Here is a 72,089-nt window from a genome sequence, read left to right on the forward strand (position 1 = left end):
AACTTTATGAGGGCTCTAAGAATAAGGTAATGATGTTACTGTCGAATAGATGGAAAAAAAAACAATCAAATAACGGATAAACAGATCAATGACATTTTGAAATATTAAAACTGCCTTTATAATATATATTTTACATATAAATAAAGAGTTTTCATGATCTGAATATCCCATGCCAAAAAACACAAAACAAAAATAAAAGCTTTAATCAACCGTTACACAAACTTTTAAAGAAGTTAATTAAAACATAAAAATAGCCTGATTTTAGTTAATAAAAATCATTGAATTATGTAACTCAAAATAATACAAATATAAAAACATATCCCTGTTGTAGTCTGTTATGTATTATTTATATTAATAATATAAATACTATGTGATTTTATTATTGTAATTATTCTTGTATTGTTTATGTCCAAATTCTCGTTGTATAAAACGTTTTATTAAGAAAAAGTATTTTTGGTTCAGCTAATGATGATATTTATTGAAGATATTTTACTATACCCACCATTGGAAAAGAAAAAATAATCTACGACTGTATCCTATTTATATGGAAAAATAGAAAAATCGAATATCCCTTTCTATGTTATGTCACATCATGTTTTAGTTAAAAAACATGAGGATTTACCTTACTTAAAAATAATCACATTTTCTTCATTGACATCGGCCTAAAGGAACTGATGGAAACTGCTACCTAACTAAATATTCTCATTGCGCGTACATTTGGGAAGTATGTAATAGTTCTTACCTCCTGTTCCCGTGCTAGGTCTACTAAAATTGTATTGCTGTAGTCAACACTACCATTCCACATGTTGCAAAGGTATGTAAAATTTCAAGGACAATGTCTTTTAAAAAAGCGTCAGTACCTAACTCATGTTCCAGGTGTACTATAAATCGTATTGTTGTAGTCAACACTGCCATTACACATCTTTGGAAGTGCACTCATGTCAGGACATGAGTGCACTTCCAACCAGGGTTCTAGGTGTACTATACATCGTATTTTTATAATGAACAATGCATTGTTCATGTTGCATAGAAATTACACGAACATTATCTGTGGAAGTGCGCGTTACTACTCAACTCATGTCCCGGTTCTAGGTGTACTATACATCGTATTTTTATAATGAACAATGCATTGTTCATGTTGCATAGAAATTACACGAACATTATCTGTGGAAGTGCGCGTTACTACTCAACTCATGTCCCGGTTCTAGGTGTACTATACATCGTATTTTTATAATGAACAATGCATTATTCATGTTGCATAGAAATTACACGAACATTATCTGTGGAAGTGCGCGTTACTACTCAACTCATGTCCAGGTTCTAGGTGTACTATACATCGTATTTTTATAATGAACAATGCATTGTTCATGTTGCATAGAAATTACACGAACATTATCTGTGGAAGTGCGCGTTACTACTCAACTCATGTCCAGGTTCTAGGTGTACTATACATCGTATTTTTATAATGAACAATGCATTGTTCCTGTTGCATAGAAATTACACGAACATTATCTGTGGAAGTGCGCGTTACTACTCAACTCATGTCCAGGTTCTAGGTGTACTATACATCGTATTTTTTATAATGAACAATGCATTGTTCATGTTGCATAGAAATTACACGAACATTATCTGTGGAAGTGCGCGTTACTACTCAACTCATGTCCAGGTTCTAGGTGTACTATACATCGTATTTTTATAATGAACAATGCATTGTTCATGTTGCATAGAAATTACACGAACATTATCTGTGGAAGTGCGCGTTACTACTCAACTCATGTCCAGGTTCTAGGTGTACTATACATCGTATTTTTATAATGAACAATGCATTGTTCATGTTGCATAGAAATTACACGAACATTACTGTGGAAGTGCGCGTTACTACTCAATCATGTCCAGGTTCAAGGTGTACTATACATCGTATTTTTATAATGAACAATGCATTGTTCATGTTGCATAGAAATTACACGAACATTATCTGTGGAAGTGCGCGTTACTACTCAACTCATGTTCTGGTTCTAGGTGTATTAGTACTCAGCTCCTGTTCCGGTGCCAGGTGTACTATAATTCATATTGTTGTAGTCATCCCTTCTATTGTACATGTTGCAGAGGGATTACACGAACATTGTAGAAGTGCGTGTTTCTACTCAGCTCCTGTTCTTGTTAAAGGTCTATAACAATAGGTCATTTTGTTTTCCTTCTCCTGTATTTTGTTAAGTTAAAGAGTAAAGAGGGGTTTTATTTATTACATATATACTGTTTATTATATGATGAAATATATTTCAGCTAGGCTTTATTTATTTTTCAACTTCATTTTTAAAATTAATTATTCTTTAAATGCATTCATTTTTTCACTTATCCTCTTGTCTCATGTAACAATGAGGGCCTAACTTTGATGGTTTAAATTCGAAGCTTTCCTTCCTTTAATTAATATTTTAATTTTGTACTATTGTATATCTTTTTACTATCTTACATTAACATAATACATTATGAAGGATTTATAAAGATATGATTTTGATGTTGGTATTAGATGATATAGATGATGCGATGGTCAGTGGTACATTGATAACTCAACTATTAAATCGCTAGGAGATTATAAATAATATAACAAGCTCACATAGACTCCATGTGACTGTTACGTTGAGTAATGAAAACCATGACGAGTTTTTCTTTTGATGTTCCTGAAGCCAATATCGTGAACATAAAAGTTCACGATATTGGCCACCATATTTCGTTTTTAAAAGTTTTGAAATATAAATTAATAATATAATAAACATGTAAATACTCATAAGGTCATATTTGAAACTCTACAAATGTATGTAACATTTTTACTGTAGTTCATTCATGTTTGAATGTTAAAACTTTTGATGCAATACTATTTTATCTACACGTATAACTTACATCCATAAGTCAATATAAAATCTTTTTCATTGTTATGGCCTATTATAAGACTGGTTTTATAAAGTGCTTAACACTATATTGATTAATAAATAACTGAGGTAAGGTTTAGTCGTTATCGAGAATTAATATAATGGTTACTGACATTATTACCCTTGTTTGTTATGGAATTGCTTGGTTTCTTACCATCTTAAAGTTAGGTGGTTGTCAATGAAAGTAAAACAAGTGCTTATATTTAAAAAATGCTATTATTTATTTTAAAATATTTTTATATATCATACACGGTGGCTTTATAGTTTTTGAATTTATGTCACAGTAAAATATTTTTGGAGTGGATTTCTTGTGTTATAAAGGGTAATAGAAACCTCAAGATTAGATGTACTAAAGAAAACAAAATATATTATCAAACAGTTTATCTCGAATCTCATATTTATAGCAATTCTCAAATGTTCATTATTAGATACGACTCATCATCTTATACTTGTTCATGAAACTAATAGTCAAGTTTTTGTAGTTTGATCGCAAAAGAGATTGAAATAAAATACTGCATGAGCCTAAGTTCGGTCACTGAGGTATTTAATAGTATATAAAGCAATAGTGAAAATTGCTTCATCTACCATCGCACAACAAAGGGTGTTCTAAATTAACCCTAGTACGTTACTAATCATTATTAAAAAAATACTGACAACACTTTTGTCACAGTTTACCTATTAATTACTTACAAGAAAATACGTGTAGGCCACATTACGTATCGCGTAACAGGGTTCACTAAAAATGCATATACAAATTTAAGTTTACTGCCCGTTTCAATTTGATAGTTAGCCGTATACGTTCATATAGTGTACTCAGTTTGTTTACAAATTTATTGATGCTGCATTTTCTCTTTACCATCATGGTTACTCACAAGATAAATGTGAACATGCTTGCAAACGCTCAGCCAACTCCAATTGAGTGACTGCACTATCGTCGAACTCGATACTATCTGTCTATAAACGAAGCATCATGCAAGAATAAAATTCTATAGATCCAATCGTTCTCGAGGTAACGTGTGGATAGACATACAAGCAGAAATAAAGTTTTCCCAATTATCTGAGTAGTAGACATTACTAACACTCAAACAATAATGGTTTCCATATTAAAATATGGCAAGGTTTGGAACAAATAGAGGATTTAACAAATTACACGTCATTACGTTATCTAGTAAAATAAGTAATCCTGTCGTACATCGTATCCTGATGCTGACTGCCTCGTACGGTGTTCAGCTACTACCAGTGGGCATGAAATCATACCGTCATTTACCACACGCCCCGACCCTTTCTTGACGTGGACGCTTTGTACTTATTAACAGAAGTCTTATACTAGGTATCGTCAAGGATGACGTCTGAATCTTGGAAATAAATTAATGAAATACCTCAATAGCAGATACGAGAGTTGTTTATTATTGTTAATAATTTGACTGTAATTAATGTTTTTTATTGCTTCTAACTAAATTTTGGTTGTTTCAAATATTAGTCAGTTTTATGTTTTATTTCATCTGATAAAATTGTACTTTTATGCATTTATTGATTGAGAAAACTTAAGTTAAATTGTATAAATATATAAAAAATGTATGTGACTAAACGGTTAAACAATACGTGAATGATAAGTAAATATTAGGAAATAAACATTTAACTTAAAAAGCATATAGAGGGATAACATAGTTTGTTTAAAAATAATAGAACGTAGGAAAGGTTATAAACTAATGTGTTTAAAACCACTGTCGATGTTACAAAGTGTGTAATTCAATACAATAGCTGGAAAATCGGATATAACCTGTTTACTGTGCTCTCCAAACAAGTAGCTTTCAAAACTAAACTCAATTGTTGGTTTATTTCAAGCAAAAGATAGATTTAATGCTGTCATAATCTCTTTTACTTTTTCAAAATATATACTGTAGGTAGGCTGTTTGTTTATTCAGCATTTATATTAACCTCAATGGGGTATTTTGAAAATGTACTTTAATTTCATTAAACTTTTAGCATGAAATAGAAATAACATTATAACACATTAGGACTGTGCGAAGTCTGAACATTAAGTTTAATGTCGAGTGCAAAACACTACTCTGAAAGACATGTAAAAGAGATTCTGTTATTTTACTTTGTAAAAACTATCCGTTACTAATTACAGATCATTGATCAGTTTAATGTGGATTTCTGATGATTGAAATACTCAATGTGAGGTGTTTTTTTATTGAAATATGTGGGAATTTTGATACCATTTTACTACCATACTATGAACTATAGTAGTAGTAAAAATGAATTACATTGGGTAATATACACAAATCAATACAAAACCCATTCTTACAATAAAAAATAACCATGAGGTGCAAGAATGTATTCATTTGAGCCACATAACAATTGTTTTTGTACCAATATTGCCTTTAAGAGTGTTTCAAAGTTCTGTTCGAACTGTAGAATCAATTTTAATCTTTGTAATGATTGGTTTTTTTGTAGAATTGTGACTAAGATTAGCTTAAATTAGTTTAAATTAGGTAACTCTTATACCTTTCATAATTGTATCTTACAAACTAAACAACGATTTGAAATTGTTACTCTTACGATTTTAAAGCTAACAAAATTAGATGTTGCCATATTGTTATCATTTGTTACTATACGTATTCATACTCTTTACGTCTAATTTACAAAAAGGAACAGTGTAATTCAATTACACGTATCAGTATAACAGTTTGTAGGATGACTTTATATAACTTAAAATTGTTTACCTGAATTCTGAGGTAAATTAAATTAATTATGTTTAGTGAGAGTTTGATGTGCAAATTAGTTGCGTAATTTCTAGTGATAACGCAAATAATTGTATTAAAGGTATATTGTCTATTTTAACTCTTATTTTATCCTTAACCCAATGCGGGGCTGATGTTATTAACGTGTAGCAAATTTTAAGAAGCCTTCTAGTCTACAAACTAATATGCATGGTAAAACACACAATCTGATTTTGATTAAACTCAATACAGGAAATTGTCCCAAGAAAGATATAACTTGTTAATCGAGATAATTGTAGTTAAGGTTGAAGTTTGAGGATTTAAAAAGGATAAAAAACAAACGTCAGTTATCATCGGATCATACTTTTTTAGCCCGATATGCTTAAAAACAACCGTCATACAACTATATAAAGAGGTAGAGGGACGGCGAGTTCAGCTAAATATAATATCTGGTCTGTACATGGTTAGTAGACGCTGATTTAAATTTTATGAGTGATATAACATTTTTAGTTGTTAAATTTATTTTATTTTTTACTATTATATATATATATATATATATATATATATATATATATATATATATATATATATAGCCTATATATATATACATTAAATAAAAATGTATACGTAATAATCTCAGATAAAAGCCTATTTAATATCTATTTGATCATTTACCTAGAAACGATTACGTTTCCTCTGACATTTCCCTAAATGGACGGTTTGAAGTGTTAAGTATAAAGATAAGCAGATCACAGAAAAAATGTCTGTAGACGTGGATTTTGGTATTAGGCTCACACTCCATTGTCATGTGTAGTATGCAATGTCTTGTTCCATATCCACTACACCTCACCAAGATAATACACCGAAATTTGAGCGTAATAGTACTCAGGTCACGCTCCAGTGTAATGCGTACTACACATTGTCGTGTTGTTCTCCTTCACCTCCACTACACATCACAAAGAGATTACATCAATATTGTCTCTAGAAGAGCATGGTTGTACTCACGTCACACTCCAGTATAATGTATACTACACATTGTCGTGTTGTTCTCCTTCACCTCCACTACACATCACAAAGGGATTACATCAATATTGTCTCTAGAAGAGCATGGTTGTACTCACGTCACACTCCAGTATAATGTATACTACACATTGTCGTGTTGTTCTCCTTCACCTCCACTACACATCACAAAGGGATTACATCAATATTGTCTCTAGAAGAGCATGGTTGTACTCACGTCACACTCCAGTATAATGTATACTACACAATTGTCGTGTTGTTCTCCTTCACCTCCACTACACATCACAAAGGGATTACATCAATATTGTCTCTAGAAGAGCATGGTTGTACTCACGTCACACTCCAGTATAATGTATACTACACAATGTCGTGTTGTTCTCCTTCATCTCAACTACACATTACAAAGGGATTACATCAATATTGTCTCTAGAAGAGCATGATTGTACTCACGTCATACTCCAGTGTAATGTATACTACACAATGTCGTGTTGTTCTCTTTCACCTCCACTACAAGTCACAAAGGGATTACATCAATATTGTCTCTAGAAGAGCATGGTAGTACTCACTTCACGCTCCAGTGTAATGTATACTACACATTGTTGTGCTGTTCTCCTTCACCTCCACTACACGTCACAAAGGGATTACATCAATATTGTCTCTAGAGGAGGGTAGTAGTACTCAGCTCACGCTCCAGTGTAATATGTACTACAAATTGTCGTATTGTTCTCCTTCACCTCCACTACACGTCACAAAGGGATTACATCAATATTGTCTCTAGAAGACCGTTGTAATACTCGGCTCACGGTCCAGTGTAATGCGTACAACACATTGCCGTGTTGTTCTCTTTTTTGTCCACTACACGTCACAAAGGGATTACATCAATATTGTCTCTAGAGGAGGGTAGTAGTACTCAGGTCACGCTCCAGTGTAATGTGTACTACAAATTGTCGTGTTCTATTTTAGCTACACTGCACATGTCAAAAGAGTCTCTAGTAGTCTCTACATCATTTACACATTTTGTTTCTAGAAGACCGTAGTAGTACTTAGCTTACGCCCCAATGTAATGTGTACTACATACTGTATGTGTTTTCCTTCAGCAACACTGCACATGTCAAACGTAGTCTCTAGAATACCATTGTAGAACTCGGCTCACGATCCGGTGTCGTGTTATTTCTTTTTCACTTCTATTATAGATATACGTGTTAGGTAAGGAAATACACACATTACACCAACATTGAAGTGCGTTTCAGTACTCAGCTCACGCTCCAGTGTCAGGTGTACTACACATCGTCGTGTTGTTCTCCTTCACCTCTACCGCAGATGTCACAGTGGGATTTCACTAATTAAATGAACATAAAACATTTAATTGAAGGGATTTTATTAAATTTGAGTAGTTTAAGTTGGAGTTACGAACTTTTTTTTTCAAATTAAGTAAATTCACATATATTCTTATATATTAATTAGAAATTTCGTGCTAAATAAATGTAAAATAACTTATTTTAATTTTTTTTCTACATAATACTTATGTATTTTTTAAAGCAAAAGTTAATTTGAGATAGATAATGATAGTATAGTAAATAACTACATAATGATCCATTATTAGATTTGTGGTTAAATTATCGGCTTAAATTGTGAGTTATAAATAATGGAATGAGTATATTTTAAGTTAAGTGAGGATATATTCGATAAGTTAAGTCCAACAACGAATATTCAACTTTAAACCCTTGTGATAGAGGGAATATTACTGATGGAAGACTGTATTTAAATTAGAGCTAGAATGATACTTTTATGCCAGCCAAAATCTAGTTGGTACTAGAACCCAATTCATCAGTAACAGTACAAAAATGTGATACCTGTGCAATAAATAATACAGACTAGCATTGAAAGGATCAATCGTTAAATAAACCTAAAATGGACTACAATTTGGACCACAAATTGTTATAATAGGCCCAGGTTGTCTAGTGTTTCATATTTCAAATTAAAAAAGTCTTATTAATTTTTATGAATAGGATTTTTTTGACGTATGACTTATCTACAGCGTAAAAATATTATTTAATCTTTTTGTTAATTAGATCGTAAAATATGGCAATAGATTTTTTAAATATGTCCATTATTTTTTAGACCTACATAGCATTGAAAAAGAGGAATTAATAATTATTATACACGTACATCAAAAATGTAGTGTCAAGGCAATCGGTGAAATAAATCAAATTCAAGTGAGTATTTAAACGATCCAATTTTTTTGCAGTAATCAATATCGTTTGGCACTTAACTATTGGAACAGACGATGGTAGGTAGTTAATTATTAACTAAGATAGTGAGTGTTTTTATGTGCCAGAACCAATAATGAAAATAATTAAATTTGTTACCAGAAGTAACATTAACATAAATCTTACTGTGAAGTATAAAGGCATGGTTGTATTTTTAATGAATTTAAGGAAGAACCAGTGACATTATTTACAAAATTTATAACAGAACTTTTTACCGAACTAAGCCCCTGCATTACAATACCGTCTCGCAGCAAAAAGTGAGCCTCCATTACCTCGGTGAATTAATATAGTGTTATTATGCAAGTATAAAGTCTCATTATCACTGATGGAAGGAAACAATATTTGTGTGGTTCCTGCAGTTGCAGCTCCAGATCGATTGACAGATGTGGTCGTTTGTATTCATTCGGCGACGGATCGATGATTGATCAGGCTGTGGGGTCACAGACACAGGCCCACCAGTGGGCAAAGCTTTCCTGTATATTTAAGTGTCAAATAGGGTTATCATTAACGGAGATTTCATCAGTTAGCTAATTCTTCTAAAAAGTTATCACATCGCAAAAAGACAGGCAATTAGTAATTTGGAACAAATTTTCAGTATTGAAAACCTCTGATGGAACCTATATACTGTAGAACATATGAGAACAGTCTAAATAGTGAGAATACTGGTGTCAAAGTTTGTTTATTTTAAACCCCAATAGCCTTTGCTTTTGCTGATCTTCGTGTTTTGCAAACAATACAAATAAAGGAAGTGGCTTATGTGGAAACCTATTATTATCTCTGATGGGGTTATCACATTGGATTTCCTCTAAACAAACCTATCTGGTACCTTCTCTCAGTAAGAAAGACCTTTTATCTGACTTTTAAGACCTCGAATGAATTTTAGTTCAAACGTATCCATATATGCAAGTTATTACCAATCTTGGAGCAAACCCATATAGTCGGGGCCTAAAGGAAATATTTTAGGTTTTGCGTGAAGAGTAAAACTCTTTATGATACTTAATCGAATGTATTAACAATAAGCGAACAATAAGCTTAAACTGTTCACAACTAAGTTAGAAATATATTTTTACTAACCATCAATTTACACTGCAATCAATTTGTGGGCGTTTACAATGCAAGAAAGATTTTATCTTGGATTATAAAGTACAGTAAAATGTATACCATTATTGAATTTAAGTATTTTAAATTAAATATTATATGTGTATGTATTTCAATATTTGTAAAATTGTAAGTAAATATGGTTAGAATTTAAATATTTAAAACAAATTAATTGTACGAAATATCAACTAATTCGCATTGTAAACGAATACCTTAGACTCATTTTAAAATTATTAAACATTTACAACAGTTTATACCCTTATATATTTTTGGGGGTCAATAAAAAGGTAAAAATATTTCATTTAATTGTTTCAAAGTAAAGAGAAAAACTTGCGTTGTAAGGTATGTTTAATTATATTGTGGCATATAAGACTATAAAATCTTTACTTAAACTTTTTCAGGATACACATACATTTTTCTATATTTATATTGCCATTGCTTGGGCTGTAAAAGAAAAACATTTTCCACTTTCCAAATATGGGTAAAGAGTGTCTATATCTATTACAAAATATGTCTCATTATGTGTTTCGTGGAATGTGTACAGGTGAAAGTTTTCAGATTGAAATTAATTCAGATTCAGTGATTAGAGTGAAATTAAGTTGGTAATATTTGCCTAAGTTTATCACCATAGAACTTATCAGTAGATTAAATACTATTAAACCAATATTTTTTAGTGTTGAAGGATTCTGGAGGAATTTGAGGTGGTAGGAAGCGTCTCATTACTGCATTGCGTAATCAGTGACTCCGCAATACAGTCCAAATAGGCCAACAGTCAATTTTGAGTATTTGGTGAAACGGTTTATTCTCAACTTCCGCAATAAACGTTAATTGGAGTTGTTGATCAAATATTTTCTTTATCTAGATTGAAACATAGCAAAATGCCTATTCTACTAGCTACCAGTATGCTGATGAAGACTATTTGTACGCATTTAACGAACCTGTGTTAATTAATGTATCCATTGAGAGTATAATATATCTGTATAGGTTTGGCAAGTGGTCAGCAAGCAATTAACTTAAATAAAATGTCGGTACATACGACCTACAAAAATTAATGAAATGCTTCACCGAGAGCGTTGTTCAGGTACAATTCGTCGACGAGATTTTGTCAATATTTAGCTAGATGAATATCACCGTCGCGTCGCGTTAGCCACTGATATCTCCTTATCTGACCTCACTCGCTATTCACACTATATTGGAAGATGAGAGTATTTATTCAGTAAAATGCTCCATGAATCCTTTCTTCCCTGTTATATTACAGGTACTGATACTTTTTGTAGGGAGTAGCCGATGAAAGCATGGTTTCAGAACTTTGGATCTGAGTTAGATATGGATTACCTTGGACTTTATTGAGTTTCTTTCTTTTTATATTTGCTGATATAATTGCATAGACCAGTAGCTCAGGAAGACGGACCGAATGAGGCCTGAAAAGAGATCGGTCTCTTCTGAAAAGAAAAACAAACAGAAAACTGTGTTTTATTGCTGCTAGCCTGCGTGTGGTTTCAATAGCTTTAAAGAAGATACAGAAAGGATTCATAAGATCACAATTAAAAGTTAAGAGTTAAAGATCTTCCTTTTTTACCAGACGAAGTTAAGGCTAAGAAGCTCTCACTAACACAATCAGATGACCAACGACTCAAAGAAAATTTCCGAATTAGCACCAACGGCCGGGCGGGCGGACTGCCTGCAAGGACAGTATTGCTGAGCTGTTATCCATCCAAGCAGCAGCCACGCTCGAAGTTCCTTGATTCTGTTATCTTGTGATAACCGCCGTATCCACTATACGGCGCTATTGGTCACTATTGCCACTATTGTTGGACGACTATCTCCAGACATAGAATAACCTGGTAAACGGTTCAGAGGACGGTTTTAAATCATCTCGAAAATAATATAACTAGACTTCCATTTACAAAGATAGGCCTATGGATTCTCTATTGTAATGTGAGAAATTGCGCACCAAGCAACATTTAACAGCTGATAGTAACATATACACTATCTGCTATCAGCTTTATAAGCCATGTGCAGGGAATTCATTACATGGTCGTATGAGACAGTATAGGACTGAGCACTTCAAACTTAATGGGAGATCAAAGCAGTTTTTCAGATATCACGTTAGGTATTATGTAAGATAAATAAGGTTTATTTATTCATGTTCTTAATTTATGTCATGTTTTGTATCCTAGTAGGTCACTTTTATGTATGCCCGACCCGCATATTTTGGTAAATTTCAGTATTTTTGAGGCTTAATTTATTGTTAATTGAAAACTATTGGAGAAGGACAATACCCTAATATGAGGTTGTAAGTTACCGGATAAAGGAACACTGACTTTTATAAATATTATGATTTCTTTGCTTTACTGAAATTTAATTTAAAATGTGAGTGACGCAAAGCTTAATATCAGAGAGCTCAGTCAGTTTAAATTACTATGCAGTAATATGAAACGTTCAACAAATTGTTAATTGGTTGTATAGTTTTAGAAAATAGTTCACGTGTGGCAGAGTATTGCAGGTGCGAATCAAAACTTTGTATTGAGTTTTAATATTTGTAAATTGTCATAAAGTAAATTAGAGTTTTTTATTTAATGTAAAATATTTTTTCTTTACTGGAATTCTTTACCCTTATACTCAGGGTCTAGTTAGTTTATTTTTTGTAGTACGTTTTGAAATATTACTGAAAATCAAGTAAATATCTAGCTTTATCGTACTATCACTAGTATAAACAAATTCAACATTTTCCAATATATAATTTTTATTTTGTGCAAGGCCTTTCTGAATCAAAGATTCCATCATCAGGCACTTCACAAAATTATATTTATGGATTATTGGAATGGATTATATGGAATCTTTGATTCAGAAAGGCCTTGCACAAAATAAAAATTATATATTGGAAAATGTTGAATTTGTTTATACTAGTGATAGTACGATAAACCTTTTTTTCCAATGCTCCAAGATTCTACATTCTACAAATATCTAGCTATTGAATTGAAGAAACACACACACACACATACACACACACATTTAGTTTTTCTACTATGAGATTTTAAAATCCAGATGAAGTTTCTTTTACTACAAAATCCTCTGTAGACTGACATTCGTTCAATCCGATCAATATTCAATCAATTCAATTTACCTCCCATTTACTGTCAGAATTTTCCGCTGCCTATTCAAAAGTTGTAATAATAGGCGAGAGAGACATCCAGATAAATAAAATGAAACAGGAATAAAGTTACGTGCACAGTTTAATGACCAATCAGCGCTTACAAATGAACATTTCACTGGAAGTTTACTTCAATTCTGTAACGAGATGAAATATTGCAACTTAAGTATTGATAATGAAGAATAATAAATACGGAGTGCTTCAAATATCGAGTTTAATCATTTTTACGCAGTATTCAATTATATTGAAAATGCTAAACTATCGTGTTTTACCCAGAATAACAAACAATACCTAAATGTTCCATTAATTGAAGTTTACAAAAAAAACATTCATGCCCTTTAAATAATATGAAACATTGATAGCAGTAGTTTGAATCATACCAATTTCTATGTGGGCAAAATGTGTAAGTAAGCATCTATAGTTAGTTGCCTTATGATTAAGAATATCGTAAACATGTATTATAATAATTTTGGTCCCCTATACTGTTACAAAACAAAACAAAAATGGATAAAATAAAATTTTGTGGCATCTAAAAATTAGAATACAAATTTTGTTACTTTATTTCTTTCCTTCTCTATTTTTATTTTCTTTATAGTTTATAAAATATGTTTCTTTCGTACTCTATATTTTATAGACATATAATTTTCCACCATTGATCTTTGTCACGTAGTTTTCATTGTCATATATGGTTAATTATCGTTGGTACACTTAGGTTATATTTGCAAAATAAGACTTTTTACTCTGCGTGAATTTAGGTAATGTGCAAGAAAACAGAGCATGTTATTATGAGTTATTTTTAGTTCATTGACAATCGTACAATTTAAATTTTTTTCTAAATCGTATAGTGTATAATATTAATATTGTTATTGAAAACTCAAGTGAAGATGGACTCGGTTCTCTCACACACAGGCTTTTGCTCACGTGGGAACCATCTTGTGTAATCTGTTGGCACTATATTTGTGTATATATGGAAATGAGATAAATAATTAAATATAAATATAATGTAAGGTTTATCTTTTTTCTAATAAATTATGTATAATATTGAGTTCAAAAAATTCAATCAAAAGTAGATGTTACCGGATAAAATATTTGAATGCCAATGTTCCTTTCTATGTGAAACTATCGTCTACATACTAAAAATAAATCTGTTATAGTTTGACTTATATAATTATTCTGCAAAGTTCTGTTTCCATCATTTCTCAACCGCAACTTTAAAAAGAACCCGAAAAAGAACTGACCTACATCTTTAGAATTTTGCATGAAGCTTCATTTCGAAATATGGAAAGCTGAGTTCCATGATGGGACATGGAGTATCACTCTATAGGGTTTGTTTGATCGTTAGAGCATACTTTTACAATGTTATTATGGGTAACCATGATGCCATCGAGAAAATAGCAGAAACGCTACTATATGAGATTTTAATATGTGACTTTGTATTCATAGAGTAAAAATACAAACAAAGGAATGGAAAGTCATTGTTAAAAGATGGTGACAAGATTGGACTTCAGCAAATTTTAGCGTTTTAGTACCCTCTGTAACTCAAAGGAACGTTATTATTTAAAACTTATTATGAATCATAACTTAATTAACAAAAAAGTGAATAAATCATATGGAAAAATAATTCAAGAACGATTTCATCCGTGCATGAAACTTTATTTCCACCAAGACAAGAAGGTCACGAAACATGTTACGCCATATGTGATTTGGCTTACTCATATTTTGTTACACGTAAATAAATAAATGTATTACCACAGTAACAGTTTAATATTATCGTAAGTGCGCTTGAGAGTGAAATATATGTTCGTCAGCAACTGAATAGGATAGAATCCAGGTTTACAGGATGTTTATTCCTAGCATATTTGGACAAATTTCCTTGTAGAGTAGTGCTTGATTCTAATATTTTATTATATATTATATAATTTATTATTAGAGGTTTTATATATATTTTGGAAATTAATGGAAATACGTTTCAAGATCTGAAATCTGATCTCTGCCACAGGTAGATAATTAACCAAACATATAACTCTCATATAGGTTCATACAAACAAATTATACCAAAACGTTGTGACACGCATACGTCAGGAATCAAATCTCTATTCTAACTTTCTCTAAAACATGCACTTAAAATATTAACATTTAGGTAAATAATACATGCCACAACTGGTCTGCACTTAACGATCAACAACTGAGAACCGACTAACGGAAAATAGAAAATGGCATTTGTCATGGCATAAACATGATGGCGGAACAAAAGTAAATTGGCCATCAAGTTTTTTATCATTGGTTCATTCTATATGAACTGCTCGAAACCATACTAGGACTCCTCATTTGTCTCTTATAAATCTCTATCTTTGGTACATAGCGACTATGAATATGGCTCAACGGGTTTTTTTCACAAGATCTGTCGCTAAGTCGAAAAGTACAATTTTAATGTGTAACAAAAAGCTATACTATATGCATACATGACAGCTCGATGAAGAGATATTCCAACTTGCTATGGTACATGTAAATAGAAAGGACCAATAGCAGTTTGGAACTTATGGTGGAATAAATCTACATATCTGGGCGCTTAAAGCGTTATGTGCTCATCGGAGGTCTCGTATAACTGTCCTGAGTTTGCGATTTGAAGCTCATCTAAGCTGACTAATTAATACATTTACAAAAAAATAGGTTTTGGATGAATTTTCCGACATGTCACATCACATAACTTGATGTTTACACAATTGAATAATTCGAACAACTGTATGTTTTCCAATGGGGTAGACAACTTAAACGAGGCATAAACATAAAATGTATTAAATAATGCAGAACCCTACACTCATATACTCATCCATAACGGATGAAGGCAACAAATAAATTTGTGCAAGCCTACTGAGTTATAGGCTTCAATGACGCTCAGCCAAATTCCGTGCATGTACATACTCCATCACAGCACACAATTTTGTTTATGAAGAAATGAAGTTTCATGTAAGGTTTATACTCTACACATGAAATATTTCTATATGTAACTAACATATACTTTGGATAAATCTGTTACTATGTTTTGTGTTAAAACGTCATATGATTGTAATCAGGTGTTCTGCAAATACTTATCCTGCAATATCTTTAGTGCCATCATGGTGACCGATAAGTCCAGTTTAAAATTTTCGATAAAGCTCATTTGTTAAAATGAAGCTTTGTAGAAAATTTCAAGTTTATACGTATGGTTTCTTCTCAAGTTACGAACGGACAGACAAACGGATATAAAAATTAATCTTTACAGCCCCGAGTCCTTGCTAATACTCAGTCAATAAGTAATGAATATAGCAAATATTAATTTGATGACGATTACTGTATAATTAAAAATAGAAAATGTTTTAATGTAATTCTATAAGAAATGTTTTATTTTTTGTAATCTTAAAAAGAAGTACTTTTATAAAATCTATATTTTAGTGTAAATTATTGATTTAATCAAAACTCAAGTAAAAAGTTTAGTCTCTTGTTTTCTATTTTAACTGAATAGTTTTTTAGCATCATATCGTAAAATAATATGAAACTAACGGATACAAATACCGTTACAAAACTGGAAGCGTTAACGGCTGAAGATTAGTTGTGGGTTGTGGGTTAGTTTTATTGTAGTATTGGAATATTTATAGTAGGTTAGGTACTTATGTATAAGTTATATTGCTTCAGTTTAATATTAACGAGAATTACATACAAAATATTGTGGCAAAAAATCTGTCAGGTTAAAATACGTAACTCATTATAGAGTGAAGTCTTCCGTGTCTTGTAATTGAACCGCCCTCACAATTTCTGAGTGTATTTGACAGCAATCCAAATTCGTGAGTGAAACGTTTGGGAAGCTTTTAAATTATATCTCAGTGTTGAAATCATTAGTGAAACAAATGTCAAAATCCACAAATTTTCAGTGGTTAATGTATAAACCACTAGGTATTTTTTCTCATTTACGTACATTCTTCTGGTTGCGACAATATCTTTTAAGTGCAAAATTATCAACCAATGTGTGCAATAACACAATAAGGTTTTCGACTTATACCAAACTGCAGGTTATATATTCTTAAACGTAATATAATATTGGGCATTCGCCATCGTTATATGTTACAAAATGTATAACACAAAGTTACAAGTATTTGAAATATATCCTCTTTGTCAAGTGGGAGGGCAATCAGTACATAAAAGTTAGAACTTGCGATAATGGACTGCCAAAAAAAAGAAATAAAATAAAGAAAAGAGAGAAAGAAAGGGATTAAACGTATCCGAGTTTTTATGTTATAATAGGGTCTATATGTCTGTAAATATAACAAGCCAATCGCCAATCACTGAGCCTCATCATTAACTCGTGTCTTATCTGTTAGATAGTGCTGGTAGTTAGGTCTCAGTTATACTCGTAAGTCTCCGTGCTGGTAGTTGTAGTGGCTAGTGATAAGGTGCTGATCCAATATATACGGCGGGTAGGTTCCAGGGCTGCTCTCTTTGGCTCAACCGCATCCCCTCAAATTCCCTCAATTTCCCTTTGGAAGACAGCTTGTACAACCGCGAACTAGTTGTGCAAAACTTGACTCAGTTTATATTACCAACTGTTGGAAACTTTGTCGTGAGGTTAGTCAATTCTTATTTACTTTGTTGAGTTATCTTACTTTGCATTACAATCTTACTTCGGGATCTTAACCTCCAAAGTGCAATAACTTTACAATGTCTTAAACTAAATGCAAGATTTACTTATTCCCATATTCTTGCGCTACGTAGCAAAAGCAAAATGAAATTTCTGTAGTGAAATTAGTTTTTCGGGTGGTGCATTAAATAATACCTAAATTTTCATAACAAATAAAACTAAGAAAATCCATAAGTAGACAAGTGATAGCCCTAATGATGGGTCATCATATTTTACAATTTAATACCAAATATACAGCAGTGTAGTCTATACCCTTACACATATATCTAAAGCAGTTTCTAAGATTGCTAAACATTAATTTAGAAAATGTTAAATTAAAGTCAGGACTGACTTCTAAACAGAAATAGCACACTAGTACGTATAACTTTAGTTTTTTTTCACCGGCAAGATTTTTTACGTATCTCATTAACTTATTTTAGTTAGGTAATCTTTTGGGAAACATCTACCCGTAGTATTTGTTGAACAATTTTAATTTGTGCTCGTCAGTAAAATTACAAACACAGTAGTAGTATAACATTCTTAACATAAGTAAGGTATACATGTCTTCAAACGGACAGAATACAAATAGAACCAATCTTTCGGACCTATTCATTCAGGAAGTTACCTGAAAGTAATTAAGTTTCCTCAAAGAGTAATGTTTTTCTGTATGCTCTCTCCCTAAAGTTAAGATTGCAAAATGTTCGGTACAATATTACACCAACACTGTCTGTGCATGTCAGTACTCAGCTCACGCTCATGTCAGGTTTGCACGTCACGTCGCTGAGTGATTGAACAATTTTAAAATGTTCAATATACATTTATGAGTGGGCTGTTGTGAAACGAAGCTGAATAATGATTTGCTTTTTGTTAAGTATTTTTTTAATAAATAAACGTTAAAATAATACAAAGTTAAAGAATTTTCCTGAATAGTCATTAAAAGTATCCAAAATTGAGTAATATATTCTGGTTTCTTGTTTCATATTTTAACTGACATTCCTATCAGTATATTTTAAAAGAATTATTTTTAAAATATCAGTCATATTGCTTCAAGTTAACAATGCTGAGTATTACATACAAAATATTAAAACCAAAACTTGTCAGATTAAAACGCGCAACTCTTTGTAGAATGAAGTCTTCCGTATCTGGTAATTGCATCCGCCTCACACAGTTTCTGAGTGCATTTGACAGTATTATAAATTCGCGATTAAAATATTTGGGAGGCTTTTAAAAACTTTTTCTCTATGTTGAAATCATTAGTGAAACAAATGTCAAAATACACAAATAGTTTTATGAATATAAAATGCGTTTTATTAGTACTAGTCATATCTAGTGAGTCATTATTTTACGACAAAAACTAAAGTCGAAAAAACCTGTTTGAAGTAGAACATTGTCCTTATGGGGCTAAAATCAAAATGGCCGCAGGTACAGCTGGGTCTAAACTAAGGATAGTTAGTTAACATATTCCACCTTTTTTGATCAGGTCTCCTAGTAAAATTACAGAAATTAAAATTAATAATACTTCGAACATGGGTATGGGTACCTAATATTTAAACCATATTTTAAATGGTTTACATATTCAATCGTTACTATTAAATTAGCATTTACACATTTGTACTACGTTGTAATAAGAAGATAAGATGGTATGGGAAATGTTAGTTACTTGCAGTAATACTTCCTCTACTTTAAGGTTCTAGTGATGTGAGAAGATGCCATTGCTAGAACAAACTGGTCATGTAATTATAACAAGTGGAAGGGTTATATAAAATACGGTTTTTTTTTAATTGTATGTTCTAGGTAGATTGTGAAATCTTACTTATAACTTATGTATTTCTTGAATAATAAGAAAACGTATAGTTGACTTTTAATTAGCGTTCTTTTTTATACGTCTCTCAATGGACTTGCTGAATGAAGACTACATAATGAATGTTACTGAAAGAACCATTACTCCTTTATTGGAAGGATTATCTTACTCTAATTAGTAAAAGAAAGTCGTTATGAAATGTAATGAATTGTTATTCGTTGATAGCTATTTGCCCAAAACATGTTCTGTAGTGCATGTAAATTTCTGTATTTCGTAATTTTATTTTATAAACTGACAATGGTGGTAAAATAAATGAAAATAGTCTGTACCTCGATCGTAGGACGTGTTTACTGTATTGTGATACAGTAAACAGATGAATTCATAAATGTCACATAAGTAATTGTGCTAAGATGTGATGTAAGTATGTTTTTAAAATATAATAATACAAAAGTGTGATATTAAATCAATTAAATTGTCTTTTATTTTATTAAATACCTTACGATAGAGAGAAAGTAATAAAAGAAGAAAAAGTAAAGTTGTAAAAAATACTCGAAACCTGCTTGTAGTCCAGGCAGAAGATGAACCAAGCCATTGTCACTACACCACATGCGAATCGCGAGCAATAGTATTGCGTTTTAATTCTTTCTTTTATTTCTTATATCATGAACATATACTTTTATATCCTCACCTGACGAAAACTATAGATGTCAATTCTCGAAACGTTGTGTTATACACTTTGTATCATATAACGACGGAAAATGTTTGAAACTCTATTAACCTTTCAAGCATTGTATCGTCATATCGTCATTAACAAACTTTAAGCAAAGTATAAATTTGAAATTATCTTTAAGATTACGTTTAGGGAAGAATCAGTGATATCATTATTAAAAAATTAAACTAAACATTTAGCCTAAAAGTTTACCCCCTCCTTCATTAAAACTTCATTTTAGAACGCAAAAAAGACCGGTCTGATTAACTATGATGAAAGGAAACAATGTTTGTGTGTTTCCTGCAGTGCAGCTCCAGATCGATTGACAGATGTGGTCGTTTGTATTCATTCGGCGACCGATCGATGATTGATCAGGCTGTGGGGTCACAGACACAGGCCCACCAGTGGGCAAAGCTTTCATGTTTCTTTTATGTTACTACTAATAAATTTCTCATTCACCAAGGCTTCATTAAACTAAGCCTTCTTACAGGTTATCACAGCGCATGGAAGAGGTGAGGTCTGAAAAGGGGTGAGGATCTATATTTTAAATGGCCTCGATAAATTCCTTTATGGACATGAACGCATAACAGAGTAAGCTGTTCTTCAGAGACATTGTTCTTTATTGATGTATTTGTTCTGTTACCTTACAGAGTAAAAAAGGCAGCTGCGCTTTAAAAAATGGGGTTTATAAGAAATGACACATCACGGCATTAAAAAATCTTAAACATCGAAATCTGAGGCTTTTTATTTCCATCGAGTCTCGGAAACAAACTGACCCCTAATTTTGCAAGACGCTTATTTCTATATATATATGTAACATCGAGTTCGATGGCGGTGTGAATTACTCCGGAAAATTTTGCCAAGCATCAGTGAATATTCTTACATTGGTCTTATGGCTACAATAATGATAAAAATAGATCACTCTACTGCTACCTACAGTATTATTATCTAAAAAGTCTACGACTTAGTTGAAATTTGTAAGAACAATACTAACTAAATTTTGATGAACAGTATTTAAATTACTCAATACATGCTCAGGTCCTATGTCTAATGAGCTTGTTATTACAAATTTTCCAAACATGCTTCACAAACTTTTTGCAAAGAAACCAGTGGCAAGTTATAAGCACATAATTAATAGCGAGCAGCGGAAAAATTGAATTCGAAATCTGCAAAATTATAACAATTTATTTTATGAAGTAATTTTTTCCTGAGGATAACAGTGTGACGGATGTCAGAGTAAGGTTTGTTTCAGTGACTAAGATTTTACAATACACTCTTAAGTGATGTTACCCTTTACTAGCCACGTGATCATATCTTTCAACTATATACTCACGTGGTTTATTATTTCTGGATTTAATTTTAAATGATGCGTGGTTTGATTTATTACAAAACTACTGTTCTCGGGAAAAAATACTTAAGGCTCTCTCAACAATTTTATCGTAATGATTTCGTTTATTCCATACTAATAAGGCAGATGGTATAAGTTTTCCAGTAAAACACTCGTCTCTGGCGCAAATTACCTCACCTTATCCGCTTTATATAATATCATTGTTCTGTTCTTGCTATCCGATGTGGAACAACTTCCTCAACATTCATTAGTTTGAGTGTTTCTTAAGTGATGATTGTTTAGGCAGTAAACTTTTTCAGAATCCTCTCTCGATAAGAAAGGTTCTTTGCTATCCGTACTTTGTTTTAAGAGGTAGGGAGCAGTTTTTAATGTTTTATGTGGTAACTTCACCTCTTTATAAAGTAATTACTCATTTAATTCCATTACGTCATACAGTGGTTAGCACTACACAGCACTACCATTGTAGTTAACTTCTGTTCTAATTTGCGGAGACTATTAATCTTCATTAGCAACTAAATCATCGCTCCTCTAATGACTACTGATGTCGTAAAAACAGGGTTGCTACATTTCTTGAATCTAAAATTCATTACTTCTTCTAATTACAGAACTGGAGATATACATTTAAGGAAAATAAGCATCATTCTCTTCAAGGTACTTAGGCAACTTATCAACCGTTAAAATGCCTTTTATACCTAACAATAATGCATTGTACGACCTATGCGTTTAATTTTGGAATATACTTTTAGAGTAACTGCTTTCATTTAAGGTTTTAGTGATATTTTCATTTTAGTGTCAGCTGTAATAAGTTTTAATATGTTTTATAAAACAACTGAACAATCCGTACCTTTCTTTCCAGATACTCTGTATTCAGTGTACAGCCCTCTTTCTATTTGTTTTCAACACAATACATTGTACTTCATATTGTTTTTTTCTAAATCGGTTGAGTATAACAATATTTTTGTATGTTTCCAAGAAGGAAATCGGTACGCAGTAAATCATCTTTTGATTTTTGATCATATTTTTACAATGCATTTATAAACTTACAATAAACTAATAGGAACTAAAACAATAAAACCTAGACATTTATGCCTTGGTTAATCAATAATATTTTGATTTTACAACAGTGAATACCTGGTCATTAATGCAATAGTAGTGGAAAGTGTAGTTAGGATAGAATAGGTATAGCTAGTAACAATGAAAATTGACCACATGAATACGTTTCTGCCTTGGCTAATATAAGAAGGTACCGCAACAGTTCCGTGAAATTGTACAGCGTTTGATATATTTAAAAATAGTCCTTGCTGGAACAGACTGTACAGCCCTTGCTGCTCTCTGTTGTCACTTACGTAACTCTTCTATTCCAGCTTTTCACAATAGCTCATTGAGTCTCGTCAGGATTCCATTCTATGGCAGTAATATAAATACAAATAGTAGCGTAATGTATATGTATTTTGCAACGTAAAATAGTACACTATTCATTAGTTAGGAGAGAAAAACATTCTGAAGTTATTTTATAGTCGTAATACTTGTTTCGGAAACTTCTGTGAAATGTAGGTATTTTAGTTTTGTAACGTTTACGTTAAAATAAACAACCATAATTATATATACAGTATTTGGGGTAACTTGAGGTTTGATATTCTGCAATCAATAATGTTTGATTATATATTGTTTAGTGATTGTCTTAGATTCTTAGAGATTTCTTCGAATACACTAATAATAAAAAGGAACAAAGAAAGACTCTTCAACCCTGGGTGTGGGGGAGGAGTCAAAGACTTGTGAAGCGAATAGTAATAAACTGTTTCCTGAAGAATCTTTGTGCTTAAGTTTAAATTAAAGCTGGCACGTAAGGTGAGAGTTAAAATAGTGTATTATATTCATGTTTAGGTGACAGGTTTCAGTTAATCTGCCAACTGCAAATTGCTTTCTAACTTTAAATTACCCAAAGAGAATCTTTCGTGATAGAAAGGAGTTTGCGGCTTAGAGAAGTAATTCCAACAAGTTAACTTTGTTTTGCTTCATATACAGCTGTCATTAGCGGATTCTCATTGAAGTACGCATTTGTGTAGACTAATAAGCTTTCTGAATACATTAAAAATTACATATACAAGATGAATGTGGTAAAATACTAATTTACAAATCAAAAATATTGTCAACCTTCAATTTATTCTAATTATATCATTTTTAAATTTGACGTAAACTTGCCTTCGATCTAAAGGTGCGATTTTGTGTCCTGAGTATAATATAATGAGCACAGTAACTTCAATTTTTAAACACTTTAAAAATTGCTATGTTTTTCGCTAAAAGTAGCGTTTGTGAGCAACAAAATATCAAAATATACCTCTATTTTTCAAATAAGTTTAGTAACACAATTTAGTCGAATTACAGCAATTTTATTTACATTTAAAAGGGCTTTTCATATTATTTTGATCAGTTCGGTTGTGACAGAACGGAATATTATAGAACAATGAACTAAACGACTCTTAAATAAAAAATATATAAAAACAACTCTCAAGAGCGGCTTAAAAAGGTTTTAATGAATTTATAAATGTGTAAAACCTGAAAACATAAGGTTCGATTCTCAAGCGTCTCGAATGCAAACATAAGTAATGTTATTCATCATTGAAAGATTCTTTAAAAAAAAAAAATGAAAATTTTATTTTCTATTATAAAATGGTGGCCAAAAATCGAGAAAACCATTACTTAATATATTATACTGTAGTGAATTCATTTTAAATGTAGAAGTTTCTAATTGAATTTTTAATAAACAATTATCACAAGGGCTATTTTTTTTGCAGCATGATCATTTTATCAAAGAAATTTCCTTGCAGATCAAGCTTAAATTATAAAAAAACCCTATACTACCATATCTCAAAAATTTAAAAGTATATGCTAATATAATGCATATTATGCAGCATGGTGGTTGTCTTTGGAAATCATATAAGTCTAGTATTAAAGAATATTCTCATAAGCTCTTTGACTAAATGTTTGAAATTTGTGTTGAGTTCATTTGCTTTATTATTAACGATGTATTTGAAATTGAAGTAAATGTATGCAACAATAACTAAATTTGCAATTAGTTAAAAGGGTCAAACATTTTAAATTGTTATAATTTGTTTAACGTTTTACGCTTCAGGATTTAAATACCTCTCTGCATAGTGTATCCCAATAATGAAAAATAAAAATTTATTGAAAGGAAGTAATAATTAAAGGCATTATGAAGAACTACTGTGTGGTATAGAAGAATGAACAAAAATACTTCATTTCTAGGCTACATTTAAATAGTTTTATTTACTTATATTTTCTTGAATTATAATTTTATATTATTATATAAATATATTGTTTTGGACAAATAAATTAATTGTTCTTTGCAGAAGCAATTGAACCACATTATAAGGTTAAAAGATTTTTGTAAATGCTTTCTTTCAACACTCGATTTCCAATCAACGAGTCATTATTTAGAACCCAGTGCCACGCAGCTGCAGCCTGATCAGCAATTAATTACATTTAAGCGGACGATTTGTTTTTCCCAATGGCGCAGTGTAAGGCAGTTATAACGAGATAACTGAATCAAGCAACTTCCAGCGTGGCTGCTGCTTGGATGGCTAACTGCTGAGCGATCCTGTCCTTGCAAGCAGTCCTCTCCCGGCGGTGGTTCTGAAATTACGTACTTATCATTGGCCCTTAGGTTGTGTCAGAGAGGGCTTCTTAGCCCTTTCTTCACCTGGTAAAATAACAAATTCTTGATTTTTTACTTTTATGATAAAACTTGATTTCCTTTTCGCATTACATTTTTATCTGTGACTACTTCTTATTCGAATTCTGTACAAACTAATCAATGTCCGTATTGTCCGCATCACAAGCTACGTCACTCATACCTCCCAGAAAGGAAGTAATATGATATTACTAAGTTTACTTAACTTTTTTCCCTGGTCTATTATACAAATGTAAATATATTTAAATACCTATACGTCTTAGCTTTTATAATTTACTTAGTAACATACATTTGGAACGTCATAATTTTCATAGGAATATGGAGATGAACTTAAAGAGGTTTTTATTATTATGGGCTGTACAACCAGTTTTTAATAAATAGTCTATATATTAAAAGGTGCTCACACAGCAATTCATTTCAGTAAGAAGAAATTGTATTGCAACAGAAAGGGATATCATTTCGTATTTGTTTTATTATGTAATCATTCGGATAGAACCTTTATATGTAGCATATAAATTGTTTCGGTAAAATTTAAAACTATAATAGATTTTTAACATGGCTTTGAAATACGTTTCATTGTGATAGAACTAAAATCAAAATAATAACAATCATATTTCATAAAATTATAATTTTCTGATACGGTATTCTGTCGATTTATTCCGCATATTACATGTGTGTATGTAATAGATATTTAAGAGCTGGATGTAGTAAAATTAAATTTTCGTCTTCCCTCTATAACAGCAATTTTAAACCTCATACAGTTTCACACTCCTATTTTTTATCGTAGCGTTTTGGGAATTGTTTCATTTTAAAGATATAACTAATACGGATAACAAGTTTGTTGTATTTTTTTCAAAAAGTGTAAGCTTTCTTCAATTTGTAACACATTGCAATTTGAGTTTTATTTAAAATAACCCACAAAAAATATAAATAAAAGAGTTTGAATGTTATATAGTTTGAACTATATTTTAAATACAAGATATTTTCCATAAATCTGCGAATCAAAACAACGGTATAAAACCGATGAGGTTTAACATTGTTCTTATGGAGAAAATTAAAGGTACTTTTTATGCAACCGGCTTTTAAATGGTTAGTTATTCGTGGGAAAAATGTATTTATCTTAAAAGCTGGCACACCTGTAAACATATACTTAAGTTAATCTTATCATCTACAGTGGCATACTGTGGTACTAACATGTCTGAGGAGCTATATTATATTAATCCCTTGAGAGCCAGCGTACGGCGATACTTGACACTGTCTAAGCGTTCCTTAGAGTCTGCATGAGAATCCAGCATTGTAGGAGTTAATAACTAAAGTTGTAAAAGAATTGTAAGACACTTGAAACTGGCAAAACTTATATGCCAACAACTATTTATATGTTAAATTAAATAGCGAACCGACAGGAAAAAGTGTTACAAATAATGTAAATCTGTTAATAATAATCACATATTAGAATTTAATATTTTTTTAAATTTTGTCATTATACATTTTTCAAAAATCTAGGAATGATATGAACTTACACTAATATATCGAAAAATAGACAATCGGTTATTTTCTTTTACAGCTTCAGTTTATTCCTTGAAACAACCTATTAAAATATTACAGTTTGAGTACAATACCATGTAAATTCTTCGTCAAAATATAACCATAAGTAGGCCGGTGGGTTCCAGGACGTGACCATGGAGTAAGTGTCCGTTCCTTAACAAGTAGGGAATAAATGGCCTCGACAGTTTTATGGCATAAACCTTCAGTTCGTTTAACGTTGTGTTGAGATATGAACAGTTGTTTTTCAGCTGCATTTGAACTACCAGAATATGAAACCCACTAATGCACTGAAATGTATTGATTATTTTATTTCACGGTTCCAGTTTATACCTTGAAACACCTATCTAAGTATTACAGTTTGAGTAAAATCCCATAACGAATAGGGAATAAATGGCCTCGACAGTTCTATGGAATGGACGTTCAGCTCGTTTAACGTTGTGATAGCATATGAACAGTTGTATCGTTAGCTACATTTAAACTACTAGAATATGAAACACATATTGATAACTTTCATATGAACCCAAAGTTCATATTTATAACTTTAAATATAACTTATTATTTGGCGTTGCTAAGCTATGACCTCTTATCTTTTTCGGCTACATAATGTTCCAAACTTTAAGTAGTGCAAAAGGAAAAAATTTAAAATATGACTCGTGTGTTTATATTAATAAAATATACGTGCAGGGATCTTTATATACCGCTAAATGTCATCATTAGATTGATATTTTTGGATACATTTAGTAACTGTAACCAAGCGGGCTGAATCTCGTTTATCACAGTTGTAAATATTCCCACAAATCCACGTAACCACCCGGTGGGAACACTTTGTTTACTTTGTGAATTGTTTTGCCTCTGGACGTGAAGCGTCATTGTTAACTTCAAAGTCTTCAATAAATGCATAGCTTTTCTGTCTAGAAGTGAACAAATATACGAACAACAGTATTGTTTACTTCCTCTATCATGGAATCATTTTGATTTTGTTGATATAATCAATATTGCTATTTTATTTTTATTAAAATAAAAGTGGCTGTAATACACATTACTGTGTTTTATATAAAGCTTTTAAGTGAGTAATGGATGTGCAATAATTGTTTTGAAAGCCGGTGTCGAATCATAGAGCAAAAAATGATATTACTGGATTTCATCTCTATGTCGTCTGAGAATTCTACAGAATGTTACAAACGAGTATTTTTAACAGATGTATAGCATCTCAAATAAATGTCCAATAAAACAATAATATTAAAGAAAGAAAATTTTATGGAAAATTCAGTTAGCCTTCAATTCAGAACCGTGTAAACAAACATCGTATTTTTAGACCAACTGAATCACTTTAAAAAAAGACTATCAACAATATTTGTTTTTATCAGTGTACATTATTACCATTTCCATTTGATCATTCGAAAGGATATGAAGATTTCTGAGAATCGTAATAATTGTATGCAACAAGAATAGAACTTTAAAAATTGGGATTCATCCTATTCATCAAACTTAAAAAAGTAATTGATTTTCTTCATTCTGTCAACTTCTCTTGTGCGTGTATTGCGATGGTTTTTGTTTAGACATAATTTGTGTTTAAGCTGCCTGTTATGGATATATGTAGATATTTCAACCTTGTTTATATAAAAACCTTTTCTGTTATTAAATTAGACTGGTGAGTTCATAGTATGATTAGTGTCACTTTTTATGCTTTACATTTAAAATGTTTTGACAAATTAAGAAGAGGATCGTTTTTATTAATGGGATGGAAAATTATTGTTCTTTATCTGTAACTTGCCTAAATCATTTCATCATCATGGGGCACATCGGGAGATAAAGTATTTGACTGTATACAATGATATTAGATTCGAAGTAGAAGAAATCAATGGGCACAATAATTCTTAGCTGTTACTATTCTCGCTTAGGAGAATCACTCTTTCTGTTTACTGAGGCAGCATTATCTCTATAGAACAAGACATCACGAGAGCTGAGTGTGAGCTGTATGAATCAGGCAATCCATCCACCCACTACACGCGTGAGATATGAGTAAATTAAAAGAGGTCAGTATTATGGCAACCTGCCCCCTGTGTTATTGTTTCTCACCCTCCTATTTCTATGTGTTTGCAGATGTTTTAAGTTTATTTGATGCCACTGTAATATATCTTTATTATTTGTAATTTTATTACCTCAATGTAAAGACACATAGGATTTTGATAATCGATCAATGATACAAGAAATCAGAAACACTTCGTTTCGTGATCTGCATCTGATCTCTTCATCAGCTGGTTATAACTAACCTAATACATAATTAATATCTAGGTTTAAATAAACAAATCATACCACAGCGTTGTGACACGCATGATTCAGAAATCACATTAAATATGTTGTGTGACAACTCGATACAAACTGTCTGTAAAGCACATATTTTATTAAAACAAACACTAATTATTGAAGCCGAACTAAAGAATACACATCACTATTAATATGTCTGTACAAAATAATAACCACTGATACCTAGAACAAGTCTGATAAATGTGATTGAAAATATACAGAACAATCCTGTTACCTTCACAAACCTTCCATCGTGGAACATAAACCTTAAACAACGAATGAGAACATACTTTTTTGAATTAAACTATAACTAATTGTGGGGTATTGTTATCGGTTAAAATGTAACTCTTACGCAATTTTATAAGTAAAATTAAACATGAATTTGGTCTGCGTGATAGAAGGTGACATTAAGCCCGATACATTCTGAACACTTCGGTAATGGTAATCGTGATATGAGTGGGCTTCAACGATTTGCGTCCTCTAAGGGAAGAAAAATTCGAAGTGGTTGGAAACCAGTATTAGGGACAGTTTGACAGTGAATCTGTGCAATATTCTCAACAATAGCCATTGTGTATCAGATATTACTTGCTGAAGTTTTACGTGTTTCTCGTTATAAATGAAATCTTTTCTGAAATATTCAAATGGAGCAAATACAACTTTGAAACCAGTATTATGGACAGACACAGTTTGACAATGAATCATGTGCAATATTGTCAACAATAGCCACTGTGTATAAGATATTACTTGCTGAAGTTTTACGTGTTTCATGTCATAAATGAAATCTTTACGGAAATATTCAAATGGAGCAATTACAAAATTGATACCAGTATTAAAGACAGACACAGTTTGACAGTGAATCTGTGCAATATTGTCAACAATAGCCATTATGTATCAGATATTACTTGCTGAAGTTTTTCGTGTTTCTTGTTATAAATGAAATCTTTACTAAAATATTCAAAGGGATCAATAATTACAAAATTGATATCAGTATTTAAAATGCGATATTCTAATGGCCTTGTCCTATTCAGGTCCTGATGTAATGTACTCTTAGGATATTGAAGGAGCTCCCTGAGGTATTCTGATAACCATAATAAATATCACTTCCGGTGTAGTCTAAACCGAGTGCCGATGGCCAACCGGTCTAATACGATGGATACTAATAGTTTTAATTTGAGATGGAGATAGCGCTGGTTCAAATTTTGTGTGTGACCTTGGCAGATTATTTTAGTGCAAGGCACTGATCTAGTCTCCTCCTTATTCAGTTTGATAAGACCCTCACACAGGCCACAAGGACGAACACATAATAAGGCTTAAAGGTGGACTGGCTTCCCCTTTTCTCAGCAAAAGGTAATGTGTAAGGCTTTATTCTCAATACATCATTTTGGCCACGTTTTCATAATTTTGAGGATTAATCCATGCGAAATTGTCGCTATGGAGAATTATAACTGCTGGTATATTATTATTGACTCTTTATATCAATTGATATATTTATCTTCAAACCTTATAACCTATTTTGACGTGACAACGTCTTAAATTAGGTTGCGGCTCGGAGTCACTCATGAAAAAAGTGTAACGCCCGGTAACGTTACGATGCCCGTCCAGTGAGTCCGCCGCACGGGATCCGCACGGGATAAAGCAGATAACTGTGGGTCCGCCGCACGGGATAAAGCAGATAACTATGCTTATTCGTGAAAATGTGGAGTGCTTAGATTCGTCATTTACAACAACTACAACAATAAAGGTAAATAATTGTACACTGATATTTCATTATCGTAAACTATGATTGATTGATTAATTGTTAGATTGACACAAAAGTTGAGAAACTGAGTTTATAGGTTATGTCATACTATTGACAAATGTTGATAGTGTTAAGTAAATTATTAGTTTAAATCACTCTGCAATCAATCGTAATTCAGTCGATTGAGAAGAAACAGCGCGTATTGCTAGTCAAACATTTAAAATAACAAATTATAACCTCTAATCTGTCATAACAGTGCGACCAAACAAACGAACTAAACCGACCAATCACCACGCGCGGAGTTAGAATTTAACTGTGTTTAGCAAGAATTTCAAATTCCAATTTTAGTAAATGTTTTATTCAACTTTACCATTTACAATAACAAATTTTAATTAATTTCAAATTATGTACAATGTTTTAGTAAACAAAATATATTTCTATAGTTAAAATTTGTGCAATTATTATTTTCATTCAATTCCTTGTTCCTATTGTGCAATTTAATAATATTCATATCAATAAATATTCTACCGAGAAAAAGACGTTGTCACGTAAAATCTTCGCCCGTAAAACCGACTTTACAGGCAACCATAATTTTTTTGATATACTGTTGCTAAGCATTGAGAGATTTCTTTATCTTAATAAACATAATAGTAAGAATAAAAACAAAACTCATTCATTAAATAATCATTTAATGAAATATACCGTATTGTGAAGCGACAGAGAAAAGGTTTCTCGTAAGTCTATAAAAACAGCTGCCATACTGGGATCGTCAATTGATGTATTGTATATGGTTTATGGACTCAAGGTAAATATTATCACAATAGTCGTGATACGTTTTGTGCAGGAGAAATGTGAGAACTTTAGTGTTCATTTTAACTTTTATGCTATATTACTATTAATTTCTAAAATTCCATACAATTACCATTTATAACCATAGGTAAAAAGGAAAGTTATTGCCATTTTATAACAGACATTGTTAAAAATAGTAGAAAAATTCTAAAGGTCTTTTAAGTTTTGTTTTATATTCATTAAATAACTTTGCACTTTGCTTTTAAAAGCTTCAGATATCTGTCATCATGAAACGTTAATTAACTAGAATATTTTGAGATTTGAAATTTATTATCACTAGAATATTCTTTTAAAAATCTTACGTATGGATGTTTTTAGTCATGTAAATGGTTATAAAACTTTGGGAAGACGTAAGTAACTTGTATTTCCGTACTAGATCTGGTGGAGTAATAAAGACTTACGGTAGTTATTTCGTAATATCCACACATTTAGTGATTCACTTATTTTATATTTCGCAGTTTCTGTAAAACGTGTGTAAATGATCAAACTAAGATGTGGTTGGAAAACCAAATATCGTTTAAACTGATATACGTAGGTACTAAATACATAACGAATACATTAAAAATTTTTACGAAAACGTTGTCATAGAGATATCTTTTGATATTTTTGGATGTTAATATAACCCAAATAAAATTAAAGAAATAGTTTGGACTGAACACATATTTAATTTCTACTATCATAATTTATATTTAAAATAATTCTATTGATTTAAGCGCAGAAGTTAGAAGTAATTTTGGATGTGTCTGAATTTAATTTAATTTAAGTAATCCCTGCAGGATTGATTGAGTTGTATTAGTATTTCTGTTATCTGTCATTTCATATCAAAGAGAGAACAAATTTCAAAAGTTATACTAAATTAACTTTATTTGATCAAAAAGCAATGAAATAAGTTTTGTTCTCATATGAACTACCAGTCTAATACACGGTTTTAAGTGTTTATTAGGTTACAAAAGGAATAAGTACATATATTTAAAATATAAACATTTATTTTATTAATTATTATACTGTTTATGATAGAAGATTACAAATATTATAATTTGAAAATATTTCAGAATCAAGACACCCGTCTTTCTAAGTACATTTGCTAATATCTTGATTTGAAAGCTCAGGGGGTGTAATTTAGTACTTAATAGAGGGGTATTCCTATCTACCCTATCTTTATGCCCCCTGAAGTGTAATCGATTACTGATTAGGGATGTACTCCCGTTTATGTAAGAACACCCACTGCCTACCTATGAAACAAGACATTTGTAATTCCAAACTCCATTAGCAGTAATAAAGTACTCAGAAGTGATGTACTCCCGTTTATGTAACAACACCCACTGCCTACCTGTGAAACAAGACAGTTGTAATTTCAAACTCCATTAGCAGTAATCAAGTACTCTGAAGAGATGTGCTCCCATTTATGTAAGAACACCCACTGCCTACCTGTGAAACAAGACAGTTGTAATTCCAAAACTCCATTAGCAGTAATCAAGTACTCAGAAGAGATGTACTCCCGTTTATGTAAGAACACCCACTGCCTACCTGTGAAGCAAGACAGTTGTAATTTCAAACTCCGTTAGCAGTAATCAAGTACTCAGAGGAGATGTACTCCCGTTTATGTGAGAACACCCACTGCCTACCTGTGAAATAAGGCAGTTGTAATTCCAAAATCCATTAGCAGTAATCAAGTACTCTGAAGAGATGTACTCCCGTTTATGTAAGAACACCCACTGCCTACCTGTGAAACAAGACAGTTGTAATTTCAAACTCCGTTAGCAGTAATCAAGTACTCAGAGGAGATGTACTCCCGTTTATGTGAGAACACCCACTGCCTACCTGTGAAATAAGGCAGTTGTAATTCCAAAATCCATTAGCAGTAATCAAGTACTCAGAAGAGATGTGCTCCCATTTATGTAAGAACACCCACTGCCTACCTGTGAAACAAGACAGTTGTAATTTCAAACTCCGTTAGCAGTAATCAAGTACTCAGAGGAGATGTACTCCCGTTTATGTAAGAACACCCACTGCCTACCTGTGAAATAAGGTAGTTGTAATTCCAAACTCCATTAGCAGTAATCAAGTACTCAGGAGATGTATTACCGTTTATGTACGAACACCCACTTGAAATAAGACAGTTGTAATTCCAAACTCCATTAGCAGTAATCAAGTACAGTACTCAGGAGATGTATTACCGTTTATGTACGAACACCCACTTGAAATAAGACAGTTGTAATTCCAAACTCCATTAGCAGTACTTGAGTACTTGATACTCAGAACAGATTTATTACCGTTAATGCAAAAAAATTCGCTGCCTAGCTATCCCCTTTCGTGTAATCGTGTACTCAGTAGAGATGTACTTCTTTTACGTTAAAACATTCGCTGCCTAGATATGAATTCCGTTGGGTGTAATTGAGTTCCTAGCAGTGACATACTCTCGTTGTGTAAGAACATCCGCTGCCTAACTATGAAGGACGTTGGGATATATATACGGGATCAGTAGTATGTTCTCCCGTATATATAAGAACAAACGCTGTCTGTCTAGATATCCCGTTGGTTTTAATCGAGTGCTCAATAGAAGTGTACTCCTGTCTACGTAGTAACATCCTCTTACTATCGCATTTGATCCACTTGGATCAAAGGCTTACAGTAGAGGATGTGTATGTGATCCTTCTCTAGACGAGTTTTCACCTCCGGATTCGCTCTTGTATCCGTAAGTAGAAGAATATAATCATCGAGTATTATTCCATCGTTGTCAGCATTATTTTAAGAAAATTCTATAGTAATTGATGCCACAACCATAAAATGTGTGATAATAGTTATTGATGGATTTACCTCAATTGTTTAGTACGATATTCATAATTAGATAGGCTAAGATAACACTCAATATTAAAAGAAGTTCTTTTATTAAAGACGTTTAGAATAAAAAAGTATATGACAGGTTGTCATGTCTTAAGGAATTGTTCGCTTAACTTTACTCCCATTTTAAGTAAATATCTTTAAAAATAAAGTTTTTTTTATTTTCACTAATTCCATTTAACTTACAACAGAAAAAAATTGTTCTCTTATTAGAAACACTCCAATTCTCCAATAATTTATCCCACCGTTTTATGAACCATGTTAAAAATATTGAACTCCATATTATTTCAAAATACATTTTATGAAAGCTAATAAGAGTTGTTATTAAGAATGTTATTTCCTAATTTTTGAAAAACAATATAACAGACACATGGATTATTTTAAGCTGTTACAAAATAAAACTAAAAATACCATTTTAATTATTTTAGCCAAGATTTGTACTCCTGTATTATAGTACAATCTTTAGTCCCAAACATAGTTTATGAAGTTTATACATTTTGAAACAATTTCTATTGTATTGCTGTATATAGTATATCACAAGTGTAAGGGATGACCGGATCTACTGTATGTGTGGGCACTGTGTAACATCAATCCCGGTCTTTCTGTGCGTCCTGGGGGGACGACGCTCGCTAAATGTATGCGTAATATATCAGTGAACGTTAAAAGAATGAACATCCTGTTAAGTAGTCCGTTGATTTTTAGAGCACTGGAGAGTGTAAGGAGGGTCAGTTATTGACAAAATTATTGCTCTACATAGTATATCACGAATTTAAGGGATGACCGGAGCCACTGTTTGTCTGGGCACTGTTTAACATCAACCCCAGGCTTTCTGTGCGTCTCAAAACGTGCCAGTCGGGGACGACGCTCGCTAATGTAATATAACAGTGAACGTTCAAAGGGTGAACAAACATTCTGCCATCCTGTTAAGTAGTCCATTGGGTTGACAATGCACTGAAGAGTGTGCGGAGGGCTAGCTTTTGACACAGTTATTGTTGTATATACTATATAAGGGGTATAAGGGATGGTTGAAGCCACCGTTTGTCTGGGCACTGTGTAACATCAACCCCGGGCTTTCTGTGCGTATCAAAACGTGCCAGTCGGGGACGACGCTCTCTAATGTAATATAAAGTGAACGTTAAAAGGGTGAACAAACATTCTGCCATCCTGTTAAGTAGTCCTTTGGGTTTATAAAACACTGTAGAGTGTGCGGGGGGTTAGCTTTTGACACAGTTATTGTTGTATATACTATATAAGGGGTTTAAGGGATGGTTGAAGGCACCGTTTGTCTGGGCACTGTGTAACATCAACCCCGGGCTTTCTGTGCGTCTCAAAACGTGCCAGTCGGGGACGACGCTCGCTAATGTAATATAACAGTGAACGTTAAAAGGGTGAACAAACATTCTGCCATCCTGTTAAGTAGTCCATTGATTTTCAGAGCACTATAGAGGGTGCATTTGACAAAAAAGTTCCTCAAAGCTTGTTCGATGACGTCTTTTAACAGACTAGACAAAACAAATTATATTCCCGCAATAGAAATATTTTTAAATTAACGTTTAGGGATTGGCATGCGATGGACAAATAATTTTCACTCGTGGAATTCAGAAGTTGTGTATTAGTTTTAATCCACACTGCGATTAAAATCATTGAATTTAAAAATTAATAATTAATCTTAAAAAAATCAACATTTGCCAGGATTACAAGTGTCCAATATTAGCATGATCTGCATGTGTAATGGATAATATTGATTCTACGACTTTATATAAATAAACAGACAATGCAAAGCAAGGTTTTTTAGGTTTCTTGAAAGTTATAATTCAACTAATTAAATTTGACGTACTTATGGTTGTAACGATACTGTAACTCATTATCCATAATAAATACAACATTATAGTAAATATTCTATTTAAATGGATAACGTAGTTACGGCAGAAAAGATTTATTGATTGTGAATGATGTTCAGTTTGGCTCTAGTTCATCTTCCTATTAGTGAAACGTCTGTCAGTTTCTAGGTGCTGCACTAAGAGGACAGTGAACTGAAGCTAAACTAAACATTCAGAAACGGATAACGTCGATAAGATAGGAATATATGCCATAATACAGAGACTATTGTAATATCAAGGGAGTAGTAAAGAGGGTACTTGCTCGCTGCGATAAAGTCAACTATAAACCTTCCGCTTCAATGTTAGGGGACGCGCCATTGCGAGAAGACAATGTTGTTTTACAACTGGCAAGCTAACTGCTATTGCACAGTTCGAGAAATATATATTTTCTGCGTATAGTGTTTTGAAAGTCCATTAAGAATTCATTCACAAGAGAAACAGAATTATTCTACACGAACGTATTTAGCAGCCTATAGGCGTAATACTTACGTTTAGAGAAGGATAAAAGCTCTTGGTAATTATATAAATGTATTGTATTGGTTTCACCTAGTATATTTAAATATGGTTTAGCAAGCTACAAAGTTTCTTCTCAATACATACACGGCAGGAGTACACTATACCACGTGTCGTATACAAGCTTCATTATATATGGAACGAGGAGAATTCTAAGAAAGTACATTTACAATTATGAAACTCGAGCTTGCCCAAGTAGAAATAAAGTTTGATGATCCAAACTTCTATATATAAATTCGTTCTCGGATGACTGACATTATAAGAGAAACGATCTTCCACCACCTTAAACGATTAGTTTCACTGCCGCTCAGCCTAAATCCTATGCAGGGTTTCTTTAGTCTAAAAATGAAAACTTTGTGTAAATTTTTAATTTTGTAGTTAAATAAATTCTCAAGATATCCTGCGGACAGATATGAAAAATTGTTGTTAGAACAATGGGTGGTAGACTTCGCTGAAGCTCAGTATAATATTATATTACACAACTTTTTAAATTCCCGATAGTTCTGGAAAGTGTAATGATTGGAACGTTATGCCTACAACATTATAGTACAACACTACTTTCCGGTACCTGTGGTTTGAATTACATTTGAAAATGAAAGAAAACATGCATACTTATTAAAATACATTTTTGGCTACATGATTTTTATGCAGGGTTTCCTAAGTGCACATAAATGTGGGAACCAGATTATTTTCCACATGTGTCGTATGTGTTATGTAACTGAATATTACATTTTGACGAAGCTACCACCGACATGTGTATTGAGTTTTTATATTGTTATGATAATATGGCCTTAGTTGCACAGTGACTGTGCTCGAATAAAACTGTGCAAGATCACACTCGATGTGCAAGTCACATTGTTAGCGTCGAAACTTTTTGTATAAGCATAAAAGCTACGTTATTTAATCTTTAAAAAACGTAATGAAGATCCTTATCATCAAAAGTTTACTTTCAAAGCAGTAGATCTTTAATTATATCAGATTGTTATTAAAAATGTAATTGCTACATTGATAACTTAAATGATTTGCTAACGGCAGAAATGGCACAGGAAAGGAATGAACATTTTTATTACGTAAGGGGATAAGTGAGAAAAAGATAACATACATTTCATTCACCAGCTTAGAATGGTGTTGAAAGAGCGCATCGCAGTCTCAAAGGAGCGGAATTCTTCAAAGAATATCACGATGATAATTTTTTGAATAATTCTTTAATGTATTCCGTTTCCTTGAGGATATACTTATAGCCCTCTGTTTCTTAATTGCGGTCTGAACATGAACTTCTGATGTAATGCTATCAATAAGTATGTATTTTGTTATAACAGTCAATTGCACAAGGCCCTTTACATTTGAATGTCATTCAAAATTGATTAATTTAAGACAAACCCATAGCAAATTATGTTCTTAAAAAATTAACTGGTCAATATTCTTCAGTTACGTTTGTTGTTGACAGTGGAAGGTTTGAAAGGATGACATGATTTCGGACATTTGCCATTGTTATATGTTACAAAAGGTATAAAACAACGTTACGAGAATTGAAATATATCCTCTTCATCAGTATCCCACTTTCGCCTGTCCTGGTGTGATGTGGGCGTGATTCTCGTCCTCGTGACTTGCTTGGGACTTCCATTCTGTGCGGTAACAACGCCTGTAATGGACTCCAGGCAGATGTTGGATATATTTAAACCCTTTTCTATTTCCTTTTTTTTTTATGTTCTTTATTCTTGTATGTATTAGTCCCCCCACCTGATGAAAGGATAGATTTCAACAATACGTTGTGTCATGCCTTTTGTAACCTATAACGATGGCAAATTATTACCAGTATTATTATAAACAACATACGCTTAATGATTAAGAGAATGATTAGCCTGCATAATCAATATAGCCATATTGCCTTACTTGGTTATAAAAGCCTGTCTATTGCTTCGTGTAAATAGCATATTCCTTGCGATAAGTAATTTGGTAAATGAACAGACGTGTTTCATGTATTTAGAACAAGAATTTAATCATATTAATAATATTACACTTTTGGCTTTAGTAAAACTACAATCCTGGGTATATCCAGGATGTTCCTGAAAGTAAGTTCGTACTTTCCAAAGAAGTGAAATAAGGTAAAAGTTTTATACGCTTTTGACTAACGTTATTGTTGGTTGAGCTCGCTAAGGAGTGTGACGTTTCCTTTGGTTAAAATCTTCATTGTAAAGTGATACATCAAAATATTTCAAAGGTAAAAGTTTATTAATTAATAATGAATATATTACGGATAGGTTACTTATTTTATTATTTCATATGTTAAAATTATGTATGATTGTAGTGTATTTCTTTACAAATTTATTTTATCTACGGTTTTCTCGTTGCCATTGTGATTCCATTTAACAACGTACACTAACTCTCAGCCAAATCCCAAGGAATGAAATGATCCATAATTAATCTAGACGTTGTCTATATAGGGATGTTGCTAAATGCACAATTCAATCAATTATACGAGCCAGTTTGTTCTCAAGATATCTCTGATTAATATTCAATACAGAAATAAAACTTTTCATCCCCATGAGTGATAGGCTTCGCTAACGCTCATTCAAGTAATGATGGGATACTCTCTATGTAAAGGGCCTGTTCATAACTATGCTAGAGTCATAAGCACATAGACAAAATGACTAGTATGCGTAGTAAGTAATTTCTTCCACGTGCAATTACTGATTGGAGAAATAAGAGCGGACATTTTTCTGTATATAATGTTTCTTTAGGACAAGCCTTTTTAAATAATCACAAGGTTCCAGGATTATGTCCAAAAATATAAAAGGGGGTCTGTTAGAGTAGAGAGTAATTATTTCACCTACGCCATACATTAAATTAACCTTTCTTATCTATGTGCTTGGATTAAAAATTGAAAATCAAAAGTGCTTCTTCCGAAATTGGGAAGGAATAAGGAGATGGAGTTATCATCTATTACCATAGTGTATATCCTAAATTCTTTGAGCTTATAGCAACTACGTAATTATTCATAATGACGCCTTTTTAAGAGTATTCATTATGGTAAACAGTCGTAAGAAAGTCATTCCATTTATGTGTTCCTATAAAATATTAAAAACAAGGAAAAAGACATCCAATACTATAAATTAAACAGTTTTAGCAAAAAACTTTTTTAAGATTTGGATATCCCAGCATATTAAGTCGCTCTTCAGTCCCTTCGACCCCTAATCAATATTAAGTATCTGTACTCTTCGCAATTTTATAATTTAAAACCTCTTATTTTGTTTTCAAATATCTATATGAGCAGCTTGAATACAATTGCACTATTTAGTCGTTTGCAGTACAGTAAATGAATACTATACATACCACGTTTCACACATGTTTAGGTCAAACCTTCTTTGAACTAATTAACAAAAGTTTATAATGGGAAGAATGTAATGGAGGAGGTGCAGAAAAAAAGAGGATCGAAACAAAAAATTCATAAAGTGTGATAATGTTACAAGAAGGATTAGTATGGTTGAATTGCAAACTGACTTGGGTAAATATATGCGTGATTCAATCTTACCAAGCTTCCACGTTGTAAGAATAGTCATAAACGTCGTAACGTAGCCTGTTTAGAAACCAGAGAAGAGACACCACGTTTGAGATTATGACACAATTTCCCTTATTCGTTTCCTAATATCTGTAATAAAGTATATCTTGACTACTACTAAAGCAATAGTAGAACATGTAATATGTTGAGATTTATTCATAATATCAGAAGTTAGGAGTACGCTACACAATGTATCTCGTAACAGTCTTTGCCGAGGTTTTTAAGTCTATTACTCAATTCTTTAATGGCAGAGAGAACACAGGAAATCATAGGACAAAATAGTATCTACTTCCCACGGCAATTAAAAGAGAAATTGTGTCAGCCTATTGAGTGATAGGTTCAACGAGGCTGTGCCAAATTCTATGCTTGGATGTGTACCATCATAGAACTCATTCTTGTCTATGTAGAAATAAAGTTTCGTTCCAAATTCCAAGTCGATAACTAAAGTTTTCCTTAGGACGTTACCATATTGTCTTACTTAGGATCTTGCTATGTAATACATCCACGTTTGCATCATTAGGTTTTGTATTGGTGATTAATTAATAAAAGTCTACACACCAAGTCACCATAAAATAGTGTTTGATGCTCTGAGTTATTAGGCTACACGTTTTAATACGTAACATGTTAAATCTGTTATGAGTATATTGTGTTTGTTTACAAATTCACTAACGCTAAACTAAATCCCTTGGCATGATATGCACCATATCCAATCTGTGTTCCTCAAACAGAAATCAATCTTCATGCATTATTTATAACTTACAGGTAAGTTTCTTTTCGATATATTGTGCGGACAGGTAAACAGATGGACTGACAGACATACAGACAGACAGAAATAAAAATGTACATCACCGCAAGTTATAGGCTGAACATTAGCGCTGCCTGTTAGCACTTGGAAGTCCTGACATAATTAATTGGCATTTGTTAAATGCCAAGCTAAAGGATTGGATTCTGTGTCCTTACCAAAAATTAATGTAAAGATTCTTACTGGAGAATTCATCCTCAAATACACACGTTGTATAACTTTTCCATCGAATGTGAGCAACAATTCCAAAGAAATAATAAAATATCAAGGATATTAAAAATATGCCCGTACATATCTCCTTCATTATCTTGAATATCACTAAAAAATTTCACCAATTCTTCATTGGTATCCATATAATGTTCCTTGTTTCCAGGAATTAATTCATATGTCACATGACCTAATTAAAAGCTTTATAGTTGCATATAGCAATTGGTCGTTATGCATTATGACTCTAATGTTATATCCACGTTTACGGCATTTACATGTCATGATTAGCGAAATTACGAGATCATAATATTTATGAATGGGGGTAGTTCCGAACATTAACATGAACTAAGCATCAAAGAGCTAGTTAACTGCACGTGTACACCACATGGTGAGCGTCTTAGTGCGTTGGTTAACACCTTCACATTGTATAGGAAGTCACACTTGATATCCGTGTATAAGGAGGCTCTAGTAGTAAACACATCGACCTAAATAAGAATGTAGCAAAAATTGTATTGACTAAAACTTTATTATCTTAAAAAAACATTTCAGAATGTTTTCTTACTTATTTTGATTTTTACTTACTACATAAATGATCTAGTTCCATTACTTAGCTTATAATATTTATATTAGTCCTGTTCACGATAAGTTTAAATGATGTCTCTGGTAGGATTAAGTGTAGTTATATAATATTCTTGGATATATAAACTAAAAATAATAGTTGCTGTTAGACATGTCAGTGAAAGTTATATATTTACTTTTATAATTTCAAATTTCAATATATATTTTCCACTACAAAACTATTACTTGCAGCAAAATCAAATAATCCGAATATAACGCAAGCACCTTTCACTTATAGACTAAATATTTGTGGTTGATTGCAGGGCGTCAATCCCTTGTTCAGTGGGTAGTTGACGGCTATTGGGTAAGGCGGCTTGATATAGTGGCTTCTAGAAAATTAATACGTTGCCTTCTCTCGGGACACTTTCTTATTAGTGGAGCTCTCAAAGGATCTCTTTAATTTAGAATGCTTACAAATCCACCATGTGTACTAAATTTTCTTAAGCATTACATGTCATTTAGTGTAAATCCATAATAAGTTCAGAAAAGAAAATGATTTTCAGACACAATTCGTAGAAGTGTGAATTCAATATGATACTCCCTGGATGCTACGCCCCCGGGCCCTATGTCAGGTATTAGCAAAGTCGGGTATAATTCTGTGACTGGTTAAGTCCGGCCATTAGATAATGGATCAGGTAGACCTGTTTTATTAAATTTTCCGGATATATCAAAAGTTTTGTCTTCAAGGGCGTTTTGTGGCTGAACCGTTAGAGATACGACAAAAAGTGACTGGACCTTTCTTGTAGGTAATTTAAAATCGAAGGATGTACACCGTTATGGCAGCAAATTGTGTTCATATCTGAGAGCAACTATCGGTAAAGATATGTTGATGTATTACAGAGAATCTAGCACAAGATGTTTTGGAATAGACTCACATTTAGTTTTTTTTCGATCAAATATCTGTATAGCCAAATCAGTCCAAGAAAATAGTAGTGTTACTTTATGAAAATTATAATAGTCGTTGTCTTCCATGAATAAATGAGGTTTTTTGGGTTTGCAACGTATGGTTACCGACAATTAATGGTTTGTGTTTACAGTTGTGGTTCGGTTCGTCTGACAGAGGTACGTCATACATAATATGAAGCTCAATTTATTGACACATGCGTGTAAGCCTATCCATTATAATATTTCACTTTCTCTTTATATATATAAGGAAAGAAAAATTAAAAGCATAAAATATGCTTAGTATGTCATCATTTTACTTTTATTAACGAAGAGAAAGAAAAAACTAGCCATTAGTTAAATCTAAAATTGAGTCCCTCTTAAGATTTTATTCGGAAAACCAATATAGTGGCTTGATTGTATCCTATAAACAACATTTTTGAGTACTCTTCATTGAAAGATGCACGATGAATGATTTATAATTTTCTTCAGGTGTAAAATTTTCAAAAGTTTGATCATGTTGTGCAGCTTATGCAGACTCGGGTCTATTTGAATTTCTTCATCGGCCCGCCGTTCATTTTTCCATTCTAGTCCTTAGGGCAATGTTAGAATGGCAATACGGAGACCATATTTTCTCTAAAGACTTTATTTTTCACAATTATATTTAGACCAATGTTTGTGTACATCCAGAGAATAAAATACCCGTATTTTGTATTATTTGGTACACTAAAATGTAGTATGTGACTATCGCTAAACACTATTTCTAGACACTCATATTTGAAATCAAATTGACACTTTTAAGGAACAAATCTCACTTATAAACTGGAAGGTTTTTGATCTTTTAAGACCTTCATAAGATTCCCCGTCCATCAGGTCATACCCTATTGCATCTCTCGTTTAGGTCATACCCCCGGTCCGCTAGACACGCTACATGTGTTGTTGAAAGAGTTGTACCGAGAGTTTCTTAAGTTTAGTTGTGAATTCATCGATTCATGAATATTAACATATAAAAAACTACGCAATAAAGTGTCCCCCGTTTCTTTTATAAACGAGTGCGCGTTCCATATGGCGTGCTCGACAAGCCATAAAGCAATCCCAATTTCCGGAGGAATAAAATATGTGGAGTTGACAGGCACTTGACATCTTACTACCACTTTTTCCAACATTTAACACTTAACTACGTAAAAAATACACACCGATAACAATATCACTTTTCCACATGTTACATAAAACGAACTTCTATGAATGATTTTGGCAAGTGAGTGGAAAAAAATTTAATAAGTAACTTAGTTTATTTATTGTATTTAAGTCTATAACAGACCCATTATTTGTCTTTAGACTTTATTCTCTTATGCTTTAGCATAAAAGTGATTCCTTAGTAATCGTTCTACGTTTTAAAAACTAATTGAAGATTTCGTTATTTGTAATAACTGTCCAATACAATTACAAGTCGTTGTTTTTGAGATTTCATTACAATGTGTAACCTCAATATTAAACACATGTTTTTCAATACAGTCAATTTTAATCTTTCGAGATGACTATCTTGTTACGCTAGAGGTAACCAGTAGCATTACAGGGGTATAAGTAAAGTTGATGCCATCTACTGATGGAGACTCAAAGTTGTTTTTATAGTTATCTAATTACTTTTTTGCGGCGATAAAGTCAACTATAAACCTTTTCCTTCAATGCCCGTGTGACAGTAGCTCAACATCGTTTTTGTAATTAGCCAACTACGTACTTATTCTTTGCTTGAAGGCTATTTTTGACGATGGGAGGATTTAAAGGAAACGGTATTTTTCCGGACATTTGCCATCGTTCAGTGAAACAAGAAATCAGTAACACTAAGTTTCGAGATCTGCAATCCGATCTCTTCTTCAGGAGAAGAACTAACCTAATACATAATTACAAAACATCTCGTTTTTGTCTGCTGTGACGATTGCCATTGGCTAGTGCCCTCTGGTCAGTCGTAGGTGGTTAGTAGACGAATGCAGACGTATTGTGTGTGACTTGTATTCTGTAGTTCAGTTTTAATGATTAGTGTTGTGTATAGTTTTTTATTAAGTGCATGTTTTTAGAGTTAGTGAAGTTGACAAACAACATGGTGGTTGTGATTCCTGACTTAGGCGTGCCACAACGCTTTGGTGTGATTTGTTTATTTTAACTTACTTTGTAATTATGTATTAAGTTAGTTCTTTACCTGAAGAAGAGATCAGATTGCAGATCTCGAAATGTACTGTTACTGATTTCTTGTTTCACTGAACGATGGCATATGTCCGGAAAAATCCTGTTAACTTTACGTACTTATGTACTTTATATCAGCCTCCGGTTCTTTTTTCGTTACAGCTACTGATTACAGGGTTCAGAGCCATAATCAGACATAACTAAAACATAAAGTTCTTCGTCGAAATTCTATAGTTCAATACAACGCAAACATATAACAAGTAAATAAATCAAAATAAAATAATTTAGAAATAAGGATTCATAATAAGTTGTAGGAAATAAGGAATAGGATTTATAATAAATTTATTACGACACGATGCGACGAACAAATTTATTTAATAATTATTATTCTCGTATTATAAGAAATCACAATGTTTGGAATTTTTATATCCTGTGGACGAGCAATGTGTAACTGCACTATTATTAATTTTGGTTGCTGTCCTTAGTTGATATAAATACAGTAATTAGTTACAAATAACTTTCAATTTCTGTCAATTGCATTCTGCTGCTTCGAACTACAATTGAGATGAAGACAATTTTAGTTCGCACTTCACCTCATTCAAGTTTACGTGTTTTTAATTTATCTTACATAAAACCATAAAGTTATGATCACTGCTTTCTGCTTAAAGTTTAGTAAAAAAAGCATATGGAAACAAGTTTCTTGTTTTTTTAGGCCTAACAGATACTATTTTGGGTACAGCTAATCATTTCTTTTAAAGTAAATTGTAAACAAGATGAATTTTTGTAAATTCATTTTTATGAAAATTTGTGTAATTATATTTTAGAATTACAATATATTCAAAATTAAAAATATATTGAGAGCTGATTATTTTTAATTGTGAGGTTTTATCATAGTGATTCTAAAGTAAGGGGTTTTACGTTTTCAAAGAAAAAATAAAAAAAGTTCTATCATTAAGGCACTCTCCGACTCACTATGTCAAATTCAGTGACCATTTCATAAAATCAACTCTATGTGACAAGGAGTTTTATAAACATTTTAAAAGATTTCAGTGTTATCTTACACTAGCACATTTTTAGATATCTGTAAGTTTTCAAAATGAAGGTTTTAAAACTTTGGAAAAGAAATGGTTACATCTCATAATCGTTCATCGTAGATAGAAAAAGTTTTTTTTTTTTGCGAAAGGTATTGGATTCAAACTAAACTTGACGGCAAAAAACTATCGTAAATATATATGCATATAAAATAATTTTTAATATATGCAAAACAATTAATAGGTCATTAGCATTTGCAAAGGATGTGTATTTCAACTATTCTTGAACTGTTCTATCACTAACTCAGATCGTAATTCTGACGTCTTAGACCACTCGGTTATTGTGACTTTGTGAAGTTATAAGAAACCAGATTTGAAAGGAGAAAAGTATTTCAGACATAGTCGAGATAGTGATGGTAAATGTAAACAATGAAGTTGTCATTTTAAAATTTATCCATCGTCAACAATTCAGTTTAAACAAACAAACAGCTAATATAATGATGGTATTGTGAACTGATTTAGTGAAAAAACGTATTTTGTTCTTGGCAATCATTCGTACTTCTGTCTTAGACTATGATACATCTAACACACAGTATATTGACACATGAGTAAGAGACTAATCATATGCTATTCACTGAAACATTTCAACACTAATTCAATCACAAGTTCTCAAATCCAACTGAAAGGAAAGACTGACATACTTAATATATGACTTTATGTCACACGATTAATGAATAGTGTTAAAATATTTCTAGCATCCACAACAAAATTGAATTAATTTTTCCGTTTGATCATTTCTTACAGCTGAAATCAGTTCAGTATTTGGATTGAAGTTCCATGCCGAAGCTAACCAAAAAAGTCCTTGACGTGAATATACACTTTCTTTGAAAATCGGCCAGTATCAATCAATCGACCAAGAAAGTCATCCAAACTAGCAATATTTCGGAATTACCCACGGTACAGTTGGGTACTTGGTACACATTGCTGATCATCAGCATCTTAGGTATCTCCCGCTGGGAACCATGTTGCCCTCATCCCTGTTTACACTTCACTCCAAACCGCTGCACCTCGGCCACCAACTTCAATCTCCAACCACGGCGTTATGGTTCAAAGGTCACAAGCAATAACTCGCGTTTAAAACATGTTTTTGCGCTTTGTGCTTAGTAATTTCCAGATATTCTGAAACGACAATTTGTATCCGCAGTGTGCTCGTACATAACCAAACTAATAATAGAATTTTCTTAATTTATCACCATGATTATTAAATTATGTAATGTTTGTACTAGAGGTTGGACTTTGAGACGGTTCGATTTTTGCACCTACGAGCTAAGTTCCACAAACCAGATCCACATTATGAGCTAAGTTTATGAGCTTAGGTCCAACAACATTCGTGCAACGATTATGATCCAATTTGCTATTATGAGGGGATAAAGAGACATTTTTATTGTATTTACCATGGAAAGATTTTAAATTCAATATAAATATTTAAAATTGTAAGCATCGATTGAGATGCAAGCATTCTGAGTAAAAGAGAGTGAACGCTTCATGACTTATTAAACCTCCAGTGGATTAAGGATTAGGCTTCTTAAATAAACGTTGCCACGTGTTTTGTAAGGAAATTGCTTATTTAATTATTTGTATATTTCTAAAGTGCTTCCACAATTTTAATAATGTAATGTGAAGAGCGCTTTGAAATAAACGTCATTCATACAACAGTTCTCAATCTAATCCATAACATAGCATAAATATCACTGGTCGTCTCGTTATAGCAACAAATTCCTTATTTACCTAATAACGTTTTGCTTTAACTGGAGTAATTTCATTATTACAAATGATAGCCTATAGTGTTGAAAATTGCCACGCGGCGGTTCTTTGCTGAATAGAGACTTGATTAAACACAATGAATGAAATGAAATCTTCAAGGTAGTTCGAGTAAAGGAATAAGATGAAAATGTGTTTTATTCAGCTGCTGAGAAAGGTGTTGAAAGCGCGCGCCACGGTCTTGGAGTTCCGAAATTCCTCACAGACTTATTACGTTGTTAAATTTGCTGATTCTCTCTCTCTCTCTCTCTCTCTCTCTCTCTCTCTCTCTCTCTCTCTCTCTCTCTCTATCTCCCCCCATATCCTGAACATTTTACTTATAGATAATAATCTATACCTGTTCCGTAACTGGTTAGTGGTTGAAACGGAGGAGTAAAACTAGCAAGAAACATGTATATCATTTACAAAAATGTGCTTTTTACACACCTTCGTTGTCTAAGTTTAATTAGTCGATAGAATGAACAGACCAATATTCTCCATGGATACCGTGGTCACTTAAAATAGTAGAAAATTTAATTTTACAGTTTATAGTTTCTTCGCTTTAAAATTACAATTTAATTTTTAATTTTTTTAATAAACATTTTACCGATTAAAACGTCTAAACCTTTTCAGTTGACAACATCAACGCCAGATGCATGTTCAGTGAAGTGTATACGGGTATTGGAGAAGGTGGTTTGATGCAGTGGCTGCTAGAAAACTAATGCGTTACTTTCTTTTGTCGTATTTAAAGGGATTTTTACGATGTCCGGATTTTACCATTGAATTGACGTTCTAAACTGTTGAGAGAGTTATATGCATGTGTGAGGATATAGTTTGGGATTTTAATAAAATTGTTAAATTTGCTGATTCTCTCTCTCTCTCTCTCTCTCTCTCTCTCTCTCTCTCTCTCTCTCTCTCTCTCCCCCCTCTCCCATACCCTGAAAATTTTAATTATAGATAGTAATCATTCACATTCCAGCCAATTAGATATTATTTTTATTTGGCTTGTGAGATTTGAGATTTTAATGTATTCCTCATTTAATTAGCAGAAACCATGAAACATTTCCTAGAAAAGAAAATACTGATATTAAATATATTTTACATGAGTGATTAAAGGCAGAAAATATTATTTTGGCGTAGTTAGTAACATGATTTCTTGTATGACTTTTATCTCGGAGTATAAAATTGAAGATTGTTATTATAATAAGTACGTTTTTCATGATGGAATGCGGTTACTTGCTACACCTTCCTTTAAAAATATTTATATGCAGATGAGGGGGTTTCTGTTAAATTGCTGTGATTGCAATCTGCTGCATTCTTAAAACTAATGTGATGCAAAAAGTTAATGTGCACAATATTTGTTGTAAATACCCTGAAACTAAATAAAAATATGACTTTACTGCGATACACGACCATTGAGATATTTTTATTCCTTTTCCAAACTTAGAATGGTAGCTATCTTGAATACTTATAAAACAGTATTACAAATATGTTGACATAAAATATATTGAGTTTGCGTATTCTTTCCATGAATAATTAATTTTTTGTTGTAGGATGTAAAATAGCCGAGGTCAAAATTTTTATTCATTTATGAAAATGGTAGCAATATTGAAACTATTAGTTACTGAATATTGGTAAACAGATATAACGATATGAGTACTGTAAGTAATATTTTGGTTCTAAGTTAATTTTACAACGTTTAGAAATTAAAATTGTTTTCTTCTTTTCAAGCTTTCAATATATTGCAGTGTTAAATTCTAGGATCATTTATTTGCTAAAATGCAAAGAAATAATTTCTAAAACATTCAGTTATAGCAGTAATGTCAATAAACAAATTTGTGTTCTAAATTTACATAAAATACACAGAATATTAAGAATTCGCCTATAATGAATAATGTTCCGTCTTTTGATTGAACTAGTTTTACCATTTATCTATTTCGAACAATTGTTAATAATTACTGTCTAATTATTGAAGGGTCTTTATTTAATTAATAGCTTTTTAATTAAGGAGGTATTGTTTGTTTATTTCCGAACAATATAAAAAATCATTTATAAGAATTAGGACGGTTAACTCAGAGTAGCCTATACAATTAAGTACTGTAATCTTTCACCTAGGTAGTTAGAAATGTCCATTAAATGTTTTCATATGTACGGCACTAGAAAACGTGGCACAGTAATTCGCTATGAACATCTCAGACAGTATTATTGTACCTTCATTATTCTCTCCATTACTGCGGTATTATATAATAGATGTATACACAAGTGATTGCAAGTGACTTGCGTATGAAACTTATCAATATCTGAATAACGCTTTTGAGATAGCTAAATGTAGTAAATATTATTATGCCATCGACAACGATATCACATTGTGTTTCATTAACAAGTTCCATACCATTGTAAATTAATTAAGCTTACGTATCGTGCCACTGTCAGGTAAACCGCAATTATAATGGCAAACCGTAAATTGGCTTTGAGTTTGTGTTTAATCATCGTACATTAAAACCACCAACATTTACGTGTTTAAAGGAAGAAAGTGGTTATTAGTTTGCACTAACAAATCTTCGCAATTTGCTTCGTGTGTGTTTTCCATACTGTTTTATATGGAAAACTCCCTAATTCATTTTCTGGTAAGATACTTGTCCAGTCGTAGAATATAATTATGTGGGGGTCGTTTGTAAAAAAAAGCCGGAATCGGTTTAAATGTTTTAGGATAAACGATGAACATACACAAAAACATAGAAACATGTCGAATTGTATAACCTCCTCCATTTTGAAGTCGGTTAAAAAGTAACTTAAACAAGATTGACGAAGTTAGATTTGTAATAAAGTTTCCGATCTGTCGCTTCCGGCTAGTGAATCACCACACTTTAGTTGAGTACCGCGTTGCCTTTCTTTAATAAAATCTTGTACTTGTATAATTCTTTATTTAATTTTATTAAATTAATGTTTTACTTAAAAAAAAAGATTAGGTAAGCACAATAACCAATTGCCTGAGTTGTTTTCCAAATTAAGAGTTACTTATGAATTTGGTGGAACACTTAATATATAGTTAATATAAATTAGTAGGTAGTAGTAACACTATTGTGTTGAAAACTATGTGTATATCTCTAATTAGCTCTATACGATTCATGTGTAATAAAAAAGCCGCTTAATTAACTTTCAGCGGCGATCTTCGAATCAGATTTGAGGAAATCTGAATCGATTTGAAAAAAATTAAATTGCGTGGAATGTGAAAGGGGATTTGGTTAACGTAACAGCATGTTAAGTGAAACATGTTATTATAATTCTGCTGAATATATATTGTTTTTAAACCTACCCCTTCATACTGTACGCCCCACGGCTTCCACAGCACTGTTCGTGTAAAAGTAAAGGCTCTATTACGATACATGAACTGTTCCTCAAACCTCCCAGTTCTCACAGGAGGAGCTGCTTATTTCCTGTTATAAATTTTATTTTCCAATAGTGAATCCATTATTTCACACATTTAAAGTACAATAAGTAGTTGTAAATTATTCTCAGTTTATGTTAAACGAGCGGGTCCTCAATAACTTACAAAGTTTAACACATTTCAGAAAGACTGAAAGATATGGGTTTGATATATAAACTACATATATCACCAATTTCCAATTAATTTCAAGACTTAACAGAAAACTGTTGTCGAGAAAGTAACAGACGCTTTGAAATAAACAACATAGAAAGTTAAATCAAACAAAAACTTAATATTATATACATATTTGAATGTAGCATTCTTAGAAAATTAAGTTCTATGCAATCCACCGTTCTAATTGAGGTACACATCAGAGCGTGACAAGAATTCAACTCTAACTTTTTCAACACTTATATAGTACAATTGTACTATATTACTTTTATATTTACTGCATTAAATGAAGTTCTGATATCGACTTGTAGAAAGTGTTTAAACAGTGAGATTTATATCTAACAAATGTTTCTACCTCTTAAATGCTACGATTAAAGTTTCACAAATTTATTAAGCATAGAAGATTATTATAAAAAATAAAGCAGTTAGAATTAAAGTTAATAAGTAATGAATAAGTTGTTACTCTACAATATCTGACGAATAAAGTTACATCTCAATCAGGGAATATTATTAAAAATTCAATAATTATTAAAAATATATTAAATTCGCCTCATGAATTTAAATGTATTGGAATCATTTCTGAGTATTGCTAGTATAGATTACTTCAGTAACAATGCTGAAATTGGAATTACTAGAGCTCATTGTCGAGGTAGTCATGCAAGAGGAGATTAAATACTCTAATCCTAATTAATAACCGTAAAGTTATATGTTTGGTGAATGGCCATCCACAACTTTTAATCCTTTCAAGTATCTGTGGTTACATCGGGCAACTCATGTGTGTTCCATGTGCATTGAACAAGTTTTACTCTTTGAGAACTACAACTGTGAACAAATCTATCAGTTTTTGAACGCGAAATCTGTTGTAGCATGAGTGTGTTTACATAATATGTTAAAAATAATTTTAAACTGAATTTTTTGGGATAGATATCCGTGTTTTACGTAAACCAAAAACAAAATTTTTGAACGATCAAATGTCCCAAATTCTACTATATATAATTGCAACTATTTGAGTGGCAACACATTGTGGTGGTATTAAATATTATGACAATCTATTTTGTCCAGGAAAACTGTCATTGTTTCTGCTGATTAAATGAGGAATACATTAAAATCTAACACACCAAATAAAAATAATATCTGATTGGCTGGAATTTGAATCGCTAATCAAAATCCCAATCTATATCCTCACACATGCACATAAATGAGTATTAAAAAATTTAAAATTAAATTGTAATTTTAAAACGGAGAAACTATAAACTGTAAAATTAAATTAAATATTGATGTTCAATCTATATCTGTTTCTAAGCTACATATTTATAGATTTAAACTTCACGCAATACAGGTACAAAATCATTTTTCCGCTTTTTGTTACGAAGGAATAAAGTTTAAATCAATATTGGAAATGAAAAAGGAATTCAATAGCCGTAACAGAATAGTATGTTTATTAATTAGAAAAAGAATGTACGTTTTTATGTTTTATCAGAAAAAAACCTGTAAAAAAACACAAAATCGTAAAGCAGAGTTTAAATGGAAGGGACCGATGTAGTACGGCTTCCTTACCAAGCAGTCATGCTTAAAGCATTATCCTACAGTAACCCTTGCTACAAGGTGAATTATATGTTATATATGCTGACAGATGTTAATTTCTCTAGGTTAGTGTAGCCCTCAAAAAAGCTTATATATGAGAGAAAATTTCTCACAGAAAGTAGATAGAAATGCTGAAAGTGTCAAGTCTTTTAAAGCTATTAAACTTTAATGTTTTCAATGTAATATCAATATACATAGAGGATAAAACGGATCATTTATGAAAGTATTTTCGTAGCCATGCTAAAATTTGTTTCTTTAATGTAAAAATACAGCTCTTTTATATTAAAGTGGAAATAGCGGAACAAGCGGAAATTTTACATCATTGGTAGAAAAGCTGCTTAAAAAACTCTTATTGTAGTAATTCAAAAGTTTGTTACAAAAAATTTACTATTGCAATGAAAAATCGCTTCCATTCTGCTCGGTTTATGCGTTCACATGAAACGATTTTCTCCATTGAGTCGCATCATTATTTTTACTGTCGTAACGTGGGGTTTCTTAAAATTGATAGAGGAGCTTTTAAAGAAAGACATTAATTTTCAACCTTGCTAATCTTGGTGAAGGTCGAAATGTAAGAGTTGAAAATATGAAGAAAACCTTTCTCCAGATTATATTTTTTCTGCCTCTATACAGTTAGGAACATCAATATTAGTGACATAAATGGTATGAAATTAGATAGAAAGGCCGAAATTCGTCACGTATAGGTTTGTAGGCCTATGTGTTTAGCTGATGCTTTTAAAATTTACTAACTTGTCTAAAGGTTGGTTTTTAAGGTGTCAAGCTATAAAAAAATAATATATGGACAAATTATTGTTTCATTTTTCAACCCTATTGATCCCCTCCCATTTCGACAACCATCGCAACTAGCGCGGCTACATTTTTTGTTCAGATTAAAAAAAATCATGTTGTGTACTCCTAAAATACAATTTGGTTTTTTACTTTTGGACTGATATGCTTGTGATTCATATTTTATAACCAATTTATGTAGTAATTTTAAAAGCATAATGAATGAATGAAACAATCAAGATTGTTCCATGCTATGAGATTTATGTTACTGACCTAAATTTATGCTCATTCAATCTTGTAATCATTACTAAAACAACAATAAATCGAATGAAACAGAATTTTCCGGATATTTGCCATCGTTAAGTAATACAATAAAATCAGTAACACTACGTTTCGAGATCTTTAATCTGATCTCTTCTTCAGGTAAATGCTTAAAGTAATGCATGAGTACAACCTACGCAAACAAGACATACCAGAGTGTTGAACTCATATTGATTTTTGAAATAGAAAATCATTAGACATATTAACTATGTCTTCCACGTCAGACAGTGGGTTATCTAGAGATAGGTGAGTACCAGTCAATACCATCATCTACACTATTTTTTAATCACAACCTTCTTCTTCTAATTTGTTATAAATAAAGGGGGTTGTTTTCAATACTGTATTCTTTTTAAAGCCATTGTTTGGTGGCAGTGAGATCCAAATCATTTGTAACTGAATGATAGTAAAAACCAGTTTATATACAGCATACCGAAACAAAGCTCTAAGAAGGAACTCGGTATTATTTGTCGATTCTAGCCTCGGCCGGTAATACAGAGAGCTCGATTCGCACATAAACTATGTACGAGTATACATTGAATAGCAATTGTGCTAACTGTTGTAGAACATGCACCTGCCTTCTCAGCCACTCTGTAGTGTGTACAATTTATATGTGTTTTCATACAAATAATCCATAAGGTTAATTTAGTACACGAAATAAACAACCCTGGAACAGTCTCATAGTCGTCTAAAATACTTTAAGCCCTAGGGTTAAGTTAAATTAATGTTTCCTTCATGTTCTATAATTAATTAATTAATAATACTTTGCTGCGGGTGTCTCTTTTGAACATTTTAATCATTTTTCATACCTAGAAAGCATAGAATGCACAGGAGATATTTTATAGAATCTGTGCAGAATAAACAATTTAAATCTTTTCGTCTATTTTTAAAGGTTTCGTATTAAGCCAGTAAATGGTATTTGTCTAGCCCTGAGACTTATTCACATGAAGTTTGTTTCGATATGGATTTAAACTTTAAAAATCACTTGGTATATAAAAATATAACTATAATGTTTTCAGCTAAAATCTAGAAACAGAAATATTTCTCCACCCAGAAAAGAATAATTATCTCAGAAACTGTCTGCGTCTTGAATATTACTTTGAACTGACAATATGCCAGAAGTGTCCGCAAATAATTTCGCAAAGGAATGTTCTAAAAGAATTCAGAACTGGTATCCAAGATCTCTTTATTTAACGCAGTGAATTTTTAAAATAGGATATTGCAACTTTAGATATTCTCTACTTATACTTGATCTAAAGTTGGTTCGTAAATTTAACTATTAGCATTTATTTTCTAAACTTCCGTTTGTAAAGATCTAAAAAGCGATATAACGTGACATCAATTTCAGTGGGAGTCATTCGTAAACGAAGAGGATTATAAATTTAGTATAGACAGACTTCAGATCCGCCGAAAGAATCAAAACCCGTAGTGACACTAACAAAATTTAGGTGAGAGACGATGCGATGAACAAGATTAGCAGTTCCACCCGTTCAAAGAGTATCAGGTAGAATTGGCCTGTCGGCGACAACATGATTTAGAATGGTGAAGGATTTGTGAGGAGAAAGGTGAGTTTTTCTGAACAAAGATAATATCAACGTCATTATAGTGAAGGAAATGAACGAGTTAATAAAGTAAATTTCTTATTGAGCTGCAGTTCCAGAAATGAGACAAAACTGTCTAGACATTGCGAGTGAGTATGATAGTGCCGTATATTATTGCTGTCCCGTTCAGAGTCACAATGGAGTGAGACAAACTAAAGATTGGTTTCCCCCTCCTAGTGCGGAGTTGGAAGACATAAACGACCTAAACCTCATCTGCGGTATCAAAAGGGGAAGTGTGAAAAAACTGACATTCCGTTTAGTAAATTAAGTGTGAGTTGTACGAAACTTTAAGATACTTGTCGTAGTGACAATAAACTCACCCCTCGAACAGAGGGTGGTGAAAACCTCACCAGTCAGACGATGTAGGGCAGCAGCGTGTGTTTGCAGTCTGGAATGTGTTCAGTGTAAAGCAGCGGGATTTTGAGTTGGGTAGGTGGTATCATGTTTATCTCAGCGGACAATGTCAAGGATGAGGCAGGACTAGGAGAACGGCAAGGAGGATCAGATACAGGAGTAGCAGTCTTTTATTTTAGGAAGAACAGATTTTCGGGATTCCAAAATAATAATGAAAACAATGTTCGCGTACCGAACAAAATGGTCGCCACGATGAAAAAATCTAAGAAGACTGTAAATAAATAAATAAGTAATTTTATGAAATGTCGACTTTATTTTGTTATTAACAGCTTCCTCTACTATAACAGTTAATATTTCTTGGAGAAATTATGGTTAGGTGATTAGTTTTGTTCAATATTCACAGACAATACAAAAAAATATACAGGCAAACAATACCAATTGCAACAGTTAATATGGCAATTATATGCGATTCTCAATATGCTTCAATTGCAAGAATATTCTCAATAAATTTAAGTTTACTTTCAATTACTTTAATAAAGGTGTAGAATATATGGTTGCACTTATAAAAGAAAGAATTTTACACCCTAAAATCCATTATAAACAATTTTATTATTTTTGCTAATTAAGAAAATTTCTGTTATGCTCAGTTGAAGATGTTAATTAATGAAACTCCTCATAAACTTTCTCATCTGAATTCATAACCAAGTACAATTATTAACCAATTATTAACCAGGATCACACCATTATTGTGTTCCCTCCGTTGTTTCTGCCAAGATAATCTCGTGCCAATTGTCAGTTACACCAAAGGTTTTTCTTAATTGGCACCAGTATGGATGTTACATTTATTTCTGTCATGATTATATATTTAAGGTAAATCACATTAGTATTGCTTCAGTAAAAATATATAAAATCTATTATCCCTCTGGGATAAATAGGATTGCATTGCAATTTCAAGGCTACAACTCCAATTTAAATGTTACAACTACAAATAAAACATTTTGAGATGTTTAACTGCATTGTTTCATATTAAGCCTTAGAGCGCTGAATACAAATTCCTATATTTTCCCCTAGCGTGCTATTAGCGTAAAAAATTAATTTTTAATTTGTTGAAAGTTCTAATTGATTTAATATTTCTAAAGTTACCATAGGCAGAAAAAACATTAAAACGGAATATTTTTATTTTTTTTTGTTTTTTTTTACAGATTAAAATGTATAACCAAAAAAAGAGGGAATTTTCTAATTTCAAAAATATTTTTGTGAATGAAACACTTCGAAGCATGGAGTGTTTTAAATGCAGTCAAAATTGTTGAAATAATATAACTGTAAAACATGTTCAGAAATAACGTAAAACACGCAACTCAACACAGTAACAATCTTACGTGCAGGTCTCGTGAACGACACTGTCGTCCTCACCACGCGGGAAATCCCGTAAGACGCGCCAGTCAGCAGGTCAGAATGGCGTTCAGTTGTTATGACAACAAGTTTCGGATCGGCAACAGTAGGCCGAGAACAATGAATGGAGCGCAGTGATTGTCTCAGGTTCGTTCAACATTCTACCACATTCTATCGGCAGTTTTAGAAACTATAGTTCACGACAAAAAATAAAAACTTCGATTACGAGATTTACCGTAATACTCGTGACGTGTCATTTTCACCGCACGAATATTCCCGTAATACGCGTGGTGAGGGTTAAATGCTGATATAGTTACGAAAGTTTATTAAAATTTGCGGTTTAAACAAATTTACTCATCTGTTACAAACACACACGCACACAGTTTTGATTTCTTATTACACAGTCACCACAACTTACTATAAATATGAAGAAAAATTACTTTTGAATTCTGTTGAACCGGTGAAAAATTATACTTATTTTATACTTACTGCAATTAATACTGTCAGTTGGTATCATACAATATGTTAAGTTTATTATCTCATGTATTTAACAATAATGTTGATTTGTCTCTTATGTCAAAATAAGCTATAAAAGTTCATTTTATCATATGCGTCCTATACATAGGAGTAGCTTAACCACACGTTGCTTAACAGGTTTGCTGAGGTTGTATGCAAAATTATAAGTCCATAGCTTGAGTCAATTGAGTAAGAGATAGGCTTCAATGGCATTATGCCAAATTCCATGGTTAGTCCTGCACCGTCATATAACTCATTCTTGTGAAAGTAGAAATGCATTTTCAGATTTTTAAACTTAAAATCTTAGAGATCTTTATCGAGATATCTTATGGATATTTTGCCTTAATTTATTTCAATTTCATATGTTAAAATAACATATTCTCAGAAAAATATTAAAATGTTCGATAACGCTAAGCCAAATCCTATGGAGTGTTGTTCACCATCATCGAACTCCATGTTGGCTATATAAATTGTAGCTACATGCACATTTAAAGTCTACGACACTTTGTTCTCGAGATATCGTGCTTACAGACAGACAGAAAGTGTTTCCAGTACTTCGAGTAACAGACTTCACTAACGCCCAAGCAACAAAATTAGGCTTAACTATTAATTCAAGTATATCACCTGTCTTACGTACAAGGGTATGGTGTTAACCAACGGAGCAAGACAGATGCACGCCATATCGTGTACAGGAGCAGTTAACTCTCTGATGCATAGTTCATGTTAGCGTTCTGCCATACCCCACTCACAAACATTATTATGTAATAATTTCGCTAATTATAACACGTAACAGCCTTATAACACTTTGAAAGCATTAGAGCTGCAGTTTACTGTCACGTGGTATTTAACAATTACAAACATAAGTTTAGTACATTGAAATGAGGCGTTTGCAATTACTAAAGGGTACCGAAAGTGTGTTTAGATATATCTATCGTAACAAAGAAGGCATCAATAAAAATGCTTGAATAATAACCAAAAATTGACGTTGAGATACAATAACTAATACAAGGATAACATGGTCCTATAAAATAAACCTGATTACCTCCCTAATGTTCTACCCGCTAAAAGAAGGCGAAATGAAAATTCTACGTAGTAATGCAACGTTATCATAAAGCTGTCTATATATTTGAAATATAACTCTTATGTATATTCAACCACCAAATAATCTGAATTCACAGCCCTACAAATTAAATATTAACATTATTATAACAATCAGAAACTTTTCTGTAGTTCCTTACAAAGAAACAATTGATTAGAAAACTTTTAAAGAGTAAGTGGTTCTTTCTTCGATAAATCCTCAAGTAAATTACTGAATCATGTTTCAGTAGAGATTTTAACTTAAGGAAAATGTCACATTACGACTTAAGGTGGGTACAAAACCGAAGGTAAAGTTTATTCAAAGCTTATACAACTTTTACAGCATTTCACATCGTCGAAAAGCTCAAACTTACTTTCAGGTACATTGGAAATAAAGTAATCTCAGCTCTGTACGTCTCACAAGAAACAAATACTGAAATATTTTTTAGATTGTTCAATTTAGAATTCATAAATAAACAAGGTTGATGTACGCGTATGTTACCTCTCATACAAGATTTCTTTATCTTCACATTAAATACGAGTAGAATTTGATAATAAATCGGTGAAAATATTATACACTTCAATTATTGTACAAACTTTTCAATAGATTGTTCAATTTGGCACTTTTGTTTAGGCCACCTTACTTTTTCCCTGTGACATGACTCTATTTTTAATAACTCTTCTGTTTTAGCATGTCATAAATACATATATTGTTGGGCTTTTGTCTTTCGCGACTCAAATTTGAATTCCTTGATTTGCGTAAAATGAACAATTAAAAACTTTTTAGGCTTTGTTTTAAAAATGGAGAATTATTAGTAAAATTATTGTAGTGAAATAACAAACACTCTTGTTTGTTTTACATTTCTTTATAATCAACTGAAAAACAATTACGAAACAGGAAAAGAATGAAATGAGTAAATTTCCCAAGAGAATGAGTTATATTGAAGAGAGAGCAAATTTAACATCGTAATATTACTAACAGAAATTTCGGAGCTCTCAGACGATGGCGCGCTCTTTCAACACCATTCTCAGCTGCTGGATATAATACATTTTCATCCTTATTTTCTTACTTATCCTCTTACGCAACCTACCTTGCAGATTTCATTTCATTCATCGTGTTAACCAACTCTGTATTGGATATAGAGCTGTTTGTAGCAGTAGTACTTTTCCTGAAACACTTCATTTTTAACAGTTCTACATACCTCTACGAAAGCAAATAGTTGTGATGATAATATATGATCTGTCTTTAAAGCAAATACATTATATTTATTATACTTACTACATAATAATAGAATTTTAAATTTATTGTGTCAACAAAGTGTTTGACTCCCCTGATCATAAGTACAGTTGACAGTTGAGTTTCACTGTAAAAGTTTGTGACGTGTCACATATATATATATATATATATATATATATATTTTTTTTTTTTTCAGTCAGACTCACACGCAGTGTATACATTATTGATTTTATTGATTTACCGTGATAAAAATAAAATGTTATATGTTAGAAAATACTTTGAAAAACATTTGCATGGAAAGCAATGGCAATGGTGCCTAATAGTTTTATGCATTGTGAGATTGTTCATGGTCGTGATTCAATTTGGCGGATTAGAATACCGTGGTCGCTATGTAGCTTCAAAGATTAAAATTCTACGAATTGTTTATGTGACTTATTGAACACAAGACACCAGTCACTGTTGGACGGCCAAAATTAACCCCTTGTGTACTGCAATCTACAATAGGATTTTATGTAACAGACCACTGGTTGTATAATGCTACTGAATTGTAAAAACAACGCTAAAATAATTACTTAACCGTTACTTTGTTAATATTTTCAAAATCAATATAAATAGTATTTTATTACTTATTGTTCAAAATACAACGAGTTATGACAAAATAACAAAGTTTTTTCTGGAAATTTATAAAAGATTATCTGAATTGGTGTGAAAGCACTATTATTATAATGTTATTTGTTTACTGACAGGTTATAACTTAAGGTATGAATTGTAGTTTGTAGTAATTATGTAGTAAAATAATAAAGCGTTAATGTGTTATTTTTTTAGATCCCATTGATTAAAGAATGTATTATATTGAAAGTAGAAAAAACTGACTTAACCCAATTAGGAGATTTGATTGGTACAATAAAACTTGGAGGCTTTGCTATCAAAGATTCATGACCGGTCGAAAGGCATGGGCAGTGAGACAGTTTGCACCAACTGAGACAATTTCGTAGAGACACAACATTGTTTTGTTTCGTCAGGCCAGTGGACCATTGGGTTGTAGTAGCTTCTTCTTTCTTCGATAAGAATCGATAACTGATAATGTTCCTGCGATAATCGTCTATAAATATACCCACGCATGTTATCTCAACGCTCTTTATTTAAAAAAAGTTTCGTACAGAAATGAACAGTTTGTGCGTGTTGAGTTAGCAATAATGAGATTTAGGAAGGGAATATAGAGTTAGATCGTTCCATAAGTTGTATTACATAATAAAGTTTACTTTGACTAATACTATGAACATAAATCACAAAACAGCGGAATAATTTTAAATTTGTACCAATGAATGAAAACCCAGAGTGAAACCCCAGGTGTTATCGACGTTTGCTTCTATAAAAAGTTTGCCAGCATATATTTAGAGAGGTGGAGATGTGATTGGATTAATGCTGAAATGTCACTGGCCAATGCGTGAGTAGCATTTGATTAGTGACTGACTTGTATCTCAGTACTACTGAAAGTGTATACTGTTAAATAGTCTAAGCTAAACAATATTAGATATCGTGTGATATTTTAATAATTGATTATCATATTCGGATTCTTATGACTCATTGAAGCATACTTCACGGTATAAAATGCAACTTTATTAACAAGTGCTTCTTGTAGTTGTCGTTTTAAAATGAGTGTGAACCCTACCAAGAATAGAAAAATCTATTATAGAAATGAATCTCAAAAATAATCCTGATTTCCCACATAAGTCTTGTACATAATCATGGTTGGTAGGCCTGGTCCTACACTACAAACAGTGGGTTATATCGTTCCGTGATAAAATTTAATTTTAAAAGGTTTTTATCCAATTCGTGATTAATGTTTTGGACGTGACAGATTTAGTTGACCTGGCCGTACGTTTAGTAAATAGAAACAGCTAATTTTATACTGTAAGTAGACACGAACTACAAAGATAACCAAACAATTAACTAACAAGGACTAACGTGTCTATTGCAATACCCTATTTGACGTTATCACGGAGCGCCGCACTTTATCAGTAACGAGTGATAAGCTTTGTTATCAGCTCTGCTGGGGACATCGGTAGCGTACAGTATTGTGGAGTCGAAGATCCTAGGTTCAAATCTCGCTTACATCAGTTATATTTTTTCTACTAATAGTTCTTTTGTAAATATTGTAAATAATTTTATTTTATATTTTAGTTAAATTAGAGCTTTATTATTGAATAAACATTGACATTAATATTAATTTATTAAGAAATTGTTTTAGTATTTTAAACTTTTAATTGTGAAAATGGACTTTACAGTTGTGAAAACAACCGCGGGCAAACCATGCATTTTATATTTAAAGATTTCAAATATAGACAGCAAAGAACTCTAAAATCAGGGGATATAAACTGGCGCTGTCTGACTGGCAAGAACTGTGGTGCGTCTATAAAAACGGATGCAAATTTGACTCGACTGTCAATTGTTAATGAGAAACACACAGGAGCGCATGCCGTCACGATGCGACAGATGAAATCTCCGGGCCCCGCACAGTCAACTTCCTCGTCCACACTATCTCCAGCGACCTGCTCCACACCTAGCAGTGTTCCTCTTCACAATGTTTCACTGTCGTCTGCGACTGCGAACTTCTCGCCTCATGCTTCCGCGGCGTCCACACCTTCGTCTGCTGCTGCTCCTAGTAACGCTGTTGTCACGCCGACACAGCCCGCGACTCCGACTCCAAGTAATGTGGAATCCTCATTACCAGACGGTCCTCACCCTCATACGCCTAAATCAACTTGTTTGACTGAGATGCAAGCGGAGAACTCCTCTCTGAGGACTCAGGTAGCCGAACTCCGCAAGCAGTTGCATGACGTATTGGACCATACGATTGAGTCGGACAGGCGCCTGCTACAGTTTACTGATGAACTGTTCGTTGTGAATCCCTCAACTTCATCTTCCGTAGCTGAAACTGTACCGATTGAACCCGGCGAGCAGCGGTCATCCAAATGCAGAACCAAGCAGTGCACTGAGGTTCGCGACCTTGTAAATAGCCTCAAAACCACCATCGAAGTGTTGGAAGCGGAGATCGATCTACTGAAATCGGGAAATAGCAGTTGCACAGTATAAAGAGGCGAAAGAGGAAAATTCCACTCAATGAACTGTTTGCAGGAATAAAAAGAATCAAACAATAAGAATACAAAATAAATATGACATATTGAGTAAAATCGCGGAAGTAATTGAAACCATCTTTCCTAAAATAACAACTTTAAAAAAAATCTAACGTGAAAAAGAATGAACAAAATAAAAATAAACAAAAACGACAAAAAAAAAAACAACCCAAGCAGAAAACACGCAACACCGAGACATCTGTTACGCCAGTGGTCTTTTCAACAGTGACTGTCGAGGGGGATAGCCACGTTCGCTCTTTGGCCGGACTTGTCCAGTCCCTCGTCACCGCGAAGACGAGTGTGTTCGGGGTGTGCAAGCCTGGGGCCGGCCTGTTAGGTGTGGTTGAGGGCGGTCAGTCCCCTCTTCCGGGAAGCTGCTGTGTTCTCATTGCCGGAGCGAATGACGTCGGAGCCGGCGAATCATCTCCAATCTTTCAGCACCTTGAGCAGCAGATCATCGTGCGCACCTCCACAGCGAAGGTCGTGGTGTCGACAGTGCCATATCGCCACGACCTTTCCACCGACCACCCCATAAACAAGCAGACTACCCTGGTCAATCACTACATCAGAGAGTTGTGTGCCAGATGTGAAGGATCCGTACTGCTGGACTTCAACACCATCGGGAGGCGGCACTTCACTCGCCATGGCCAGCATCTGACAATGGGAGGGAAGCGGCTACTGGCTCGACTTGTGGTGGATGGGTTGAGGAGGGCAAGCTCCGTCTCTGTGGGCCGGACACAGCCGCCACCGTCTTTGCCTCTGCCGTCACCTGCTGCCCCGGCTGGGTCTCCGAGCATCGCCACCGCGGAGCCGCAGTCTCCTCCGACACTGTCGCCGGGGTTGACTACTGACACTGCGGTTCCCTGTGTGTCACCCAGTCCGACTACACCTTGGACACTACCCAACGACAGCTACGCAGATGCAGTAAGATCTTCACCTCCAAATGTACGTCATGCACCTGATGAAAGGATTCAATCAAACGCTGCTTTTTAGGGACCCCACTTGGAAACAGCGGAAAAAATTTACTAACAAAACTTAATTAAAACAAACAAACACTAAAAAACAAACTGAATTCAGACTGCTTCATCAAAATTCTCAATTTGCAACCAACAAACTGGACCAAATTCAACTTATGTGCGAGGATTTGAAAACTGATCTGCTTGTAGTAACCGAAAGTGGTTTCAACATGGAGAACATCGCACTGTGCAAAATCCCAAGTTACAAATTGGCTTCCGCGTTTTGTCGAAACCACTCCAAAGGAGGAGGAGTTGCTATTTTTCTTAAACAAAATTTGTTATCTACACCTTTTCCGATCCAACAATCAACCGAAAAAGATTTTGAAGCAGTCGGGATCAAACTTCAAACGACACAATCAAAATTACTCGTGATCGGAATTTATAGGTCTCCCAGTGGCAATGAAGACATCTCTTTTTCTAAATTCAAAAAATTATTGACATGCCTGACTAACCAACGTCAAGAATTTGTCGTGATGGGGGATCTCAACATAGACGCCTTGGATAACACTCACCATTCCACAATTCGATTAGTCGATTTACTTAGGTCATTTGACCTGGAGTTGCTAGTCAAAACTCCGACGAGAGTGACGGCTACAACAAAATCGGCCTATCGACAACATCATAACCAACCACCCAAGTGTCGCAGTGTCTGTGGTGGATACAGCTATTTCAGACCACTATGGCCAAGAAGCCATCATTAGTGGGGTACAATTCAAAAGGGAGCCCAAAATTAAACAAACAGTAAGAGACATAAGGCCAGAAAACATTGCTCACCTCAACATTTCCCTTTCTAACGAAAGATGGGATTTTCTAAATTCATTTCAACCTCTAGAGCGGCAATGTAAATGGTTTAACGACACTCTAAATTTCCACATTAACATCTGCTGCCCTACAAAAACGATCAATGTTTGCGCACAAATTAAAAAAAAAAACTACTGGATCATAACGGGTATTTTAGTTTCTAGAGAGAAACTAAAATTCTTCTCCGAAGTGTATTCTTCTTCAAGCGAACAAATCAAAATCTTTTTCAAAAACTATAAAAAAATATACAGGAAAGTGATCCAAGCCGCAAAAGCATATGATGTCTCAAAATCCATTCTCTCTTCCAAAAGCGTTTCAAAAGCAAATTGGGGCATCATTAACAATAAAACAAAAGCTCACAAAGAAATTAAAATTAAAATTGGGGATAGGCTTGTGGAGGATGAAACAGAGATTGCCAATCAGTTCAATGGATTTTTCGCATCCGTTGCTGGTGGGCAGGGTCCTCGGCCATCTGAACCCCAAGTACGCCCCTCGCGAAGACAGAGCCCCACATCGTCAATGGCGTTGGCTCCTGTCGTTGAGGATGAGCTTCACCGAATTATTCAGCAGCTCCAAGCCAAAAAATCAAATGACATCAATCTAATGTCCACGTGGCTCATAAAAAAAATGCTGCAAGCATTTAGTGAGACCTTTAACTCAATTGGTAAACTATTCGTTCCAAACAGGAGTGTTCCCCTCTCTCCTGAAAATTGCTAAAGTTGTTCCAATTTTCAAGAAGGACGACCAAACTTCAATCACTAACTACCGGCCTGTCTAATTTTGCCAGTGCTTTGAAAAGCTTTTTCTTATAAGAATGCTTCGGTTTTTGGACAAATGCAATCAGCTCTCAAGTGAACAATTTGGATTCAGGAAGGGTAAATCGACAATAGACGCAGTCGTGAGTCTTGTCGATATGATTGTAGAGGGGATTGAATGTCGTAACCACTCAATGAGTGTGTTCTTAGACCTGTCCAAAGCATTCGACTGCGTTGACCACTGTACACTGCTTGACAAACTTTAGTCCCATGGTATTCGAGGCGTGCCCCTTAAATGACTTAGTTCGTTTTTAACTCACAGATTCCAAGTTGTTCAGATATCTAGCAAGTCGTCCAAACAAATAGAACTGAGTTACGGAGTCCCATCCTCAGTCCTGTGCTTTTTCTGCTTTACGTCAATGATCTTAAATCATCGCTTCTGCATGGAAAATTAGTGCAGTTTGCCGATGATACGACTCTCTTTTTCAATGCAACATCAAGTGAAGTGTTGGAACAACAGGCTTATGTTGATATCAACAACTGTGTCCAATACTTTCACAGCCTCAATCTTACAACAAACTCTTCAAAAACCAACGTTTTGAATTTTGCCTTGCGCACCGCAGGCAGCCAGTGTGGGCCTGCCATTTTGTTAGATGACTCCACACTGGAAGAAGTCAGCTATTAAGAATTCCTAGGAATGCACCTTGATCGAGGGCTGACTTGGAATGAGCATATTGACTATGTTTGCGCCAAAGTCTGATCTGGAATTTTTGTTCTGAGATCTTTAGCCAAATACTGCCCGAGTCAGGTACTGATTACGGCGTATTATGGACTGATTTACCCCCTGGCTTACGGTGTGGTCCTTTGGGGAGCTTGCGCAAACACACAGTTTCAAAGAGCATTCAGACTTAAAAAAAAATCAATTCGAATAATCGCCAAAATCAAATTTAGAGAGTCGTGCAGGGAAGCTTTCAAGAAATTGCAGCTGTTGACTCTGCCGTGCCTCTACATTTTGGAAACAACTTTTTTTTTGTATGAGTAAATGTGCCTTAACCAGAGGCCGAGACATCACATGTATGAGACACGTGGGAGTGCTAACTACCGAACTGGGAGACACAGAACGGTGGTTTATGAACGCCTGCCCTCGCAGGCGGGTGTTCATTTCCTCAACAGACTGCCCAATTCAATTAAAGATGCCCCAACGCCTAAGGCGTTAAAGACTCGCCTTAAACGCCTATTGGTGTCACAAGCATTCTATAATGCAGGTGAGTTTTTGGAATTCGACTGGGAGACCGCCCAATTAGAAGACTGACTCCGCTGTACTAAGTGGGTAGCATTGGCGAGGGATGAAAGAGGCGTAACTGTAAAATTGTATGTGTGAGTGTGTATTGTTGTATGAATGTTAGAAATTTAAAAAAAAACCCATGAAGTTTGCCATACAATGTAAATATTGTCTTCGCAATAAAAAAGATTTGATTTGATTTGACATTAGTCAAAATTTCATTGGAATATCTTTTGAGAATGATATGAATATTTATCTTAATAAGACTATTAATATGTTCAGTACTATGTAATACTATATAAATTTACTGAAGGATAAATATTTATATAGTTGTTTGGTAAAAAATTAACTTTTTTCAAAATAATAGTTAAATAATTTTAATTCGATCATATGACAGCTTATTGGGTGGTATCATATTTCGCTTCTTTTTAAGTCCGCACGATGAAGGAATTTCAGTGTCTATAGATATTTTTTTCCAACACACTCTATTTTGCTTGTTGACCAATCGATAATATTATATATATATATATATATAATTATATAAGCAATGATGCGTCAACTCCGGAGGGCCAAGAAAGAATAAAGTATGTAGTTAACTGTACCGAAGCTGGCAATTAGTTATAAAAACGACGTTGAGCTCCTACCACAACGACCATCCTCTGGGCATTAAAACGGATGGTTTGCCTTAGATTTTAACGTAGACGGTTATTAGTTAGTTATAAAAACGACGTTGAGCTCCTACCACAACGACCATGCTCTGGGCATTAAAACGGATGGTTTGCCTTAGATTTTAACGTAGACGGTTATTAGTTAGGTATAAAAATGACGTTGAGCTCCCACCACAACGCCCGTGTCATTGACATTGAAACGCATGGTTTGCTTTGTAGAGGGCTAATGTTAATGTAGAGGGCTATTTGTTGGTTAGTTAGTTATAAAACGATGCTGAGCTTCTACCTCAACGTCCACGCTCTGGAAAATGAAGCGCAAAGTTTGCCTTTGACGTTGTCATAACGGGTTTGTAGTTCGATAGTTATCAAAACGATGTCACTGCAGTCACTTGCATACGCTTCTCTCGATTGGATCGCTATTACTATATTTAGATAATTGAAGGCCTCAAAATGTAATCAAAATATATCAGTATCATAGTTCATGAGGTTATGTCAACTACAGTATTAAATGAATTTTAACGTAAATGAATGTTTTTTTCTGTTACATATGGTACTTCGTTGAAGGAAAAATAACATTTGTTCAAGCACCTTTTGGATCAAACAAACTTCTACCATATACCAAAAGATATTAAAAATATACATGCCTAGTTTTAATGACACATTTCTCTCAAGATCTATAGTTATAAGTACTAGTATGCTCCTTTAAAAAGAAAATTTGTAACACGTCAACCGAACAAAATATGAATGTCTTTGTATTAAAAGCCATGTCAGAATTTTTAATATTTTATTTTAAAATTTAAGTTATTATGTTGTATTGCAAAGCCTACACAATTTAACACATGTACACCCGATCATCACATTGAAACTTGTATTTAAACCTGGTAGGATTACAAACTTTCCCTGTATACTATGTAAAAGTACAAACAAATGGATGATAAAGATTTAAAACACAATTATTTAAAGTTACCGAATAATAGTGTTCTTAAAACTGTTTATATCACGTGTGTAATACAATTAAGCTTAAGCATGGAGTAACACAATTTGATTAGGAGAGCTTTCGTTGTCTGATATTCATTGTCGTTGAAGATATGCAATTGTTTTTTGCACATGGTGCACATAATTTTGTATTTACATAATAAAGTGAAAGCAGTATTATCATAACATTCTAATGATTATCTTCCTCGGTGCACATAAATGTTAGTGGTTTGCAGTTTGCAATTATTGAGCTTTGACTCAAAGTCAATTTGTGGTTCGCCCCCGAAATGTGGTTTGTCTGAGAGAGGTGCGTCATTTCCCAATACGTAGTTTAATTAATTTACACAGGCGAGGAACCTTTAAATTACGTATGTCGCTTGTTAGTGAAGCATGTTGTAATATCATTATCGATGGCACAAGCAATAAGTTAAATTATCTGAAAAACTTTATTCGTATATCGATTCTTTGTATATATCATTGGATCATTATTCTAATATTATTTGATAACAAAGTAAATGGTATTGATAAAAAAGTATAAAAAACTAAACAAACTGTTTATAATTATGTTGTCGTGTAATGTTTTATCTTTCTGGTAACGATTTCATCCCCACATAACCTAATCGAAAAATTTAACTTAAATATGCGAGCTATTTGGAGCAGCAAATTTGTATGAGTAGTTCAATCTATCATTTTGAATGGTTGGCGCTGTATATGAAATCACCATGTAAAAAGTAGGCAATTCAGATGGATTTAATGGTGGGGGCCTACACTAAAGTAACAATGGTTGGCTTGGGTGAAGATTTACAGGTTAATTTAGTCTTGTATAAGTGTACCAGATTCAAAACTTTTGTTGTACTGTTTGTGTCCACTAATACTAAAAATACGCCATACTTGTATTATATTACTTTGTGAAAGCCGTTTATTATTTGAAAATGGCGCATTGTAGCGGTACAACGGTTATCGTAAGATTACTGGACCAAGGAACGTCGAGCGTGGCTGCTGCTTGGATAGGTGACTGCTAAGCGATCCTGTCCTTGCAAGCAGCCCACCTGCACGGCGGCCGTTGGTGGTAGTTCGGAAGTCATCTTTAAGCCGTTGGTCTCCAGATTGTTTTACAAATAGAGGGCTTCTTATGTAACTCGCCTTGTAAAATAAGTCTCGTCTTGACTTTATTTTACTTTATTATTAAATCATAACCATAAATTACCTTTCAATTGTTAAGAATCTACTTAAACCACAATAAAAACAAATCATGAGACCTCTTGAGATAAAACTAGCCTCTATCAAAAGAAACACAACTACAAAAAAGTGTGTACATATTTCGTTTAATAAAATCAAATTAGGTTGTAAAATACTATTATCGTAATATCCCTCTTTTGAGTATTATTAGAGAAAACACCAAATTAGTTTTCTAGCAGCCACTACATCAAACCGCTTCTCCAATAACCGTCAACACTTCACTGAACAGCTGCTTGACGTTGCTATAATCAGCTGTATAGATTTAGTGTTTTTTATTATTGTAACTTGGTTGCTGGATAACAGAACAAACGGAGTTATGATATTCTCTGTTTTTATGACAATTTTATTGTGTAGTGACCACCGATCTTATAACTAAAAAGATTCCTAGAAATTTGCTTTATTACGTATTAGCAAATTTACGTATACAGGGAGTAAAGAAAAATACATATTTAATTAAAAAACAATACACTCAAATAACAATACATAACTCGATTCTCTTGAAATAAATATCAAATATAAATGAAACCGAATGTAATTGAAGATAAACGGTTACCACTTACAATTTTAATTTAGTGCCTTCAAATCTAACTTTACTCAATCATATAAAGTGTTCCAAAGATTGATGATATATTGCTTGTTTCATAATACGTAATATATGATAATTTTCCTCTATATCACATATTGGCCAAATTTGTAATGTTGAAGGACATTTTTAAAACAACAATTGTGACGTATTTTAAGTTTTTGTGACCATATTACTAAAATAAGTCCAAAGTAAATATTTAGTGTGATACCTGTTCGAACAAACACTTTAGCTTTAACTCTTTTTCAAGTAATTGCAATCAATCTAACGAATAATTAATATTGTCCCTAATTTGAATGAAATACAATACGGGAGTTAGCTGAAATTCACGCTCATAATAATTCCTATAGAACAACGGTATGGAGTTACCAACACATTAACAAGATGTCATGTGCAGGTGCAGTTAACTAGCTCTTTGATGCATAGTTTATGTTAATGGCCTGAACTACTTGCCAATCTTCATTTACTATCATTATGGTCTTTTAATTAGCCTAATTGACGTATAAAAGCCTTACAGACATTTAATGGATTAGTATAAAAAACTTAAAAAATCCCAATAAACAAATTTGTAATTGTGGTCTATCAATAACAAAAATGAAGGTTTATTACGTGACTTAGTAAAATATTAACGGAACGCAAGCAACGTTGTGAAGATACATTACGTAGTTGACTATGGCGTCATCTTCCAGTGTTATTTAATATAACAGGTAATCGTTTACATACAAGTGTTTGATACATGACCAATGATAGTTGAAGGCGATAGTACAACAGGAAAATGAGTAATAACTATGTATTCGTATGTATGTATCTCCTAATATTATATGGGATCTATAAATAATAATTTGATATTTTCAAAATGAACAATAGATACCAAGTTATAATTTAAAATGTAATTTTTATCTTACTGTTACAAAGATATTTTGTATTTTTAATAAACTGTTAAGAAATTAAACGTATTTATGAAAAACGTAAGAAATATTATTGTAAAAATATGAAATATTTTT

Source organism: Homalodisca vitripennis, chromosome 1 (genome assembly GCF_021130785.1).
Source record: "Homalodisca vitripennis isolate AUS2020 chromosome 1, UT_GWSS_2.1, whole genome shotgun sequence".
NCBI classification, from domain to species: domain Eukaryota; kingdom Metazoa; phylum Arthropoda; class Insecta; order Hemiptera; family Cicadellidae; genus Homalodisca; species Homalodisca vitripennis.